This window comes from Sturnira hondurensis, unplaced genomic scaffold, assembly GCF_014824575.4.
Source record: "Sturnira hondurensis isolate 20B ecotype Veracruz unplaced genomic scaffold, ASM1482457v3 Scaffold0007865, whole genome shotgun sequence".
Classification (NCBI taxonomy): domain Eukaryota; kingdom Metazoa; phylum Chordata; class Mammalia; order Chiroptera; family Phyllostomidae; genus Sturnira; species Sturnira hondurensis.
The window spans coordinates 3,893,639-3,960,049 of NW_028080496.1; the positions used below are offsets into that span (position 1 = coordinate 3,893,639).

The following is a 66,411-nucleotide window of genomic DNA, read 5'->3' on the forward strand; positions in this document are numbered from 1 at the left end:
TCAGGGGAAACCTCTGCCCAACCCTGCCAACCTGAACAGCTGGTTTCCTGAACCCTGCTGTCAGAGGCCAGCCCAGAATGACAGCTTTCAGATGGTCATCAGAATCATGGGGTTGGGTGAGGAGCTGGCCTGGATTCCTCCCGTGGTGGGTGGACAAGAGAAAAAAAGACAAAGAGCAGAGAGGGAAGTCCACTTCTTTTTTTTTTAAGAATTTTTATTTAGCCCTGGCTGGTGTAGCTCAGTGGATTGAGCACAGGCCTGCAAACCACACGATCGCGGTTCGATTCCCAGTCAGGGCACATGCCTGGGTTGCAGGCCAGTTCCTGGCAGGGGCGAGTTCCCAGCAGGGGATGCATGAGAAGCAACCATACATTGATGTTTCTCTTCCTCTCTCCTTCCCTTCCTCTCTAAAGATAAATAAATAAAACATTTTTTAAAAAAGAATTTTTATTTATTTATCTTTAGAGGAAAGGAGAGAAGGAGAGAAATATCTATGTGTGGTTGCCTCTCATGAGTCCCATGCTGGGAACTGGCCTGCAACCCAGGCATGTGCCCTGACTGGGAATCGAACCGTGATCGTGTGGTTCACAGGCCCTCTCTCAATCCACTGAGCTACACCAGCCACGGGGGAAGATCCACTTCTTATCTGCCCTGCAAATCCTGCATCGGGTCACCTCTTCCATGAAGCCCACCCTGATCACTCCAGTGTCCTCCAAACTCTCAACGACCAAGGAAAGTGCTTGATTCTGCTATACCCACCAGGGGGCAAATGACTCGTGCTTCTCTTGTATTGTACAAACATGGGGGGGGGGCATCATTTTTCTCCATGGCACTTCCCACCCTCTAACAGACTACACGCTTTACTGACCCATCTGCTTTCTTTTTGACATCGCTCCCCCAACACCCCCCCAACAAAACAAATTCAAGTTCCATGAAGACAGGCCTTTTGCCTCTTTGTCTCACTGGTACATCCCAGCACCTAGAACAGTGCCTGGCACATAGTAGGTGCGCAGAGAACATCATTCATCCTTTCCTTCCTCCGCAGCCGCACCGGGCAGAGAGTCATGAATCAGACAGACATCACCTCTCTCCTCAAGGAGTGACCCCACCTCCTCAGCATTGGACGGCTCCAAAGGCCGGTGGACCCCCACCTACATCATCCCCAAAGGTCCCAGCCCCTCACCTCCCTCCCCTCCACTCACCACCCTTTTGCTTCCATGTCTTTCTCTGGACGGAGCACACACACCAGGAATCGGGCCTTCCTCGGTTTCGTGAGATGAGACAGCCCGGTGTCTTTGTTGGTGAACACGTTCTCAGCCTCCCTGAGGACTCGCTTTCTTCCTCTCTGGGAATGGCCCCCACATCGCCCCCAAAGGGTCATGGGTCATCAGGATCTTCGGAAAGGGTCTGGCCCCAGCAGGCACCTGCTGAACAGCCCCTCGTGCCGGCACTGTCCTTGCGGTGTCTGGCTGCGTCTTGAAGTGGGCGGGCTGCTTCTCCCACCAGGGAAGTGGGGACCCCCTAGTGCTCCAGGCTGGCGCCCTGGGGCCCCACTCGAGTTCCCTGCTCGCTGATCAAGGGCTCGGTTCCAAGCGTCCTGTGTGGCGTCTGCAGCTGTTACAAATCCGGGATCCAGACCGGTAACCATTGTTTCACATCCAGCACTGGCGAGGGGGAAAGGCATGGGCACCTCACTCGCGCCGCCGGCAGGAGGTGCCTGCCTTGTTTCCGGGGGAATCTAGAAATACGTCTCCAAATAGTTCTGCCTCTAGGAATTCACTGCCTCTAGGAAAAGACTGGTGTTCCTGGATGCTGATGACAGCGTTATTTACTATACCAAACATATCAGAAGCTACCTCATCGTTCGGCAGAAGGGACTGGCCAGATAAAGCATGGTCTACTGCTATTACAACGATGTCGGCGTGCCCCGGCTGGTGTGGCTCAGTGGGTCGGAGCGTTGTCCCCTGCACCAAAGGGTTGCAGGTTCGCTCCCTGGTCAGGGCACATAGGTAGGTTTCGGGTTGGATCCTCAGTTGGAGCGTGTACAGGAGGCAACTGATGGGATGTTTCTCTCTCACGTCGATATTTCTCTCCCCTCTCTCTCTAAAAAAATGCAATGAAAAAATGTCCTCCGGTGAGGATTAAAAAGAAAAAAGATTTGTAGAGGAAGAAGAATGTGGGAAGATGCTTATGAAATATTAAATAAAGCAGGCCATACATCAGCGTTACGGTCACACTCTCTAACTAGTGTGATTTGCAGGTGGTTACAGGTGCCTTTTGGTTTCTTCTTCGTCCTTTTCTGGGGTTTTTCCCCCAAATCTCTACAATATACTCGTAGTACCTTTTTCTAAAAGAAAAATTAGAAAACCAGATTTGTTTGGACCAAATACAGACTAAGCATAGATTTAACTCAAATTCCAGAGTTAGCTCAAGATCCCACACATGAACCAACAGGTCAATCCGGGTCGTCGCTCAGTGATTGTGAGAAACTCATAAACCCTTCTTAAAATCTTTTATACGACTTTTCCTTGATACCCTCTTCTTGGGGAATAACTTGAGATTTACAGAAAAGTTGCAATGATAGTACAGAGTCCCTGTGTACCCCCCTGCCATTTATTGTTATATCGGGAGAGAAACATGAGGTGGTTGTTCCACGCATTCATGCGTTCATTGGCTGATTCTTGTATGTGCCCTGACCAGGGATTGAACCTGCAGCCTTAATGTAACAGAGCCATGCTCTAACCAACTGAGCTGCCGGGCCAGGGATACCTCCATACTGTTAACATCTTATATAAGCAGTGTGTATTGGTTACGACTAAGAAACCAACGCGGGTGGGCCTGCGGCTACTAACTGAACTTCAGACTCCGTTTGGGCTTCACCAGTCTCCCCACTGATCTGCTCCTGTCCCACAGTGCAGTCGGGCACCACCGCGCACTGAGGTGTTTCCGCTCTGGCTGTGGCGGGTCCTCAGCCTCCCCTGGTTCTGCAGGTGCCCTGTAAGAATTCTGCAACCACAAAAAGAAAGGGCCCGTGCCAGCGACGATGATAGCCATTTATGTCTGGGAATGGCTCCGTTTTCTATCTCGGCGGGAGGCACACGCATCACCTTTTCTTCTCCGTTCCAGGGAACAAAGCGGGCAAGGCAGTGCCGTCCGGGAGGTAGGGGTCCCGCAGAGGTGCGGCGCCTTCGCCCGGCCCACTGCCCTCTCGGTCGGTCGCTGCGCCCACCTCTGTCCCCTCTCCCCGGAGAGCCCTGGCCGTGGGTACCGTCGCTAATGGTTGGGCGCGCGCGCGCGCGCGCGCGCGCACGGGCGGCACCTGGATCGGCTGCTGGGTGACCTGCCGAGACGGCCCCGCCCCTGCCCCGGCCCTATAAAAGCCAGTCCGCCTCCGAGCGCCCAATTCCCGCCGTAGCCCGCCCGGCCAGGAGCCCCCGGCAGCATGGCCTGGAACACCAACCTCCGCTGGCGGCTGCCGCTCACGTGCCTGCTCCTGCAGGCGGCCATGGTGGTCCTCTTTGGCGTGTTCGTGCGCTACGACCAGGATTCCGACGCCCACTGGATCGAGAAAAAGGGAAGCCGGAACGTCTCCGGCGGCGACATGGACAATGAATTCTACTACCGCTACCCCAGTAAGTCCCGCCGCCCGGCAGGCCCACCTGCGGCGCGGCGCGCCCAGCCTATCCATCTCTGACCCCGCGCCTGGCGGCTGAGAACGAGGGCGACGGGAGGAGGAGATGCCTCGCACAGCCTCTGTTCCCCGCCTCGCCCCTCGTACGCGGGCGCTCGCGGGGCCCAGGGCATCACGCTGGAGAAACGGCCAGAAGTGCAAAGTGCTTCCCACCCCCCACCCCACCCCCGCCGGTGAACAAGTGACAGGGAAACTCACCCACCTGGGGAACTTATCCCCGGGCCACCACCTCCCAGTCGGAGAGTCCTCAGCGATGTCCTCACAGAGTCCCATCTTGGCCACTAACCAGTGGCGGACCGGGGCTCCCTTGTCCGTCCAGCTGTTCCATACTGTCCTTGTCGAGGGCCGCAGGGACACGTGTGGACCTGCCCAACCTGCTGCCAGGAGAGGTGTGCGGGGCCCCCTTCGGCTGGGAGAGGGAGAAGGGGCATCGCCAAATTCTCGGGGATCCAAGTGCTGTGATTAAGAGCAGGCCTTGGGATCGCGGGACCTGACTTCTCTCGTGGCTCTGCCGATCACCTGGGGGGTGGCTCCATTGCCAGCCTTGCTGAAACTCTGTCCTTACCTGTGGGATGAAAATAACAGGGACCTACCTGCCTTACGGGGGTGGGGCAAGGCTGGTGGGGGACAGGGCTGGGCATGGAACCCTCACTTCATGAGGAACAATTACTAGAAAGGCACTGAACACAGATGCCCTAGGACTCAGGGGTGGGAAGAACTGCCCCGACCCTGGGTCACACAGGCCCCCCGAGGCCTGCCCTGTGGGCACCAATGCTGACCGCCACGCTTGCCCACGACGGGCTGGCACTCCCGGGTCTGTGGGGCCATAGGCCGCGTCGGAGGGGACACAGCCTGAAGGACAGGCAGCCAACCTGCTCCTCGCTCAGATTCAGCTCCATTGAACGAACGACTAGCTTTCCCACCAGCAGAGGGCGGTGTGACCTGGGCTGTGGAATCGCACAGCTCTGGGGCCATCACTGTGAGACTCCCTACGCCCATCTGCAAAGTGGGGGTGTCACTTCATGCACAGAATCTCCAGAAAGACAGAAGGTGGCCGGTCCCTTGTAGGACAGTGAAGGCCAGTAAATGCAGGCCTTGCAATTCCTCGTAAGGAAATGAGTTCCATCGCTGGAGGTATTTAAGTGGAGGCCCAGCATCTCTTTAGAGATGTAACCGAGGCACATCTCCCTGAATGTCAGGTTCAACTCGGATAGCATTTCAATGCCTTCGGGTTGTCCCCACTCACAAGTGCTTTTTGCATGCGGAGTGCTGTCAGGAATGGCGTGTGTTTGGTCCCATGTTGTGGTGCAGGAAACGGAGGTTAGGCGTTTGCCTAAAGTGCTCAGACAGTCCCCGGCACCTGCAGGGGTGGAGCGAGGCCCTCCCGCCACAGCCCAGCTGCTTTCCTGGGCTTCCTGTGGCATGGCCAGCCCCTGACTCCATCCCCAGGAGATTGTGCAGGGACGGCATGGGCCTGGGGACAGCCCCGAGGTGTGGGAGAGGCGGGCACAGAGCCTTGGGAGAATGGAGGGGCTGCCTTGCAAAGAATGGAAGGGGCAGGGCCCAGGCAGCTGCAGGCACCCTTCCTGCGCGTGTGCAGCAGAGGAACGGGAGCTGCCGTGGCCTATCAGCAGCTGCGTGGGAAACTTTGTTTCGGGTTTTGGAGATTTCTGAGACTCGTCTTGGCGGGGAAGAGTGAGGGTCGGAGCAGGTGGGGACCTGGAGAGTGAACACAGCTGTGTACTGGTGCCCCCTTGTGGCCGCTCTCAGGGGTGGCGGCTCCCTCGGGGAACCCCGATGGAGCGCGTCGGTTCTGGGCTGGGCTGCTTGAGTCACCCCCTCTTTCTGAGGAAAGAGAGGGCGGGGAGGGGGCGTCTCACCAACTTCCACTGGCCTTCAGCAAGTCGCCAGGTCAACAAATGCAAAGCTGGTCAGTCCTGAAAGAGAAAAAGAGAAATGGTAGCTAACAGGGTGGAGCAATTGCTGCGCGGCCAGACCTAAGCCGGACCAGACCTAACCCAACCCTCAGGGGGGTTGCCGAGTGGTCACACTCCCCCCACTGGACGGGGAAGGCACAGCAGGTCAGAGAGGTTACCTCCCTTCTGGTTCGCGCCGTCTGGACCTTCGAAGTGTCACTATAAGAAGCACTTCAGGGAGCAGCGAACCTTATGAAACCAACTGATACACTGCTGCGTTTGGGTTGTAGGTTAGGACCAGTTAGGGGGAAAAGGGACAGGAAGGAAGAGAATGAATTGGGGTGGTGTCTGAGGCAGGGGCATGGGGGAGAAGAGACAGCTGCAGGGAGGGTCAGAGACAGGTCAGGGCACGGCTAGAGGCAGGGAGAAAGACAGGGGAGTGGGGGCAGGCAGGGGGGAAGCACTGGGAAGGAAGGGCCCCTGCCCCTGCTCTCAGGCCACGGGGAGAAGGGAGGCAGACCTGAGCCCGCAAACACCTCCCCAGCGAGGTGCCTGCCAGCCCCTCCAGTCTCACCCCTGCGCTCACGGTCCCTCTGTGCCATCAGACAGCTGACACCCCTCTCCTGGAAAGGGTTCTTAGATGCCGCCTTTTCCCAGGTTTCCTCCCCACTCCCGGCCTGCGCCCTCCCGGTCCACTCCTCGGGCTTCCAGGCTGGCCAGCACTCCACTTCTGTGGCTTTCCCATCCCGACTCACCGCTCTCCCTGCAGGCTCGCCCTCTTGGGTCTCAGATGCCAGCTCCCACCGACTCAGCCGGCCCTGTGTCCCCACAGCTGCCCTGACTGCCCCTCACCCCCACCCCCGCCCTGTGGCCTTCCCCCTGCCCTCCCAGCCAGCGCCCATGCCTTCCTGCCAGCTCCCCTCCTGGCTTCTGGAACTGCAGTGTGAGTGGGTCCCACACCCCCACCCTGTTTCGCACCCCTCCCCCAGTCTGTCGCCCACCGGCTGCTCCCGAGAATAACTGTAACACCACGCAGGCGGCTTCACATGCATTAGCTCTGTCTCCCCACGACAGCAGGAAACGTGACAAACCAGGGGACTGGCAAGACACGACATCAGCGGCACATGGCGTGAGACAGGAGCGAGCCGCTGTTTGTGTGAAGCCGCTCGGGTGCCCCCGCAGAAGCTCAGAGTGCAGAGCGGGGGCAAGGCCACAGCTCTCCTGCATCAGCTTGTGCGCCCCCCTGCCCCCTCCCGGAGGTGTGCCGGCCCTCCTCAGCCTCCCCCAGGGGGCTGCTAGCCAAGGAGCCTGTGGCTGCGGCCTGGGCCTCAGGGAAGCCTGCAGAGCAGGCAGAGCATGGCAGATCCCCACCTGGGCAGGGCAGGGCAAGGCAGCTGTGGCAGAAGCGTGGCTGCCCCACACCCCAGCCAGGCAGCAGTGCCCACCTGGGCCTCTGGGTGCTGTGAGCAGGAGGCGCTGGACTAGAGATGGGGCTGGGGCCTCCCCTGACGGGGAACCCCCACCCGGGGTTCCCTGACTGCCGCTCAGCCAGCCCATCGGAGTGCCGCTAACTGGAGTGCCATGGTCTCTCCTTCCTTCATGGCTCCCTGTCAAGAGCCCACCTGGTATCCTCAGAGGTGTGAGCGAGGCAGGCGTGGCCTCACCTTCTCTGCGGTTCAGAGTCTAGTGGTCCTGACCAACCAACCCAACGGCAAACTATAAAGAAGGAAGAGGGATGCCACGAGGGAGGGGACTGACTTTTAACCGGGAGGCCCTTGTGACAAAGTGACACTTTGCTGAAATCTGGAGGAAGGGAAGATGTTGGCCATTCTGCGGGAAAGTCATCCAGGTGGGGCTGAGGGACACAGGAGGGCACAGTGCCTCCCCACTCCTGTTTAACTTATTAGGAGATCGTTTAAAATGCACAAAAAGTTACAAAAACAAGAAAGAGTCCAAAGAACAGTGCATACTCTTTAACTCCGAAAGAGCCGTTTCCTCCCCTTCTTTCTACACATCATGCAAATACACACTTTTTTTCCTCTGGACCATTTTGAGGGTCAGATATACGTCACAGCTCAGGAGCCTTAATTACTCCTGTATATATTTTTTAAAGGTTTTATTTATTTATTTTTAGAGAAGAGACGGGAGGGAGAGAGAGAAGAAAACATCCATGTGTTGTTGCCTCTCGTGCACCCCCTACTGGGGTCCTGGCCTGCAGCCCAGGCATGTGCCCTGACTGGGAATTGAACCTGTGACCCTTTGGTTTGCAGGCTGGCACTCAATCCACTGAGCCACACCAGCCATGGCAAAACTCTCGTATATTCCCTAACGGTAGAGGTATTCTGTTTCAAAAACCACATGAATCAAGCTCATCCGTTTGCACTGGACAATACCGTCCTCTACTGTTTCCATCTAACTTTGCCAATACCGACCTTTCCCTCCGCCAAATCCGGGATCCAGTCTGGACATGGCTATCGACTTTAGCTTCTCCCCTCTGGAACGGCACTTTCCTCCCTTTGCCCTCATTGCCTCGCGAGCAGGTTGGCACTGTGCTTCCTCAGCCGGAATACCATCCAGGTGTATGTCTTCTTCAGAGTGTCACATCTGAAGGCGCAGTGTCCAGCCACCCTTCATTAGTGATGTTAATGTCGATCGTCCACCCAAGTTGCTGCCCACTTTCTCCACTGTCTAGTTACTGGGTTGCTGTCGTTGGTTGTGTTGGGGTTTTTTTTCCCTCCCCTGGGACTCCTCAGCACTCTATGGAGAGACTCAAGTCCATGCAAATGTCCTGCTCTTCATCAGCATAGCTCCCCGGACTTAGCGCCCACCGAGGGAACTTTTGCTGTGAAAATGCCGATTTCCCAGTTTCAGCTCATTCCACATTTCACACCGGGCCCTCGGCATTCTGCTCTCAGCCACAGAACTTCCCTGCAACCTCAGGGTTTCCCTCATGGCCTTTCGTCAGGATGTCGATGCTCAGACCGGTCCCAGATCTGGCCCGTGGGACCCCTTCCTGCCGGCCCCTGTGCCCGGTGACACACCGGCAGGCTCGTTCATGCCTTGCATCACTGTCTCTGCCTCTCAAACGCTTTGCCTTCTGTTATTTCCCGGGAATGGAGGAGCATACAGCGTTCATTCTGGGCGAGTGCTGGAGATGGCTCTACCTTCAGGGTTATCGTGGTGAAAACGGAGGCCCTCAGAGGGGACGTGGCTCGTCCAGGTCACACAGCAAGTTCGCAGATGCGCTGGGCCAGGATTCAGAGCGACAGTGTGCCTAAGTCACACTAGACAAGGACACTTGCCTGGCTTGGACATCTGCGATGGCACAGTCACCTTGTGAGGTGCTTCGCAGACAGAACTGAATGTAATCTCCGCATTTGTGAGTGAGCATCTCGAAGGGGGCTGCTGAGCCCCCAGGATGCTAAGTGACTGTCCAGAGCCGTCTACCCAGCAAATGCAGGATCTGGGGGCCAAGCTCAGGTGGAATGGGATTGAGGGGGCAAGGTCCCGGATCCGGGGTGGAATCCAGCAGCACGGCCCCAATTTCCAAGGCCCTGGTGAGGGTGGAGAGCGGGAGCAGTTACCTACCCCGGCCGCCTTCTCCCTGCAGGCTTCCAGGACGTGCACGTGATGATCTTCGTGGGCTTCGGCTTCCTCATGACCTTCCTGAAGCGCTATGGCTATAGCTCCGTGGGCTTCAACTTCCTGCTGGCGGCCTTCGGCATCCAGTGGGCAGTGCTGATGCAGGGCTGGTTTCACTCCTTCCACAACGGCTACATTCTCGTGGGCGTGGAGAAGTGAGTGGTGGGGGCGGGGCCCTGGAGGGGCGGGCCCTGGAGGGGCGGGGCCTAGGCCTTGGGTTTTGAGCCCACTCCTCCTCATCCAACCAGGATCCATTGGGCCTGTCTCTCTCCCCCCCACACACACACTTTCTCTCTCTCTCCTTCCTGCTCCTTGAGTCTCCAGGATGGGAGTTCTCACAGTGTCCACGTGCCGCAGGGAAGGTCTTCCTGCCCCTAAGTTTAAGGCTGCAGAGACGCCTCAGTGTCCCCTGTCCGGGGGCCGGCACTGGGTCCTCCATGCGGACATGGGGGAGGGAATGGCCCCTAGAGACCGCAGTCCATGGACCTGTCTCCCCACAGCCTCATCAACGCCGACTTCTGCGTGGGCTCCGTCTGCGTGGCCTTTGGGGCGATTCTGGGCAAGGTCAGCCCCATCCAGCTGCTCATCATGACTCTCTTCCAAGTGACCCTCTTCTCAGTGAACGAGTTCATCCTCCTCAGCCTGCTGAAGGTGCCCGGGGGTCAGGATGGGGGTCAGAGGAAGAGAGGGCTGGGGGGGCCAGTCTTGGCAAATCTCCTGACCCTCTTCACCCCACTGTCTCCGCCTCAGAAGTGGGAGCAGCGGTGGGTTGGGCGTATTTCCCGTGGCTTCTCTCCGAGACCAGCACAGTTATTACCCCCATTGCACAGATTGGGGAAGCTGGGTCGCAGAGGGGTCAGGGGGCCCGTCCAAGGCCACGCAGCTAGAAGTGCCCAAGGGCTGTGTCAGCCAGCTCTGCAACCTTAGGCAGAGCGTGGCCTGCTCTGGCTGGGCGTGCCCCGCCGAAAGACTGCTCTGAGGGGGGGAGCAGGAGGCTGAAGAGACGGGGTGTAGAGGGACGGGGAGGAAAGCTGAGTCAGTGAAGCACCTGTTGAGTGTGAGGCGCTTCACACAGGTGGTCCAGGTGTATCCTTGAGGTAGCCCTGCTAGGCCACTACGGTCACCCCGCACCCCCTTGTAAATGAGAAACTTGAACCCTCTGGCCAGGAGAGGAGGGTGGGGGTGGGTGGACGGTGGGAAGTTAGCTGGGAGGCGGGAGGGCAAGGAGTGCGGGAGGGTGCAGGAATACGGGTCACGGTAAGCTCCATGGGTGGTGCTGGGCCAGGAGTGCGCGAGGGCCAGGACCCGGGTGAGGGTGACCAGGGTTCAGGGATCTCTCCTTTCTCCCCTTCCCACTGGGTGGGTCTGTGGAGACCCCAGGCTCTATCCAATACCAGTCAGGTCAGAGACGGTGCAATGCCACCTGTGGACAGCAGGGGGCGGGGGGAGCTGTCCCAGCCTGACAGGCCCCTTGTGCCCAAGGTGAAGGACGCAGGCGGCTCCATGACCATCCACACATTCGGGGCCTACTTTGGACTCACGGTGACCTGGATCCTCTACCGACCCAACCTGTCCCAGAGCAAGGAGCGGAACGGTCCCGTGTACCACTCAGACCTCTTTGCCATGATCGGTGAGAGCGGCCCTAACCCCTGAGGGCCACCTTGATGACCGAGGGCCCCCAGAATGGGTGAGAGTTCAGGCCACTACGGTCCCATGGTCTGGGGGGTGGCTGTCAGCCCCCCTTGGGGACGGGACAGAGAGAGGTCACCCAGGAACCCTCCCCAGATCCCAGACGCTCGGCCAGTCCCCCCGGGCTTTCCCCCGGATGCTGAAGGGCAGACACAGCGGTACCCGGGATGGCGCTCAGGCAGGGGGTGTGGTCCTACTTCCCACTCTGGTCTCTTTAGACACTCAAGGACTTCCTCACAGTGTCACGGAAGCGAGGACAGTGCCACCAGATAATCTCCCTCCAGTGGAGAGAAAGTCTGCCCCTCACGGCGCAGTGGGAGTGGGGGGAGAGGCATGTGGCCCGGGTGTGGGGTCAGGGCCGACCTCCTGGAGCAGACTGACTGGGAGGCTAGTGGGAGGCAGGCAGCGAGCAAGGCAGGGAAGGCCTCAGGGAGAGACCCCAGCACGAGGACGGTGACGGGGTGAGAACAGCTGGGCGTGGGAGTCATTTGACATCCCTGGAGCTGAAGGACCCAACTAACGCCTCCCCCCCACCGGGCCCACCGGCCCCCTGCGGCCTGGCCAGGCACCCTTTTCCTGTGGATGTACTGGCCCAGCTTCAACTCGGCTGTGTCCGACCACGGAGACGCCCAGCACCGAGCGGCCATCAACACCTACTGCTCCCTGGCAGCCTGTGTGCTGACCTCAGTGGCGCTGTCCAGCGCCCTGCACAAGAAGGGCAAGCTGGACATGGTGAGCAGGGGCAGGGGGTGAGGCGGTGGGGCCCTGGGGAGAGGTGCGGCTGTGACCACCCATGCCCCTGTGCGGGTGTGCACAAATCTCCGAGCCCACCAGCAGTTCGGCGAGGCAGGCAGCTGAAAGGTCATAAGAAACTGAGTCTCAGGCAGAAATGATTCGCTGGGTTCCAGCAGAGCCCAGGGCGGGGCTCTCGGACAGGCTGTCCAGCAGGCTGCTCTAGAAGAGCTAGGCCCCCCTCCCGCTCCTCCTCCTGCAGCCTCAGGGGCTGGCAGCTGTTCGGGGCTGAGCTCTGCGGCAGGCCTGCCCGGCAGGGTGGCCGGGACACCTCTCCTCTGCCACACACTGGCCTGCAGCCCTCTTAGACCTGCCCGCACCTGCCCAGCCCACACCTGCAGAGGGACATTGCTTTGATGTCCAGTCCACCCCACCGGGGGGCTTGTGGGGACACCGTGTCACCCTTCATACCATACCACCAGGATGGGTGTTTCAGTTCCTTCTGGCCCCTGCTCTCAGGGAGGGCTGAGGTCCTGCCTGCTCTGCCCACCCCACCCAGGTGCACATCCAGAACGCCACGCTGGCCGGCGGGGTGGCCGTGGGCACGGCCGCGGAGATGATGCTCATGCCCTACGGCTCCCTCATCGTCGGCTTCATCTGCGGCATCGTCTCCACCCTGGGCTTTGTGTACCTGACGGTGAGGGCCCCAGGCAAGGGGCCGGGGACTAGAAGAGGCTGGGTCTCTGGGTTTGGGATCACCCGGGCAGGCTGGCCAGGACTCCAGGCCTGAATGACACCCGTCTCCCCTCTGCAGCCGTTCCTGGAGTCCCACCTGCGGATCCAGGACACATGTGGCATCCACAACCTGCACGGGATGCCTGGCATCATAGGCGGCATTGTGGGTGCTGTGACAGCAGCCTGTGCCACCACATCCGTGTATGGACGGGAAGGGTAAGTATGGCGGAGATGCCGGGGAGGGGAGCTTCGTTTCCCCCTACTGCTGTGCCTCTGGGGTCCGAGACTGTGTCTCCATCCCGGTCTCCCCCCGTCTCCAGAAGACTGTTTTTCACGGGCCCCTCTGCCCACCCTCGTCCTTCCACAGGAGGCTGAGACCAGCTGATCTGTCTGCTCAATGCTCCTATTTTGTAGATGGGAAGGCTGAGGCCCAGGGTGTGTTGAACACTGGTGCCCGCTCACATTTATGATGGGGTGGCAGCATTTGGCTCCTTGGCCCCTCTGTGGGGCCCTGACCTGCCCCCTCTCTTCACCTCAGGCTGGCTCATGCCTTTGATATTGAAGGTTCTAACTGGTCGGCAAGCACTCAGGGCGGTTTCCAGGCCGCAGGCATCTTCGTGTCCCTGGCCATGGCCCTGGGGGGCGGTGTCATCGTGGGTAAGTGGGAATGGATGGGCCAGAGAAGGTGGGGCCAATGTGGGGCTTGGTGGTTGAGGAACCCAGGCGTCTGTAGCAGGGGCCCGCTGGGAGCTACCAGGAACCCTCTGTCTTGCCCTGACACCGCAGGACTGGGGACGTGCTGGGTGCACAGAGAGGAAGTAGGTCCTGACCTCTTGTGACCTCCAACTTCCTTTAGGATGCATTTTGAAATTGCCCATCTGGGGACAGCCCTCTGAAGAGAACTGCTTTGAGGATGCCGTGTACTGGGAGGTCAGTTCCACGGGCCCATCCCCCGCACCAGGACAGTGGCCTCCCCGCTGCCTAGACCCCACGCATGCATGGCCACTGGGCTGGCACCACAGGGAACAGAGGCTGAGGATTGGAGACAGAGGCTGCCTCACCTTGCTCCTTCATCCGGGTGTCCGCGTCTCCCGAGGGCTGCAGGCTTTCATCTAGAGCAGTAATTCCCAAAGCACGGTCCCCATCAGCATCCCCTGGGGACTTGCCCCCGGAACCCAAACCTCAGGGTGGGGGCATGTCTGCCTCCCAAGCCTGAGCTCAGACATAGACCCCGAGCCCCTGCCGGGGGCCACGCTGCCTTTGTGACAGGAAGCTCCCTCCTTCGGTCTCTGGGCCAGGGGGGCCAGGGGGGCCAGGGGGGCCAGGGTGCCCATACAGAAACCCACTTTGGAAAACGTCCTTGTGGAAGCCGAAAACAGTGGGGTATCTTTTAAAACATGCCGTGATGGGGGCTTCCCGTGATGTCGGTCAGTACCACCTCGCCCGCATCGTGATGGGGGTGTTTGCCTGTGTTGGGTGGTGGACGAGGGCAGAGGGTCCTTCCCATCTCCTGTGCTTCTCCCTGCCCCGAGGTGTGGCCTGCCCAGCACTGCCTGGCACGTGGCTGTGTGGCACTAAAGCCATCCCCAGGTCTTTGGGGGCAGTTTTCACCGTGTCTACCCTAAACCAGTGTCATGTACACAATGAATACACCTGTTTAAATCACTTCCTTTAAATTGTCTTTTAATTTCACGTGTTGACTCTAGGGAGGGAGGAAGAGAGAAAGAGAGAAAAAGGTTTGTTGTCCACTTGTTGATGCTTTCGCTGGTGGATTCTTGTATGTGCCCTGACCAGGGATCAAACCCACAACCTTGGCCTATCAGGACGACACACTAACCAACTCAGCTACCCGGCCAGGGCCTCTGAATTATTTCTTTAAATTATAAAATGAATAGAAGCTCATGAAAGAAAATCTGGACATAAAGAGAAATGGAAAGAAATCCCATTATCCTAATTCAAGCACCCTTAATATTTTTTAGTATATTTCCTTCCAGGTTTTTTTTTCTGACACAGCTGAGAAGATGTTATACACCCAGTTGGGTGTGCCGTTCCTTCCCTTTATTTCTCATAAGAAGTGTTCCGTGTTATTAATTCTTAATAAACTTTCTTGGCAGCATAATTATTTGCATGCTATATTTAAAGTCAGAACCCAAACTATTTTAGACGCCACGATTACAAACCACGCGGATCTAACGCTCTCGAAACAAATGAAGAAAAGGCCATCAATTCCCACCGTCAGATGTTCGGTGCTGCTTGGTAAAGAATAGATCACCTGGAATAGATCCACGGTGATCTATTCTAGGTTCACACTTCTCCCTGCGGAAAACCCCGCAGCGGCAGTCATTTTTGAGTAACAGAAGTCCGTGCTGGAGAAAGTGCACGCCCGCAGTCTGTCCCCCAGCTGTCCGCTGTCTGTCCCCTTCCCTGGCCTCTGGGCGGTTTCCCTGACAGACACGTCCCCAAGGGGATCCACTCCCTGTCACAGAATACGCACCGCACACCTTTCAAAAGGGGGTTCAGCGCAGCCCAATCCCGCGCCCCACCCCACCCCCCAGGCTGGGTTACCAGCCTCTTGAGCGCATTTAGGACGTTGTCATTGTCCCTTTCACTCCAGTGCCTTCCCAGTGTTCCAGCGGGGCAAGGGCTCTGGTCCGGCAGGGTCCCAGCACCCTGGACAGTGGCGCACGTGAAGTTGGGGCGGGGCCCAGGGTGCCAGGCGGCCCTGCTCCTCCGCGCGCAATCTGCATGGTGATCGCTAGGTGGCGCTCGCCACACACCATGTGCGACTCCTGACTCGCCCAGGCTGCTCACGTTCCACCAGGGCCGCCAGCCCGGCCTGGGGCAGAGCTCTCAGCTTTCTCCTCTCTCTGCAGGTGCCCGAGGAACCTAAGAACGAAGCCTTACATCCTGAGGACTCTACCCTCAAGCCATCAGATCAGAACCTAGGCTCCCAGAGCAGGTGAGAGACAGGTAAGCATGAGTGTGGCTTGTCAGGTTCTCCCAGGGGGAGAGGTGCCCAGCCCTGGGGATCAGATGACACCGGCAAAGAGAAAGCCCCGAGAAATGAGGATGTGAGCGTCCCCCATCCTTCTGCCTGGGGTGGCGTGGGCGGGCTGGGGTTGGTGGGAGAGTTGCTCAGTCAGGCTGTCTGCATCCTAGACAGACTCAGGGAGATGTGGACCGCCCGCAGGGAATAGCTGGGCTTGCTGCTTACTGGCCGCCGGACTTGGAGGGTCTCTTCCCCCCAGAGACTGGGTCTCATTTACTAAAGTAGAGAAGACAGGACTGGCTCTACTCAGTTGATCAACTCCAGCAACACCCTTCCTTCCTTTCTCATTTCTATGAACTCACATTTCCTAGCCCTCGTCCTTCTTTGCATCTAACCCTCCAGAGATCCCTGAGAGAAACAGGCGCAATTACTTCCCTCCCTTTGTTTTTTAAAAGATTTTATTTATTTATTTTCAGAGAGGGAAGGGAGGGAGAAAGAAGGGGAGAGACACATCAGTGTGTGGTTGCCTCTCACATGCCCCCTCCTGGGGACCTGGCCCGCAACCCAGGCCTGTGCCCTGACTGGGAATTGAACTGGCGACGCTTTGGTTCGCAGGCTGGCGCTCAGTCCACTGGGCCACACCAGCCAGAGCACTTCCTTCCCATCGATAGACAAGGGAATGAAGGCCCAGAGAGGGGTTCGGGATTACAAGGCCACAGAGCTGGCAGGTGGATGCACTGGGGTCTTTCCAGGTCATTGTCATGGCCCCTGTTATCATTATTTGACCTCCTGGAGGCAGGAGTTTGGGAAGAGCTGTGTCTGGGGCGAAAGACTAAATGTCCTGGCAGGAGAGGACACGGGTATGTTAAGGAGAGAGAAAAATGAGGCCGTGACCAGTGGCCCCAGCGCTCACTCCACGCGCGAAGGGAAGGTGCCCGAGGGCCTACAGCAGGAGCTGACAGCGGCCCCTGCCCTCCGCTTTCTCCCTTGCAGGGTCCACTGACTGTGTTGGTGTGAGAGAAGGAGCCGGTGCTGGCCAAGCTGGGCACACAAGGACAAAGGGAGCGGTATCGGCCTGCTGGCCTGGCCCAGGGAGCCGCCCCCCAGCTGCCCCCCTCATCCCAGGGGGCCTTCCTGAGACTGGAGAAGGAGGAAGTGTAGACGAAGGGAGCATTCAAGCCAGGTTCCCGCTGCAGGAGGCCCGCCGCCGGGGTTCTTCGTGGCCTCATCCTAAGAAGAGGAGGCTGGAGGAGGTGCTGGGTCTGGAAACAGACCTCAGCTGTCCTGTGTGACCACTTGGAGGCCAGCGGCCCCCTGCCCAGCTCTCGGCCTGCACGCCCCAGGCCCCCAGCCCCCAGGCCTCTCTGTGCTATGTGCGGAGGGCAGCTGCTGTGAATAAACCGTGTTCTTTGTAAAATGGGTGTGAGTACCCTAACGGCCAGCCTCAGGGTGAACAGGACCCAAGGGACAGGGCTCCCTGCCCCTGTCCAGACCTCCCACCCTGAGCTGCTCTCCGTGCTGAGGAGGAATTTGGGGTGCTGGAGCCTGCTGCTGCCTGGAGCCCCCTGGCAAAGCGCAGCTTTGGGGCCTGGGCGTATCCCCAAAGCCCCTCCTCACTGCACGCCGACCACCCCCAAAATTCGACCCTTGTGAGACCACCATGCCCCCTGAACCCCCAGCATGACCCAGCTTCCAGGGCACGGGGCAGGGAGGGCCTTTAGGGGCCGACCTCCTTCCCGCCACCATTCCCTTCTCCCTCCTTGCCAGGCCAGCCCCGCTTGCCCTCCACAGCAGAGGACAGTTTCATCAGTCTGGGTCTTCCATCGCCTATCGAGGCCTGCCCACCACCCTGGACGGAGTAACACACAGTTCCCGCCCTCAGGGGCCTCGCCGTCTAGCTGGGGGACCACCTGGCACCCAGTATCCGCGCTGACCGGCCTTCAGTGCCCAGGAGGCTTCCCAGAGCGGGTCACCTGGGGAGGGTTTGGGAGGCTGAATAGGAGTTCACCAGAAAGCCGGCAAAGCCACAGCTTGGGCGGAGACCCAGGGATGGGAATCCACACGGCGAGGTCGAGCTTGGCTAAAGGAGGGGTGACAGGTGACATAAAAGCATGCCACCTGGAGAAGAAGAGGCAGAGTGTGGACCCTTTGAGGAGCAAAGACTCCAGGGAAGAAGGGGTGAGGGGAAAGGGAGGGCAGGGTCCCCCCTGCCTGCCACCGACCCTCCCTGCCCTCCTCACTATTCACATGCACGCACACACACACACACACACACACACTCTCAGGCCTTCACTCCCTTTGCCAGGGGAGGGGGCCGGAGGAGGAGGAGGAGGAGGAGGAGGGGAGGGAGCTGAAATGCAACCTATTCATGTTCCCGCGAAGTAACACCCCTCATTTTCCATGCTGGGTAAAGACAAAAACCCTTTACAACCTGTTTCTGGAACTTGTCAGCAGCTGCCAAGAGAGCATGTTAATTAAACGTCGGCAAAGATGGAAGCCGGAGGCCCCAGCTCTAATTGGACAGTTTGCTTCACCGGATTGGAAAACATTGTGACAAAGGAGGAGGTGTGCAGTGCTCGGCGGGGGGTGGCGTGCTGGGGAGGGGACCCTCGCTTTGATTTCAGCTGAGGGGGCGCCCGCCTTGCCAGGCACGCCCACCGAGGGCCTGGGAGGGGCCTGCGGGCCAGGGAGAGGGACAGCGGGGAGGAGGCCCCCCCGCAGGCCTGCGAGCAGGGGCAGCCAGCTGTCCCCTGCTGGTGCTTGGCTTTGGGGCAGGGGCTGGGCAGTCCCCTCGGGGCAATGTTGGGGCTGCATTGGCCCCTGTTGCCCAAACTGCCTCTGGGCCACGTGATCAGGGACGAGGCCTTAAACACGCTGGCTCTCCGGAAGCTCGTAGGCGGAAACCCGCTGGAAGGGTCCTCGGGGCCTCAGGGGCACACCCTGAGACTGTCCCCCCAGCCGTGTGTCCGATGGCTGTCTCCCAAGTCCCCTCCTTCTCCTGATGCACAAAGGCACTGGGGACCCTGCTGAGTGCCTTCCCTGCCCTTCGACTTGACCTCCCTGCCACCCTCAGAGGCAAAGAGGGAGAGAGAACCCCTAAACCACCCATCTCCCAGGCCCACAGAGGACAAAGAACCCATCCAAGGTCACAGTGTCTGTCACCCAAAGAGGTGCCAGGGTGAGCCAGGCCCTGGGCTCCATGCTGCCTGCTCTCTCTGGCTCCTGGTCCAGCCAGCACGGCCAGGTCTAGAGGCCGGTAGCGAAAACGAGCATTCTCAGGGGAAAGCACCCTTCTCAAGCCGTCCAGGCAGAGGGGCCTGAAAGATGGGGGTACAGCAGGTGGGGGTGGGAGGGTCACTCAGGACCCAGTCGCATCTCCTGGGGTGGCTGTGCCAGGGCAGAGCTCCCCCCTGGTCCCCTTCTGTGTCGCCCCCACCTATGCTCCACCTGAGCTGTGGCCCAGGACACTCTGTTTGGACCAGGAGAGCGGGAGCGAGGATGGGAAAGGGGCCACCAGCCCCAGGATTAAGAGCCACAGAGTGAAGGGGGGGTGGCCCGAGCAGCCTGTGCTTGGCTGTGTCCAGGCTGCTGGCCGGGGGCCTAATCCTCTGGGAGCTGCAGCCTAGGGGAGGCCCTGCACTACGGCTGCTGTGGGGAGAGGGCCGCCCTGCGTGGTGGGCAGCTGGTCCTAGGTGCCCAAGGTGGCGATTCTGAGGAGGGCTGGGGGTGGGGAGGTGTGCCCTCGGGGACGACGGTGCATCTGTGGCCCGGGCCTAGGTGGGGTTTCTCTGCGAGACCCTCTGAGGACAGGTGACCCAGGGTGCTGGGGGCAATGTCAGCCCCTACAGTCTGAAGGTTAGGGCCTACCGTGGAGGCGGGGGGGGGGGGGGGGGGGNGGGGCAATATCAGCCCCTACAGTCTGAAGGTTAGGGCCTACCGTGGGGGCGGGGGGGGGGGAAGCTCAGGCAGCGACGAGGACTGCTCAGGGGTCCCCGCCCTGTCGAGGAAAGGGGCGGTGCCCCCTCCAGCAGGCCCAAGTGGGTGCTCTGTGTGTGTGCGTGTGCGAATTCCCGCGCACACACCACCATCAAGCAGGGTGCTTGAGAATGGCCCTTCAGAGCCGGCTGGAAGGGCTCTGCAAATTGTAATCAGATTAAGGGGGCCAATCACTTAGGGCTCTTGAAAAGGCCACAAGGCTTCTAATCAGCCCTGCGTGCCTGGCCCACAAAGCCCGGGAGGAGCTCGGCGGGAGCCACCCGCCGGGGGGCCGTGGGGCGGGGGGCCGCTTTCTTCCCTCTCTGTCTCTCATAATTATGTCAATTTGCTAGCCAAATTGTTTGCTCGAGTGGACAGGGGGGCTTGTGCCCCATTCATGTGGTAATGTGGGAACCGCAGGCCTCCTGGCTGGGAAAACAGGAGGTTCCAGGACCCTTCTCCAGGGAGCAGGCGGGCCGGGGGCGTGGGGCTCCCAGGCCTTGGGAATCCTCGGCCAGTGTGGGGCTTCCCCCCAGCCCCCCGCCTGCCATGAATTCCAGAAACATCCAGCGTGGGTTGTGCCCTGGGATGTCCTGTGGGGCCTGTTGAGTTGAAGGACGGGGAAGGAAGCAAGGAGCTCAAGGGAGGGCGGAGCGGTGGCCTGCAGGCTCCTGCAGGGTGAAGGTGGACGGCTCTCGGGCCTGGTCCCACCCGGGCCAGGCAGGGGCTGGAAGAGTTTGGGAGCAGCCTGGCAGACGCCGAGAAACAGAGAGTCCCTTGAAGGGGGAATAGTCCCAGCCCGAATGGGTGGACAGAGGCCGGAGAAAGTTCTCATCCGTCATCCTTATCTCTTAACAACAATCGGGGAGGCAGGTACGGGGCTTCCCATCTCAGGGACGAAGAAAGTGAGGCTCAGAGAAGCTAAGCAACTTGCCCAAGGACACACAGCCACGGGAGTCTGTCCCCCCCTCTAAGCACAAACGGGAAGCACAGAGAATGCAGAGGACTAAGGTGGCCGGGGTTTGGTGGGGGCCAGTGTCACGGAGACCCTCAATGTTGGCACGCGGTGGGTTTTGGGGGGAAATTTCATTGTATTTTGCAGCCCCTCCACCTTGTCCTTTAATCAGTTTGACAGTATTCCCTGGTGGTGTCTCAAAGTCAGTGGTTCTCAGAGTGTGATCTAGACCCGCAGCGCCACCATCCCTGGGGACCATGTTAGAAAAGCAAAACCTGCCCCAGCTGGTGTGGCTCAGTGGGCTGCGTGCCAGCCTGCGAACCAAAGGGTCGCTGGTTCGATTCCCAGTCGGGGCACCTGTCTGGGTTGTGGGCCAGGTCCCCAGTAGCGGGTGTGGGAGAAGCAACCACACAGTGATGTTTCTCTCCCTCTTTCTCCCTCCCTTCCCCTCTCTCTAAAAAGAAAGAAATAAATAAAAGTCTTTAGAAAAAAAGAAATGCAAAATCCTTGAGTCCTTGCTACCCCAGCCTCCTGAGTCCGAAACTGGGAGCTCTCTGTCTCCCCTGTACCTGCTCCAGTTTGAGACCCACCCCACCCCTCAGAGTCATCTTATTCCCCTGGTGACAGACCTTGGAGGTGTTTTGGTGTTTCCCGTGTCTGGTTATTAAGACGTGCGCTATAGTGTGCCCCTTTATCTGTGAGGGGGTGCCCTGTGAGACCGTTCCTTCCTTCTCGAAGCCCTCTCAGGGAACGGTCCCCAGGCGCCCTTCCAAATGCACTGCAGACGCCGCGTCTAAATTCCACCTGCACGGCACTGCCTCCTGCACCTGCTTTACTTTGGAAAGGACCGGCGTCCTGATGGTAGGGAGCTTCCCCATCCAGCATCGAAACTCCGCAGGGCATGAGGTGTCATTCACGTCACTACACACGACTTAGGCCACCTTCATTGTCATCCCAAACATACCACCCTCGGGAGGCGCGGGGGCGGCCTCCTTTCTTCCCTGAATTTCGTGAAACGAAGTACACCGGCGCGAAGGGTGGAGCATCCGATCACCTCGCTCTTCTGGCGACGTCTCCTTTCTCACGTTGGCCTCCCCGTTGTGATTCTGTCAAGCTCATGTCCCTTCCGGGGGGCGAGCACATCTCTTGCAGAAACCGCCCCATGTTTCATCCTTTCCACCAACAGGTGGGGTGGGTGCCCTCCCCCGGAAACCGAGCTTGGTGACGGCTGGACTGACCGAACAGGACAAAAGAGCCGCTGTTGGGCACATCTCGGCGGTGTGGCAGCGACGGGGAACCTGCCATGGCACCGACCACTTGGGTGCCTTAAACACTCACTGATGTGAGGACAGGGACGCCTGGGAGTGACTTAAACCTTCTAGAACTCTCCCAGGGAGGCTGGGGCTGGGGCTAGGGGCAGGGTCCCTTCCCTGACTCATGGATATGTTTTTTATTTTATTTTATTTTTTTACAAAGAGAGAGAAAAAACATCAATGTGAGAGAGAAACAGCGATCGGTTGCCTCCCGTACGCACCCTGACTGGGGCTCGAACCCACAACCTATTGGTGCATGAGGTGATGCTCCAGCCCACTGGGCCGCCCCGCCAGGGCTGTTTGTACACTATTTTTCATTAAAACCATGTCGAGCATTTATGCACAGGATTAAATGCACATGAGACAAACACCGCTGGCAACGTCTGATGGGAGAAGAGATCAATCATCGAACAGGCATAGGGGCGGGTCTGGCCCATCTGCTCCCCTCTCCCCTCAGACCTCTGCTCTGTTGGCCAAGCTCAGCATCTCTTCCTCTTGTGCCCGAAATCTCCCCACGTGGGTCCCTGAGAATCGAGACACACAGGTCAAGTGTCCTGAAGGCCACCGTGAGGAGCCGCACACGATTCCTGTTCTAGACCCTCTGTTCCACGCGCAAGGTCACCGAGCCGACCCCTCGCACACGCCAGGAGCCATACCTGGAAGGCGGGTTGTGTGTGTGCACACAAGTGTGCGCTTACACCTGTGGGCACTTGTGAAAAGCTGCCTCATTAGGGACCTGCCCCTTCTGTATGTTCCCCGGAGATGCCACCGTGGTCGGGCAGGCAGAGCTGGCACCAATGCCAACCAACAGCCCCAGTCCCCTTGGCAGGGGAGGGGGGAGGGAGGAGGAAACTCCCCCCACCGCCCCCGTTAGAAGACACAGCATTTCAATCCCAGCCGCTCCAGTGTGTCTCAGGGATGAGAGTTTCTGCTTTTCATTGGACCCCCTCCTGGGCCGTCACACCAAACGTGTTTTTCATTGATTATTTTAAAGCTACTAACATTTTTTAAATCCTCACCCAAGAACACGTTCCCACTGATTTTAGAGAGAGGGAAGGGGATGGGGGGGCGCAGAGAGAGAGAGAGAGAGGGAGGCAGAGGAGAGAGAAATGTCAATAGGTTGCCTCCTGTAGAAAGATCAACCCATGCGCTCGCCCCAACTGGGAACCAAACCGGGGACCCTTGGGGCACAGATGACGCTCCAGCCAACTGAGCCACCAAGCCAGGGCAAAGCTAATACCATTTTTTTAAAACAATGTTTGAAGAATTTGAAACATTCCATCTCACCCCTTCCCAAACAAATGTGAACTTCTCTGCCAGGTTGGTGAGCTCGCCGTCCTCGGTGGGGGGGTGGGGGCCTGATCTCAGCAAAAGCCTGGTTCTGCCTCTCAGAGCCCCCCGAAGGGGTCCTTCTGGAAGCCTCCCACTGCCCAGCGAGGGTGGTGCTGGCTCCACCTGGGCCCCAGGTGCAGGGGCCAAAGCCCCCGGTTCCTGAGCCGAGCGCAAACCACCTGGGAACGACCTGAATCTTGCCCTCAGAGCCTCTGAGAACCGCAGGTGGCCCTGCCAAGGAGCCCGGATGGGGCCTCTGGGGGGACCCCTGGGCTGTGCACCCCCTCTTTTCTCCTCTCCCGCCCTTCTCACCCCTGGTCTCTTCCTGTCTCTGCCCCTCCATCTCTCCCTGGCTCGTCTCCCAGCCTTGTTCTCTGTTTCTCTCTCTCTCTCCTTCTCTCTCCTCTGACTCTCGAGGCACCCCCAACCCCGGGCCCAGACACCCTTTTTGATTTCCCCTCCATTTCTCCGTCTCTGCCTGATCCTCCCCCCTCCCCCTCTCCCCTTCTCTCTCTCCTTTGTCTTCAATCTGTCTCTGTCTCTGTCCCCCACCCTGGCCCTCCCCTCCCTTGATCTCCTGCCCCTCTTTCTGGCCTCCCTGGAGGGTGGGTCCCTCGGATGGAGCCCAGAGGGAGGGTCAGGTCACCCTGCAGGGCCCAGTGGAGGGGGCAGTGGTTTACCTGTCTCCCCGCCTCTGGGGGAGGAAACAGCGGGCTCGGGAAAGGCGAGGAACAGAAGCCACTGGAAAGGGGACATCTCAGCCCGGCTGACAATCAAGAGCAGAAGCCACCACACCAGAGGGCTGCCAATGTGCCCCACTACACCAAGGACAAACGCCGAGCTTCAGGGACACCAGCCCGTGTCACCACCCTCTGTGACTTCTGGGCACCGGGGACCCGTGTGTGGGCTGGTGGCCACACTCCAGCCTCCCTGCCTGCAGTCTTGGGGACAGACGATGGGGATCCCACACCACAGGCCCCAGACTGAGCAGCAGCCCACGGGCCATGTTTTCCTCCCTCCTGCCCCCGCCCTGGCGGACTTAAAATGTGAAGCTACCCTTTTCAAGGGGCAAATTCCATATATTTTTTTAAAATTCTAAGTTGTCTCTTGAGTACCTGGCAACAGTCCCCCATCCTGCGGGTCCTGCTCCTTGAACCTGGAGACCTCCTGACAGGGACCTTCGGGGGCGTCCGCGCCGGGGAGCGATTCTCGGGTGAAAGAAGAGGCCTCAGGGCGCCCCCTAGCGGATGACGTGACATAGGCCAGGGCACGCCTGCCCAGGGCCTGGGCTTGCCCGCGGGTGAAAGGGGGCGCTCCAGGGTTGGGCCTAACACCTCCCTCTAGAGAAAAGGGCTTGTATATGGATTTGCACGTGATTTGAGAGATGCACATGCCCCCCGCCCCGGGGGGCCTTGGACTGCCCCCCAGGCTAAGAACCCCTCCTCAGCACCAAGGTGAGCCCTATTCTTCTGTTTCAACCAACTGAGTTGGGTTCAGGTGGACCCGTCGCTCCATCCCGACGGATGGGTGAGCCTGGTCTCGCCCGGTCGGCCGGCCCCTCCTCACGCAGGAGCGGTGGGCTGGCGCTGGATTAGCATAACACGCCCCCGGGAGGCACCGGCCCACCGGGAGGCCTCGGCTTTGTCCGGCCCGGACGAGGACCCCGGGCAGCTCACACACTTGTGACTGCCAGATGAAAGGAACGGCACAAAGGGGCTGCCTGGGCCGGGCGTGGGGGCGCTTTGTGTCCCTCCAGACGGAGTTACAGACGTCTGCGAAGCGTCCATTACAGCTGAATAAAGATGTCTGCAAGGCCCAGACGGGCCTCCTTTCAGCTGGGGCGGTGCTTCCAGGCCCGGCCCGGGACGCCTTTGGCAGCCTAATTTGGCGATTGTGACTCCGGAGGCGCCTGGCACTCACCGGTCCGGGGGAGGATGGGAACAGGCTGGGCTGGGCTGCCTGACCCGGCTCTGTCCTGGAACCGGACGGGGTTGGGTGGTAAGAGAAAGGAGCAGCCCGCCTGCCTTCCGGTCTCCTGAAGGCTGGGCTGGACCTTGGGCACAGGAGGGCGCGCTGCCTGGTCAGCCAGGCCTCCTTCCCAGGCCTCTGTCGGTGGGTCCCAAGGCAACTAGTGGCTAAGACTGGGGTTCGACGGTTCTTTCTTCCGAAGGCCGGTGGGACTCGGGTTGAGGGGAGTCTTAAGAGAGCCTGAGGTCCACGTCCCAGGGCTACCACAGGGGCCGAATTGGGCCCCTGATATCACTGAGCCACCGGGTGGATCTGGGGACCACCACCCTTCAGCCCCTTCAGCCCCATCGCTGTGTGAGGCCATGAGCCTGCATTTGCAGAAGCCTGTGCTGTCCATCAGGCCGGGGGCACGGTGGGGGGGGGGGGAGGGCAGAACCCTACCTGGCACAGGGGGACAGCCATGGCTCCTGTTCCCGATTCTGCATGTTGGAGTGACAGAAGGGCTGTGCCACTCAGAGCCACCGTGCGGTGTGAGGCCCTGGGACAGAGCTTTGGTTCTGTGCACAGTGCGCTGGGCTGCTCATTCTGGGCCAGGAGATCCCCTCTGTGTGTGGGGGGGGCGGGTTTGGGCAGCAACGGGGTCTCCTAAGGACCCCCATGCTCCCCAGGCCACCTGTCCTGAGACCTGCCCAGCAGGACCCGGCAGCTGAACCTTTGGCCACCGTGTGTCATGCTCTGAACAAAAGCCAGCAAGATGCTGCTTACGTGGTGAAGAGTGAGACACCTTGACAATGACCTTCCTGCTTACTGAGCACCTACCCTGTGCCCAGCCCCACCCATGAAGGTTCATGCACAGACACCTCAGAAGCCCGCCACCCAGGGGACAGGGGTGTGGGGAGGGGCACAGCCACTGAGCCAGCCTGCCAGGCGTGTGCTGGGAGGACCCTCCCGGGGCAGCTGACTGTTCTGGACCTCCATTTGCAGACCTGCCAACGCTAATGACTCATTCCAGGAGAGCTCCCTGCACAGGGCAAGGCTGGGGTTTCAGTCTAGGGTGGTCTGGCCCCTGAGCTCACAGCCTCTCGATCTCTTAAGAAATGTGAGGCCTCGTTCCCCGAGTGGGCCTGGGCCTGTGGGAAGTGATGGCCTAGGACAGATAAACCCAAGCCCCTCAGTTCCTTCAGCTCCCTCCGTCCTGCACTCAGTCCCCCATCCCGATGGTGGCAGAGGCACCCGTGACTGCCAGTTCGACCCAGGCAAGGCCTGGACCCACCAACGTGTCTGGCTGCCCCGGGGGCCAAGAGCCAACCCACCACTCCCAAGGTGTCAGTCAAGGCGGGCCCTCAGTGACACCTGGGTGATGGGGGACTCCCAGCACCAGAGCAGCGAAGTGCGAGGCCAAGGAAGCTGGACCATCCCTGAAGAAGGGAAGAGCCGCCCGTCTGCCCTGGGCCTTAGCGGTGCCGTCTCGTGCGCGTCCCCTAGGAGAGTGTGTACCCACTGTGTGTGGGGGTGGGGGGTCATGGGGGGGCTGGCCTTGAAAGAACCAGGACCAGCTGATGGGATGGGGACATTGTATGAGCCTGTATGTAAGCATGACCCTCACCACGAAGCACTAAAGACGGCTCGTGTCTCATTTGTCTGAATAGCTAATACTTTCACCGCCATAAAAATCAGGTTTGCTGGGTGGAGTCTCTTTCCAGTCCTTGTTCTCTGTCTGCCGGGTTCTCACTACACCCTAAACAGACGAACAGTGCGATTTGTTTCTTCTGCGTCCTTCCAGGAGGGTTTCTTCCTACGGCGACAGCCCGTACAAACTCGGGATTCTTCCGTTCCCCTCCTTTCACTCAGCTTCATAGTATCACTTTCACCTTTCCGCTTTCACAATGTAACTGTAACAAATTCGCCAGGCAGGGGAAGTCCAAATGTGACTGTAACAAATTTGCCAGGCAGGGGCAGTCCAAATGTAACTGTAACAAATTTGCCAGGCAGGAAGTCCGAATGTAACTGTAACAAATTCACCAGGGCACTTGCAAATCCGCTCTCACAGTGGGAGTGAATCTGCAGGACAGGACGAACTCCGTGATGGCTGAGCTGAAGCTCCAGTGCACTCGGGACTTTGTTCACGACACAGTCTGCCCTCGCTCTCCTGCTTCTTCCTCTGGGACAGTTACTACGGGGTGCTCCCTCTGACCTTCCCTACCGCACCACACACACACAAACCCCTTTGGAAAACTGCAGAGCAGAGCCCTAAAGGGAGAAGTGGATCCACCCAGGTTTGCTCTCTGAAGGAACCTGTGAGCACAGAAGACGGAAGAAGAAGGCAGGCCTGCCTGCCTTCCCTAGACATGCTCTGTGTGTGACACGCCATCTCTGCCAGGTCCCTTAGCCTCTGGCCCCAGTGCTCCCTTGAGTGAGAAGAGGGGTGTGGACAGAGGGAGTTCCAAGGCCCCTTCCAGCCCTACACTCAGGGGGCTGAGTCATTCCACACTCAGGCTGCCAGTCCATGTGTGTGTCAAAGGGAGAAGAGGCCCTGAAAATACTTCTGCGGGCACTTGTTTGCAAGGGCAGCTTACAGGCGACCAACCCAGAGAGGTGATGAGGAATGGGGTGAGTCCCGGCCTCTGTGTCCAGCGGGTGGGTCCTGGGATGCCCCCACCCCCACCCCACCCCAACCACGTGGAAGAGTCCACGGAGCCTCGCTTTGGGATCAGTCCCCGCTTGTCTGAAACCCGCTAGGCTCACTCACTGACTGTGAATTTGCACCTCCCGTGCACCCCTTTGTATTTAGCCATGAGGTGCCTTCAGAGGCCTCCCAGGGGGCTGCCTCGCACGTTGAAAGAGATCTCACGACTGAAGTGGCGGGCACGTAGAAAGTACTGGACAAACATTAGCTGCGTTCTTGGGAGTTTCCCAGAGCGAGCAGCAGGGGTCCGGCTGGGAGGCAGACACGCCGGTGCCTCGGGCCAGGCCACTGGCGGGCATTCGGCAGAGCCAGGCCTCTGGCTCTCTCTCCATGGCGTCTGGACAGGCCAGGAGGCAGCCGGGGGACGAGTGACAGCTGGGAAGGTTTAATTGCTCCTCGGTGGCTTGGGAGCACCCCCCTCCCTTGCCAATGATCTGCATTTCAATGTGAGAAGAGGGGAAACCAGGATGCTACTCAAAGGGGTTACAATGATTAATCATTTAAAAAGCAAGATCTTAATTACAGGCCGCAATTTTTGCTATTTAAGGAGTCCATTAGTTGCCAGAAAGAAGAAGAAAAAATTATCACAGGTTATTCTCCTCCAAAAGTAGAGAGGAGGGAGGTTTGGGGGGGCAGTCAGCTGCTGCTCAGAGATGGGGCGGGGGGCGGGGGGGCGGGAAGCGGGTCCCACCCCAGGAAGAGGATGGGCCGGGCGCCGGGTGGGCCCTGGCCATGGTGCTGGAGCAACCTGGAGAAGAGGCTTCTCCGAGACCTGGGGGCCGGTGCTCCGGGGGGCGGCGCCCGAGCAAGAACTTCCTGCCCCCTCTCTCTCCCCAGCTCAGGCCCGGGCTGGAATCCCACCTGTGTGCCCCTGGGGGCCTCGTCCTGGGCGTGGCAGCGGGTGGTCAGCTCCTCCCCCCACCGCGGCGACCCCTGACCCCACCCTGCTCGGGATGTGGGGTTAATTGCCAGGCCCTCCCCTCTGACCCCTCTGTGGGTTTTAGTCGTGTCCGGTCCCTCAGGCCCCAGGGTGCACAAAGGGGACCGGGTGGGGGCGGGGGAGGGTCGGGAGTGAGACGCAAACAGCCAAGCCTCTGTAGCGGATGGCGTCCCTGTCCTCAGGGGCTAAAGACTGGGGCCTGCGGCCTCGGAGGCTTCTGGGATGAGGGACCTAGAGATCTTCCCCTACGGAGGAGCCCGGGCCCCATCCCACCACGGAGGAGGGCACCGCTGCCCGCTTGCCCACCCCCATGGGCTCCAAGCCCCCTCCTGGGCCCTGGCTGGCAGCGCCTCAATCCCAGAAAGCAGCCCCAGCAGCTCGGGGCTCCCGAGCGCAGGCCCCGCCGCAGGAATGCCGGCGACCCCGAGCCAGATGGTGGCAGTGCGCCTGACAGGACAAGCGCCATCAAAATTAATAACTCGGACGAATCTGATTGGTCAGGGCGAGCTGGGGCCGGGCCCAGCTTCCCTCACTCCTGTGCTACCACGGGCTTACCACAAGCTTGCAAACGCGCGGCAGAGTTTACCAGCCGACCCAGAGGAAAGCTCTACACCCTGCCAAGCTGGCTTAACACCGGGAATAAAACAAATAAAATCGCTTCTATAAGCAGTCCCTCCCGCCAGACTGATTAAATGCCTGTGTGTGTGTGCATCGGTCTCTTCTGGGCTCACACTCAGGCCCCCAGAGGGCGGGCTGCTAAATCCGATTCAGTGGTAATCCCGGGGATTTCTGAGGGGGGACGGGGCAGGGGTGTGGAGACCCAAGGCACAGACTCACGGTGTGGCTTTGAATTCAAAATAGCCAGACTGATTTCGGGCGACTCTGCCCTGGCCCCTGCTTTCCCAAGGAATCCTGACACCCCGCCTCCATCTCCCGGAGAGGAGAGAGAGGGTGGTGTCCCTCTCATTGCCAGCTTCCCCACCTCCTGGGGGCAAGCACGCAGCACCCCACCCCCCCACCCCGCGACTCCAAGGCTGATTCTTTGCAGGTTGAGGCACCCAGAACAGGCTGGACCAGGTCCTTTCCGACGCCGGCTCTTCCCCCTGAGTGGCACCTTAATAATCAGCAGCGTTTAGCTTGTCATGCTCCCGGCACTCTGCTGAGACCAGGAACTGGCCAGTGGCATGGCAGCGAGAACTTTATTATCTCTTTCTCACGCCGAAGGCCAGGCACTGGAAGCCACCTCAGCCGGTGGCACTCAGAGCGTCCCGCACACAGGACGCTCACCCAATGGCCAGGTGATGGGGCCACAGCCCGGGGGCTGCATGGCTCACCTACCCAGGTTTCTCGTGGGCCACTGGGCAGGCCCACCCTGCCCTGACTGCTGCCCAGACCTGCCGGACGTCCACGCCTGGGGAAGAGTTCTCACCTCAGGGAGCCCTGGTGGTCTGGGGTCCCAGCGGTATCTCTCCTGACAGGGCGCCCCTTGCGCCCGTCCTCGCTGCCGGCCCAGAGAGCCCTGTGAATTTGGGCAAGGGCACCTGCCCTCTGGGCAGATGCGGCCCTCGAGGGGCACACAGCTTGGGGACTGCATGTTCATCCTCCCCTACCCCCTCCATCTCCACCACAAGCCCTCAAACAGGCAGGTTGTTATTTTACACGTGGGGTCACTGAGGGTCCCTTTTCCAGGCCACAAGGGGGCCTCCCGGGGCCCCAGATGTCCTGCATCTCTCAGTTGGACACTCCAGTAGGCTGCCAACCTGCCCATAAAGACTAATGGGAAATTTGGGTCCAGCCAAAAAGGAGAGCCGGTGACTCCAGGCAGTCTGTGTACCCCCATCTGTTTTCTGTTTGTATGAAGCTTTGCCTTTCCAAAGAATATTCATGTCTGGGAACACGTTGGAGCCCCTCAAACCGGCCTGTGGGGGACCCCGGGGTAGCAGAGCTGAGGCTGGGATCCAGCGCTAGTTTCAGAGGGTCCTAGAGCCCCTTGGGCTGGGACACAGCCCCGGGCGGGGGGGGGGGGGTCAGGGACCTGGGGCTGCCCTCGGGGGAGAGAAGCATCCCGAACTCCACCTGCCCAGCCTGCAGGCCCAGGGCTGTAGTCTCCAGTTCATTTCACCCCCACCCCTCACCGGTCCCCAGAGGCAGTGCAGGAAGTGGGGGCGCCCAGACACACCTCAGCAGGAAGTGCCTGACCTCCCTGGGCTTCAGTTTCTTCTTCTGTAGGGTGGGCTTAAAATCGCATGTATTACTAATTATTGCTGCCCGTTGTTGATTTTTAGCAATGGAATCCTAAGGGTCATTGGAAGAGCCACTGAGGTGCTGAGGGTAACACTCTTTCCCCAGGGGCCCGCACACAGGATGCTCACCCAATGGCCACAGTTTGTGTCCAGGCAGCTGGGAGGGGCCCGACAGGCTCCCTGCTCCCAGAAGCCTTTTGTCCAGTGGGGGACAGACAGCTACATCGGGAGAGAGCTCATCAAGGTCAGACCCATATAAGGCCCAGTGGGAGTGACCTCTGAGACCTAGTGCATCTGCTCAGGGGGTGTCAGAAAGCCTGGGACTGGGAGGCAAGTGCTAGGGGGAGGGGCCCTCTCTTCTCATTCAAACAGAGGCGTGTGGTGCTGCAGGGACCCCCATGAACATAACTGCGGGCCCGGCCCTGGCCCTCCTGGGAAGGCCTGGCCCCGGCCTCCCTAGAACGGTCCTGTGGACCCTGAGCCCTCTCGGGCTGGTGGCCCAGTAAGGGACAGGAGGGCATCCCCGGGGGCCCTGCCTGCATCTTCTCCTCTGACAGCCAAGGGCCCTGACGGTTTGTACTGTGCTGTGTGAACTCACAGAAGCCCCTCCTCTTGTTGGGACCTCAGTTTCCTCATCTGTTAAATGGACTCAGCCTCTTGGGCCCTGATGTTTGCACCATTTGCTCAGCAGGCCAGCAGCAAGGGCTGCCTGGACCCTTGCTGTCCCCACACCCAGAGGGTCTGTGACCTTCGAATGCTGGATGAACCCCCACCCCCCAAAGGGGCATAGCCCCTTGTCTTCCCACGTCCTACAGGCCCCCTTCTGCTCCGAGGGGTGGCCAGGGGTGGAGGGCGTCCGGCTGGTGGCCGCCCTCTTTCCCCGCCTCTGCCCCGGGGCTTTTGTCAGTGCTGGATTCGTGTGGCCTCTCAGGAGGAGGGCTCCTGGGTGGGCGGACAGATGGGAGGGGGATATTTCAGGCTCCCCACCCACGTGCTCCGAGGACGCTGCTCTGCCCTCATCTGCAGAGTCCTCTTGGCCGTGCACTCCGCAGCCCTCCTTCCTGAAGAGTGGTCAGAAGCACCTGGCCCCTGGGCTCAGGGACCCGCTGCCTTGAATTCCACGCGGGAGCAGGGAGACCTGGAGAAAGTCAATGACTGCTCTCCGCCTTAGCTACAGGTGGGTGGGACGGGGCAGCACGGGGAGCTGTGCTGGGGCTTGGGGCTGGGCACACTCACGCTTCCAGGGCTTAAGGGAGGTGCGGAGGAGGAGAGAGGAGCCCTTCTTCCTTCCTTCCTCCTCCTCCCTTCTCCCTCCTCTGGAGCAAGTGCCCTGCATGCATGCCCTCCTGCCTTCTCCCCAGCCTTGCCCCGCTTTCCAGCAGCCTCTTCGGGTGGCTCACACTCCATCCACCCGAACTCCCTGCCTGTCAGCAAACCCTCTGAAAACACGGCATCTTCCCGAAGTGCCCCCCCCCACCCCAGCATTTAGCGTGGGAGCCACCTGCTATGTGCCCAGGGGTAGGCAATGGAGGACCAGCGAGCCGGCAGTCCCCTGGGGGTGGGGGCCGGGGCGCTGACGTGGGCTCGATGAACAGGCCTTGGGTGCAGAAGCAGAGGGTCTGGGGGTCCCGCTGCCTGGGAGGGGCAGGAGGAGCCTGGGAAACCCTTCCCCGGCCGGGCCACAGGCAGGGGTGGGAAGTCAGGGCCATGGGGGCTTTGTACCCTGCACAATGGCAGCCGCTTCTCTGGATAAAGGGGCAAACAAAGGGGCCTTCGGAAGTGGCCACGCTGCTCGGCCCCCCGGGGAGGCCCCAGGAAGCCAGCTCTCGCTGGCCGCCCACCCAGGCACCCTCCCTGCGCCCCGCCGTGAGGGGCCAGCCACTCACAGCCTGGGCAGCTGTGCCGAGGGTTCGTGAGAGCTGAGAGAACACCCCCCAGCTGGCCCGGGTGGGGGGAGCCCCCGGAAAACACCAGAAGACTCCCCAGCAGAGGCAGCTGGGGCAGCTAAATGCTGCTTTCTCATGCCCCTGAGAGGAACAGGAACTGCTCACAGTGAGCAAAGGCTTCCAAAAGGCCCACTGGGGACGGGGGCAGGCGGCCTCCTGAGGGGGGGCTGGTTTGCAAACAGGGTGCAGTTCGGGGAACCTGAGATGCATCTCTTCTCCTCACCTCTCCCTACCCCCTCCACTGGCCAGTCACATCGCTGAGACCCATGGACCCCGACAGCCAACCCCTCTGGGTCCCAGCCCACCGTGGGAGCAGGGAGTCTACGGGCCCCCAAGAGCAACAGAGGGAAGGCCCCATGAGCCCTGGTGAGGACGGGATAATGCCCCCTTTTTCTGGCACCTGGCAGAGCCTGCCGGGCCCTGCCTGGGCTTCTGAATGCCCACTGGAGCCACACACGGGACTCTGTCCCCCAGGCAGCCGTGCCAGGCCCACACCACTCAGAGAGACGGGCCTTTCTTCCCCGCTGGCCAGCGCCGAGGCTTCCAAAAGAGCAATGACCGCAAGGGGAGCTGACCTTTGTTCAGGAAATTAAGGTTCCCCCCCAACACCCCGCTTTGGGAAGCTCAGAGCTGGGAAGGGAAATGCGTCTGTCACCCCCTTTGTGAGTCAGGCCTGCTCCCCCTCTGATGCTGAAACTCCAGGATTCCCAGCCCCTTGGCTCAGCGCCGCCCCCACTCCACCCCCTGCCTATTCACCACGGGCTCTGGAGCCGGTGCACAAGGCTTGTCCTGTTGGCCTGGAGAGGGGCACGCTCGCACCGAGGCCTGCGAGGCGACGTGCTGGGCGGAGGCTCTAACTGGGGTTACTGTGTGAGCTCGGTGGAACCGAGACCCAGAGAGGTGGGTGTCGGGCCAGGGGCGGGTGCGGATGGGGTCAGAGGTCAGCTCGGGGTGGCATGTTCTCCCAGGTCACTTGCTCTAAGGAGTCACGCCCCAAGCCCATGTCAGGGGTGAATGGAGGTGCCTTCCAGAGACCCTGGTCACGGCTGGGGTTGTTGGCCGTCCACCCCCGGCAGTCCACTAGGGGGTCAGTGTGTGGACAGGTGCAGGGGCTAGCCAGGACTTTGGGGTACTGGTCACCAGGAAGAGAGTCTCGGACACCTTGGGTGTGACTTTTAGGGAGCACGTGGGCCTAGAATCTAACCCCACTCCACGTATGATCAGAAAGGCACTTTCTGCACAGCTTATATATAAATAGATACACTCACCGCGTATCTGCTATAATCTGCCCATCCACACCTGTGTGCGTGGACGAAGCACACGCTTTGCCTTGTCCACAACCTTCTCAACGGTCACTGTTCCAGCACTGCCACCATGCAGAGTGGCGCTGAAGGCACCCACCTACCACCACGGGCTCCTGTCACACAATGCCATGTACAGACAGCCCTTTGTGGGCACGGGGGCCGCACCAGGCTGTTTTGGCGGGCTCTCCAGAGCACGCGTGCCCAAGCCTGGGTCTGGAGACACGCGTGGTTGTATCACACACTTCTTGATGTTCTTCCTTCATGGTGAGGACGCTGTGTGGATATTGTCACGCTTGTATGTGGAAGTGGGTTCTGCTTTCTACGACCTGCACTATTGGGGTAAGATTTGTTACGGAGAGGGGGCCGGGGCCCCTCAGCGCCATCTGCCCTGGGGTGAGTGTGGCTGCATGGACTGGGGGGCACTGCTTCTCCCCATCTCTGGCTTGAGTAAGTGGGCCATCCCATGGTCCTAAGGGCTAGCAGCAGCCACCTTGTCTCCATGAAGGGGGTGCTCCTGGGGACAAAGGACCTGGGTCCTTGGCAGCCCCACTGAGGCCTGATGCCCTGGTGTCTAAGGACCTCGGGTTGTGTGATGTCTGTGCCCACTGGGAAGGCAGTGGTGCCCCGACGTTGCGTACAATAATTACATGAGGGGTTCGGGGTCACACGCAGCCACATGGCCTCAGTCTCCCCATCCCGAGGAGGGAGCCACGGTGAGCAAAGACACACCTCCTCTGACTGTGGAAGCCAACACGGCCTTTTCTGAGCCTCTGAAGGGAGCAGTGCTTCACACTCTGCCCTGGGTTCTCCCCCCTCTGGGAATCGGTCCTGGGGGTCCAAGTGGGCCCAGCAGAAAGGCCGTGAGCCTAGGTCTCTGTAGAACCTGAGGTTGAGTGTCCCTGGGTAAGCCAAGTGCAGACGGACAAGCTCAAGACACAGCCAAGCAGCCTGGCCTGGCCGACTCAGAGACTGAGAGGCACACCTGGGAGGGGCTTGGGAGTCACCTGCTCCAACTCCCTTGGGTACCAGCCAGGTGAGGCACGGCTACAGTAACACCCCCCCCCCAACAGCGGGGGATTAACGCAACACTGTTCACGTCTCACTGAGGTTTATATGCCCACTGCAGAATGGCAAGGTGCCCCTGCCCATCGCTGTCCCTCTGGAACTCGGGGAGCTACTGAGACAGCACCTCCCCCACACCAACGCTGAGAAACGAGAAGGCCGAAAACCCCAAACTCACTGTCCCTGGAAGCAGCTCTCGAGAAAGATCACACATCTCTTCCAATTTCAGCGGCCACACTGAGTCACCTGGCCATGCCCGGCCTTCGCCAGGGCTCCTGCAGGGAGGGTCAGGGAAGGCCAGGACTCTGAACAGCCACTACGCTGCTTCTGTCTCCCACACCGGCCCGCAGGCCACAGTCAGCCCTCTCTGATCCTACCTGGGCTCCCAGGGGAACCTTTCCCGGACAGCCCTGCCCACCTCCCCAGCTCCCACACCCTCCAGTCTGCACTTCCTCACTCACCCACCAACATTCACCGGGCGCTATAGTAAGGCCCGCAACTCCCAGCTCCTGTGGCCCTGCCACCCTCCTCCGCCCACCCTCAGACCCGACCTCCGCCATGCCAGCCCCGATCATGCCCCACTGCCGCAGTCACAGTTCGGGCCGTTCCGTGGCCTCCTTCACGTCTCCTCCCAGAGGCCTGTGCGCTCCTCTGGGACTGTCTGTCTGGCTAAAGGGCGGAGCCGAGGGAGGGGATCCAGGCTGGAAGCTTCCTTTCCTGTCTCCCCCCCTACTTTGTACCGTGGGAACATTTTATAATGCGCTAAAAAAAACAACAAAAAAAACCTCTGCAGAAAAATGTAACACCCTGGAGAGGCAGTCAGGATATCTTGTTATCTCGAAGTGATAAATTCAGATTTCAAAATCGCAGGTAAAAGATGACCCTTGTTCTTCCAGAGACATGCATTCTGAAACTCCCGGTGTGGCGTTCTGTGATACGAGGCTTTGGTTTTATCTGACATTCCCCTGACACAAATTCAAACAGTAGGAAAAGGGTCTGTAAATGAAGAAATATACGATTCGCTTCCCTCCCCTCAAGTCAGCTCCTTGGAGACTCCGCCCCGCCTCTTATCATCCCAGAACGGAAACAGCCCTTACGTGTGGGGGCGGGGCTGCGGGGAGGTGTTCTTTTCTGGGCTTTTCTGAAATGTCTATTTTTTCTCAATAAGCATATATTGCTATGGAAATCAGGGGAAAAAAACACACGCATTTTTCAAGCGCTCTTTTATTTAAGAGAGGCCTTGAACTTCCTCTCTGGACTCTGAAGAATCCAGCTCCGAGCCCCTCTGTGGCCCCAACTCTGCTGGAGTAGATTGGGCAGCAGAGGTGACATTTTTAAGTGCCACTTTTAATAAAATCCTGCCACCTGCCCCGACCGGTGTGTGGCTCAGTGGGTTGGGCATGGTCCCACAAACCCAGTTAGGGCACGTGCTGGGTTTGTGGGACCCAGGTCCCCAGTAGGGGGCGCAGGAGAGGCAACCACACGTTAATGTTTCTCTCCCTCTCCTTCTACTTCCCTTCCCCTTTCTCTGAAATAAATGAATAAATAAATAAATAATTTTAAAAAAAAATCCTGCTTCCTCACCGCCTGCTCTGAGCCCGGGCCTCCTGCCCCGCCTCCCTCCCGAGGCCTCAGCACCCAGGCCTTTCCACATGCAGCCGCGGCACTAGAGCGAAGACACCTGTCGCCCAGTGGATTCTTCAGAGGGATTCCGCCCAGGAATTCTCCCATCTGCTTCTTATTTGGCACCTCCCTTGAAATGGCTCCGAAATACAGTGAAGGCAGAAAGGGAAGCCGCCGGAAGCATTCCTCTTTCACTTGGATCTCAGGGTAAACACCACAGGCCTTGTTAAAACTGCTCCTTAATGAGGCTCCTTCCAGGCCTAATTGTCGCCATGGCGATGACCCCTTGCGGCCATCTTTAATTAACTTGGAGTCAAAGTCACCCAACGAGCTCCTCCAGTAAATTGCCCGCCAGCCCCGGGCAGTCACGCGGTCCCTCCTCTGTCCTCTGGCCTCCCTAAGGCGCAGGGGATGGGGCAGAAAATTCTCAGCTCCAGCTGTCTTGTCCCCTCCCCATTCTCAGCCATGGCAACGATAATAACGACGACAACAGTAATAGTAACCGGAGCAGACACGGTGCCGAGCGCTGTATAAGTGCATTCTCGCCTTTCAGCTTCGCAGGAGCCCTGGGAGGGAGGCGCCCTGCCGCAGGGTGAGGCGCCCTTGGAGACCTCCGTGGGCCTCCCTCTCCAAGGCCGGTGGCAATGCCGCGCGCTGCCTCATGAGGCCGCTGTGAGCGCGGAGGGACACCCTTGCAAGCGGCTGTGGGAGGGCTGGCCGCTCCAGTAGTTTCCGTCACGGTTCCCGAGTTCATTGCCCGGAGGTTGGAGAATTAAAAATGCAGGGGGAAGGAGTCATTGGAACCAAATGTCGAGGCATTTCCCGCATGGCCCCTTGTCTCAGGGCCACGTCCCTGGGAAGAGAGCTCTGGAGAACCAGGCACCTTCTCGAAGAGCTGGGCAGCGGCGTTTGTCTGCCCTGGGCGCGGGGGTGGGGGGGTGGGGGGAGGGGGGCGACTGGAGTCCATGCTCTGCCCCGCCTGGTGGTGGGTTCGCGCTTCCCGCGAATCCAACCTGGTCTCTCCGGACGCACTTGAGCATTCGGTTTTTCACACTTGGGGCTTTGGGCAGCACACCTTCCCCTAGAGAGGAGGAGGAGTAGTCTGGGGTCCCCAGACTGAAGGGACTTTGCTGTGTCCCGCCAGCCTCCTGAAGGCGCAGTCTTGGGTCAGGGGAGCTGACAACATGTGGATCCCTTTCTCACATGACTCGGTTTGGGGTTCCCCACAGCTGCCCAAGTCCCAGGCCAACCTGTCCGCCCTGCCTGGCCCTCTCCCTTGCCTTCCCTTCCCTGAACAGGGGCAGGAGTCCAAGTTCCCACAGGCCCACCCTGCCCTCAGGGGACAAAGGCAGACAAGCAGGTGGGGCACTAGGCTTCCTGGCATGCAGGGGTGACCAGACCCAGACCGAGCACCAGCTCCTTCTCTGTCTCTTCTCTCCCTAGGGCACCGTGGGCAAGTCACTCTTCACTCCACTGCTTCTCTGCCTGTGAAATGGGCTCTGGGACCGATCACACCTCCATCACCACCCCGGGGGTGTTGCTAAGTCATTAAAACGTCTGTGCCTGGGCAACTTGCCACCTCCACCGAGGGCTGGTGGGCAGCCGTGTTCACACCTGATTCACAGTCCGGAAGAGTGGGGTGACCTGCCTGCCAGGGTCCCGCTCCAGTTCCTCAGACCAAGACCCTGGGCGCAGGGACAGTGGCCCTCTGCCAGTGACTTTAAGGGCCTCTCCTCCTTTGCCCCACCATTTCAGAAACTTCTGTCAACAAAAAAATGCCCGCCCCCCCCAATGTTACAAAACAGAGACACTTGAGTCCCGATGACTTGCAAACTGAGGAGGCAAGCAGCAACCTCAGAAAGGGAAGGCACCTCTGTGCAGACAAAGGAGAGGCTGCCTTTTACAGAGAACTTCCCTGCCCATCATTTCCATTATGGTCCATTTCATGGAAACGAGGTTTCCAAATCATGCCCTTCTGACTGGTCAGTAGAGATGCAAATGAGGATTCAATGTGTAGAGTTCTGATTGGACGGGGCAGGTCTCAGTCCCTTGGTGCTGGGTGCTGAGGGGGTAGGGAAGAAGCAGAGCGCAGGTGACCCCCTCCACAGGTAGTACCCACCCAGTGGGCTTCCCCAGGCCAGGCCCCTCCAGATCCTAAACCCGGTTCCCTCGCACTGTACCAGTCGGGCCTCCGCGTCTGTGTTGGTCCCCGGGCACCTGACTGCTTCACCTCCACCCCCAACTTCCTACCGAGGCTGTTGCTGTGTTGCCCAGTGTGCACTGCACACAGTAGGTGCGCTGTCAAGTTTTCATTCTCTCCCGCTGCACTTGCAGGGGGCCCTGCCACGCTGTGACGACTCGGGCTCCCCCTACTGGCGTCCAGGGTAATGACCTGAGCTGCTGCTTTTAATTTATAGGGGACCGTCCAAAGCACCCTCTGCCCACTCGGACCCCATCCCCGCCTCCTGTCAAAGTTACACGCAAGAGGCTTCCAGGAAGATCTTATTTTCCTACAACTCTATCCTAAGTGCAAACAAGATGGAAAAAACGCACTCATTCACGCAACAAATATTTACTGAGTACTCGGGTATTAATCACTTTGGCTAACACCAATTGAGCACTTACTGCTTGCCCCGCATTGTTTGGCTCATCTCCTTGCATTAGCTCATTTAACCCGATCCAGGGGGGTGGTACTATTTATTATCTCCACCTCCAGTGGGAGACGGCCAAGGTCACTCGTCGCTGGTCTGTGGTTGTTGTTTGTTTGGTGTGTAGCTTTGAACCTGGGTGTTTCCAGAGCCCAGGCACCATATTATGCCACGCATATTATGCTGTGCAACGCTATGGTTAAACAAGCAAACAAACAAACAAAAAGTCATTGGAAGTGGCTTCGAAGCATGCCCGGCTATCTAATTTCCCTGGGGAATTTCTCCTAGAAAGAGATGCATGTTTTATCTAAACAAGACGCTCAGGTTTTCTTGATCATGTGTTTGCTCGTGGCGCCAGAAGGGAACGATGGTTTGCCTACGTTTTGAAGGCGAGGTAGGGTTTAAAAAGCAATAAAAGCATGCAAATCATTCACAGTTTGAGATCCCCGCCTCGGCCCTTCAGAATTTGTATTTCCTTCCAAAGTAGCCACTGAATTAAGCTTAACAAGATTCAGGTCACTGTTCTTCACCCCCAAAAGCCCGGGACCACGAAGGAACTTGACCTGCTGCTCTCTGACCATGCCCCACGCCCTCCAAGCCGGTTCACCACACTCTCTCCCAGCCTCTCCTTCAGTTCAGTGGCCTCCCTGTGGCCCTGTGCCTGGCTTTGGTGCCGGCGACACATGCTGTTCCAGAGCTCCATGGCCTAGGGAGTTAGGCACGGACCGCCCACCTCAGAAAGAGTGCCCGCATGAGAAGGCCAAGGAGCTAGACCAGGCGAGCAAGAATGTTAGAGAGGAGAGCCTTGGAGACCAGCTAATCCATCCATTTATCTGACAAGGAGACTTCCTAGGTGCCCCTCACCCCCATCACTGTGCCCCGGGCACAGGGCAGTAACTATCTGGTCCCTGATACTGAAATTCTGAGGAAAAAACTAGAAGTCGCTTGCCACACCACCCCAGGGTCAGCCCTGTAGCCTGCCCCAGGCCAGGGTATTGTGTGGGTCTGGTGGCCCCTCAGAAGTTCCTCTGCGGACAGTTTGTCCCTCACTCATCACTGTACTCCAAGCCCCAAGCACAGAGGGGCAGCCGAGTTCAATAAACTCCCCCACAGTATCCCTGGCCGGTGATCATCCCGCCCCTGTTTGAATCCTCCCAGGAACGGGCACATGCTGGTCTCCGTGGGATTGGCTCCCTGGGGATGGAGCGGTAGGTTGGGCCCTTTCTTCTGCAGCCTCTCCGGTCTACGGTCACCTGCCCCAGAGCCTTTCCCGAGATGGAAAAGCTGCCCATCTACCAGAGAGCAGCTACCTGCCCACTGTCTTTGGTGCCCCGTCCAAAGGGGGAAATCTCGCAAAGGGAGACTTCTCTTCTTCCCAAATGGCCTGGAAAGACCCACACACGCCCCGGAGGAGAACCCAGCCCTGCTGGGGGTGGAGCTCACCACACACTGTGTAGTTGGCTGGGGCTCAGCCCACAGAACCCTTCTGAGTGTCCACTCACAAGTGTGTCTGGAAGAGGCTGGCCCGAGACACGAATGGCCTTTCGGTGCGGTCGGACTTCCCAGAGCTCTCACCTCATGGTGCCCTGGGGGGTGTGCATGGGGCTCTGTGTGCGTGTTTACATGCAAGCCCTTCCCAGCCTGCTTCTGTGACACTGTGGCCTTCTGTCTGAGTGTGCCTGCATGTACACGTGCAGGTGTGCTCACAGCATCATCCCAGCCCCGTGTGAGCGACTGTGTGTGTGCAGACTTCACATGTGAGTCAGCGTCTGGAAGACTCGGGGTGGGGGGTGCTGCACATACCCTCCAGCCTGGCCCCACTTCCCCCAACCCCGTGGGCATGTGTGTGCGTGTGTGCTCCGACCGCAGAGGCCCAGCCCAGGCATTTGTTTGCTGAGCTGGGGAAGGCAGTGGGCAAGCTCTGTGTAGGTGACTGGCGTGGACCAGCCCCCTTCGGAGCCTTTGTCTGGTGCCCACTGCCCACGGTCTCTAAATCCCTCGCCCTGGCAGGACCTCGGCAGCCCTCGCTCCAAACTGCCTTCTCCGAGCAGGCCCTTTAACTCACAGCCCCTTTCCCAGCCAGGGGGCTGGGAGCCGGGGAACAATCATCGCGGGGAGTTTTTGTTCCGCCCGGTGAAAGGCCTCAATGGCTGGGAACACCGTTCTAATTACAGGGAAGCCCGGCGTCTGCGGGAGACACAAAGGGCTGTGGTCTCATAGCAGCTCCTTCCGTCCGTCAAACAGGGCCGTCTAATGATGGGGTGAGGGCTCTGAATGCCTAAAACAAACTCAAAAAGGAGGAAAAATAAAGCCACTGGGGGCTTAAAATATATTAAATTACCCCGATTAGGAGTCGTGGCTTTGCAGAAGCTGGTTTGGAAAGGCGGCAAGCCGGGCCATTCCCGTGGTGGGGAGGGGTCGGGGGGTCGGGAGGGGGCACCGAGTGCCGGCCCATTCTCATGCTAACATCCGGGACGCACTGCAGGCTTAGGGGGCTGGAAAATAAAAATGAATTTGCCATAATCCTTCCCCCCTCCTTCTTCTCCTCTCCAGCCCCAGAGAAGCATCGCCTAATTTCGGCCTCTTTCAGCCTGATGGGCGCCGGGACAGGGCCATACCCTGGAGCCTGTGTCTCTTGGCCCTTCTTACCCCTCCTTCCTTTTTCAGGGCCTGACCTCTGACCCCGGGGTTCCAGTGCAGGGGGAGGGGTGCCAGGGTGCATGTGGAAGTGCACACTGACACTCACATCTTTCAAAGGTGCAGTTATCCACAGTTACCTCTTTGCATGCACACACACACACGCCATTCACGGACACAAACACTCCCCCCCTCCACACACACCATTCATAAACACACCTTTTCGCAGGCGCAAACTTTGCAGATCCCATCTCGGCAGACGAATACACGCAGGCCTCCCACCCTTGGCCACACGTTCCAGACGTGAACGCACCGGGTGCTCGCAGCCCTTCAGACGGGCCCCCACAGCCCCCAGCAGGCTCGGTTTCAATGTACCTGAATCAGGCTAAGAAGGCTGCTGCAGACCGCTGATCAGCGCCCCCACCTGAGCCTCAGTGTCCAGACAAAGTGGAGCGATCCCCAGTTGCTGAAGGGAGTGCAGCCGAGACCCTCCAACCTTGGGCTCCCAGGCGCTAAGGAGTGGCCAGAGCTGGGGCACCAGAGCCCCAGGGCCTGAAGGTCGAGGCACGTCAACCGAGGGACTTGGACTAAATGTTCTGGAAAACCCCTTCCGTCTTAGAAATTAAAGGAACCGAATGGTCGGGGCACACACACGCCCTGCACTGTGCACACAGCGATCTCCAGCGTCCGGTGGCGGTATGCTCTCAGCTCCCACTGAGGGTGGCCACGCCGCCCGGCCCCCTCCGTTAGCCAAGCGCATCGGTCCGACTCTGCCGGTTTGGGGCCAGGGGACGTCAGGTGTGGGTCTGAACCCCCGGGACCCCCAGTGCGGCGCCCCAACTTAAGAGCGGCTCTCACTCGCTCCTACCAGGCCCAGGGCTCCCTCTGCCGGCAGATCTGGAGCAGGTGCCAGGTGCGTCCGGAGGCGGGGCGAGGGCACGTGACCCTCAGGCCTGGCCCCAAGGGTCCGTGCAGAAAAACGTCCATCCCGGTACTCGGCTCCGAAGTGGAGGACTCAGGGAACCGCGGGCCAGGCTGGAACAGCAGCTGCGAGAGTGAACGGGGCAGAGGCAGTGCGGGAACAGCAAGACCCGCCCTCGCCCTTCCTTTTCCGTCGTGGTCTCTAGGAACAGCCTGCAGACGGCCGGCGGGTACCGGTGTGTGATGGGCCTGAGCCTATCAGCCTCAGCGTTTCTGTGCGTGCCCCGCAGCTAGAGGGCGCCAGGAAGAAGCCCCAGAAAGGTCTGGCCCCTTCCTCCCCGACCCCACACAGAAAAGGCAGGGATCCCTGAGTCCCCAGAAGCCTGGGGGGGGGGGGGCTGGGTGAGCAGAGGCCACACCAACCCTTGTCCCTGAAGGGCAGTGCCAATGCCAGCGCTGACAAAGTGGAGCGATCCCCAGTTGCTGAAGGGAGTGCAGCCCAGACCCTCCAACCTTGGGCTCCCCAGGCGCTAACTGGTGGCCGGAGCTGGGGCACCAGAGCCCCAGGGCCTGAAGGTTGAGGCACGTCTGCAGGTTGCGCTGTTTTCATGGACAGAGCAGTTTTCCAAGACAAGGCAGGGTTGGGGAGACCCCTCCCCACTCACTCCCCGAGGCCCAACGTGAAAATCCGGGGCCCCTTGAATTCCTGAGGAGGGATGGGAGAGAAGGGGCCTAATGGAGTCTACTTTTGAGGTCAAACAACAGGCTCCAGGCGCCTTCAGCGCTCCTTGTCCCCGCGGTGCCCTTGTGCGGCTCCCTCCCACGCCCCAGACCTGAGGGACTCTTGGCTGGCTGTGAGCTCTCTTTCCCCGGGGGTCCTCAGCTGAACCCCACAACCTCCCGGCACTCCTGCCACAGGGACAGGAAAAGCCCTGTGGGGCCACCCATCAGGGGGAACCCAGATGAAATGTCGGGTGTGGGGTTTTTTCTCCCTAGAACATTCCCCCAAAGAGATGGGGTGGAAAGGAAGAGATGGGAGACCAGGCCGCGGGCTCGAACCCTTCCCTGGCCCCAGTCGAGCCCCCAGGGCCTCACCCAGCAAGCCCCCAGCTCGTCCCTGTGGGTGAGCCAACCAGGCCCGGCCTCCTGATCGCTCTGCTCCTCCCTGGTCTTTTGGAGAAGCCAGTGTTGGAGCCCAGAGGGACTGCGGGCACTGAGCCAAAGGCAGGCTGAGAGGATGGAAATGGAAGTGCGACCCACAGAAGGGGACTGAGACCCCTAACTGGTGCCATGGAGCTCTGCCTTGCCCCCAGGCACCCTCTGCTCACGTCCCTCAAACCCCACCCCACCCTGAAATCCACAGATGCCAGTGGAAGCGCACCCACCTGGGCCATACAGGCATCCAACACCGACCAGAGTGACAAGTTCACGTTCCGGAATTTCCCCCCAATACAAGAAAGCGTCCGGAGGCAACGCTGAGCCTCTAGACCCTGAGGTGGGGAGGAGGCGCCCCGAGAGAAGGGGCTTGTGGGGTGCCCTGCGGGGCTGGAGAGAAGACTTCTACCCGGCCCTGCAGGAGGCGCCCCGCCGCCCTCCCAGCCCCAGCCAGAGTTCTCTGGCCGGGAGGAAGGCACCGGGGGACTCCGCTGCCACAACGGGAACCCATGGGGCTGGAGGCGGCCCGGAGCTGGGACGCAGAAATGCCCGGGTCCTCTCAGCACAGGAGCCGCCCACGACCGAGTGCAATGTGTAGCCCAAAAAGCCTGCGACACGGGAATTTTGAGGTGTCCCTAGTCCGAAACACATCTCCAGAAGTCGGTCTCCTTGTTCTCGTGTCTGACCTCAGGCACAGGGCCCACCCCGTCAATGACTTCCCTTCAATTGTCAGCGAAAAGGGGACCTTGGTTTTTGGTGTTTTGAGGTTTTTTCCTCCCTAGATATTCCCCCAAAGAGCAGCTGTGTTGGGGCGAGCTCCAGCGGGGCTGGACTGGTCTGCTCCGGCGTGAGGGCGCTGCGGACGTGGGGCAGGATCGCCGCGGGCCTGACGCCAGCAGGGCGGTGAGGGCGGCAGGGGCGCGAGTGGTGGGGACCCGGCGCCACCAGCGTTTCTGCAGAAAACCGCGGCCCAGCATCCCCACAGGCCCCCGCGGCAGTCTCGGTTCTCGCCCTCAGGCTCCGTGCACCGCCTCCCCAGGAGAACCCGGTGCCCGTCACCCCGCAGCAGGTCTCCCCACACCTCGGCCTGGCACCCGCGCCAGGGGTACGCCAAACTCCCGAAGGTCCTACCTAGTCATTGGCAAAAGACTAGAGGCTGGATTTTCAGAGGCCGTCTGCCTTTGGCGCAAAGGGACCAGGCGAGGAAACCCCAACGGGCAGAGATTTCCCAAACACCCCAGATCCCCGAACCTTGCCGCGACCACCGCTCCGACCCTGGCAAGGGGCAGGCGGCAGAGCCCGGCTTCCGCGGTGGCTCTGGGCTTCGGTTTGTGTAGGCTCAGGGTGAAGTTGAGAGAGCTGCACGACCCCAAAGCCATGTGGGAGTGCTCCGTCGGCGAAATCGTCACGCTTAGCAAATGCTTTCATTTTCAGAACAGCCTGTGCCCTGATCCTGCCCCCCCCCCACCCCTTCACAGGTCTGGAAAACCCATGATGTTTCCCCGAGAACAGGGCCCTGGAAAGGGGCGCCTCCGCGTGCAGGTGTTGGAAGGAATGGACACATGAGTGGTGGACAAGTGAGCCCTCGGGAGGCAACGGCCTTGAAACTCGCTGGCCTGACTTCGTGGGCACCCACAAATGCCCATCCCTATACCCACCCTTTATATCCCTCCACGCACTCGGGGACCTTGGCTGTTTGTCGGGGAAGTACCACTGGGCACAGTCAGGGCCCAGAGGAGCCACTTGTAGGGGCCAGAGGGGTTGCAAGTTGAGTTGCCCCATCGTTATATATCCTTTGTCCTGCATGCCTCCGTGTGGGTCAGGCCCGGGTGGGGGACCCAGGTGGAAAGTGAAGGCAGCCCGGGAGAGGGCGGGACTGAGATGGAGGAATAGCTGGGTCAGAGGGGGCCCCACCCCGTCTCGGTTGGCAGATACCAGGGGCCAACGTTTTCAATATTTTGTCCAATGTGTGGGGGACCGACGGGGCCTTGTGCAAATATGTCCACAGGTCCCTATGGCTGGGACACGAGACAAGGGTTTCCTGAGATGGGCATCCCTTCTGCTGACTTTTCCTGTGGATGGGAGAGACGTGCGCTATGGACCCCGCAGCCTCCTCCCCTCCGTCTATCTTCCCGGTTCCATCACGCACCCACCTAAGAAAAGCGAGTCCATTTGAGCCCGAGGGAGCCTCGTGTTGCGAGCGTGCGCGTGACTGAATGGTGGGGGAAGTTCTGCAGCCGCCACCGTGCAGATGGGTTGAGGACAGACACTTTTCAGAAAAGGGCCAATTTCCCCATTCACAATGAGCGCTAAGTACCTGATAAATGGGGCTGGTGTTTATTCATGAGCAGGTACTTTGGGGATGGCGATTAGAACAGCGGCCCGCGCCGCCTCGCCAAGGTACTTAAAGCCGGGCAGGTGCAGCCCTCCCTGCCCGCAGCCGGAGCGCACAAAGCCCGCGGGGGCAGAGCCGTGGGGAGGGGCGTGAGCGCGGCTGTGCTCGGCGGAGGGCGCGCGACTCCCAGGCACCTTGGCCCTTTGTTCCTCCTCCGAAGCCAAGGCCACTTCCCCGAGGGGCGTCCCGGGAAAGCCTCCCCTCGAATTACCGAGAACGCCCCCTTCGTTCCTTCTCTCGGAGTCCAGCCGGGCAACTCTCCGGCTGGCAGGTGCCCAGGACTCAGCGTGAGGCCCGACCACGCGTTTGCGTCAAAGCCGCCTGTGGCCTTGGCTATGAGCTCTCCGACTGGGAACGAACTCCGCTACTAGGAAAGACCCAGAGACAGAACCTGAGCCTGGGAACCGCGCGGGCACCGGGCTCGCGGCCGCCCCCGCCGCCCAGGCGCCACCTCTGGCCGTGCGCGTAACCTCGGGCTCTCAGGTTTTGTTTCAACTCCAAAGGAGGAAAATAGGTCTGTCGCTTTCCACAGCTTCCTGGGGCCAAGGTCGTGGGACAGACCAGATCTCGCCCTCAGAGTGGCTCCAGAATCCCTAGGGACCCCCCAACTCTTGCCCACCACCTTCGATCGGGGCCTGGGCTGGGCGTGGGGAATGCTGCAGCGGGAGAGAGCAGCGCCAATGGCCAGCTTGGGGCGGGGACGGGCGCGCTGGGAGGGGAGGTCCGGGGCTACCCGGTGCGGGGTTCTCTGCGCCTAGGGTCGTGGAGCAGCAGAGGGTGTCCTGGGGACGCAGCCCCGGAACCTTTGTGTGCGCGTGGACACTCTAGGCCTCGTTCTGGGGGCCTGAGCAGGTCGCCTGTGGCTCTTTTTCAATCGTTTAAAAAAAACAGGCCAAGACAACTTCAGTCCGCAGCATCAGAGAGGCGAAACCTGAGTTTCAAACAAGTCGGACTCCCTTTAGGGAGGAAATTCTTTGAGAATGGCGGTGAACACGGGGCAGGGTTTACCCTCACGCGGCGGTTCTTTTCATTTCCACCAGGGAAACCCAACGGCTCTCCGGCGCCATGCCGACTGGCCAGGAGGTTGTAGCTGTTAGCACTCACAGATTTTCTTGGAACCTTGGGGTTAGAATAAATTGCGGGTACAATAATCCCGATTCTGGGATGTGAGCGCAAACCGAAAGCAGTACTGGGGGGCAGCCGGGAGACAGGCGAGACCAGCCCAACGCTCTCGCCCCCCATTGTGCCGCAACCATCTACTGGGTGTGGCCAGGGGCCAGACAGGTGGGTGGCAGCGGTTAGTTTAAAGAGATCACCTGAGAAGTGAGTCATCCCCTGGTGGCTTCTGTCAGGACCTGAGCTAGGGTTCAGTGCAAGGATGAAGGGTGCCCCTCAGGTTCTATATATTCTGAGTCCGCTGCTCCAAGAAGACACGGGGTGACTGCAGAACCACGTGGCTCGCCACCAAGGGCCCCCAGACGCCAGAGGACGCCCTCTCCCAAGCGCGCCTAGCAAACAGCAGGACAAACAGCTTCACAGCATTGATGGGACAGCCTCGCACAACTGCCATCAGAACAGGGCCTGGCCGCTCCCCACTCCATGAAGGCACCAAGTCTGGTCCGCCGGGCCTGGAGGCGGACGAATGGGTGCGCCGGGATCCGAACGCAACTGACGGGAGCACAGCCTCCCCGTCCCTACCTGCCTGCGAGAGGGCTGGCAGCCCTGCAGGCAGCCCCGCATTTAGGCAGGAAGTGAAAGAAACTTCGGGCTCGCTGGGGTTGGGCAAACTCAAGGTGACACATCGCAAAGCTGCCTTTCAATGGTCCATTCCCCAGACCGTTAGGGTCGGCCCAAAAGATTCAGGGGAGGTTGGGAGAAGGACCACCGATGATTCGAATGCCCACAACTGATTTTCTGGGCATCAGAATTCAGATTACATCATAGAAATATTGGGAATAGGATTCCTGGGGAAGCAGGTGAGCCTGGGGGTGGGCTTTGGCCCCGGAGTCCTCAGGCAGGCTCCCCCGGCTAAAAGCTGTACTTTCCTAAGGAAGCCCTTAGAACAAATGCATTTCGGGCCACGGTGTGGGCATCCCGGCTTCTGATTCCTGGTCTCCCTCAGGCAGTCCAGTGAGTTTGGCCTCGAGGGTCCCACAAGCTGGAGCCACTTGGGTGCCCCTGATTCCTGCCTCAGACCCACCAGGCGGGGCAGCGCCCTCCCACCCACCCGCAGCCTCGCCGGATTCTGGAGTGAGTTCGGATTCTGGAGTGAGTTTGGGCAACAATGTCTCTGGGTTTCTGCACCCCCAGCTGGGATGTCCCACGCACTGTGTTCCCGGGATTTGGTGATAGAGTCTCAGCCTTCCGGGGAAATCAAGGGGTACCTGTCTCTCTGCCCCAGCCCCTCCTCATCTGCGGCCCAGCGAGTGCGGTAAAATGGGCACCACCCAAATGGGAGTGCTGGCCGCAGGGCCCAGGGTGGGAGGCCTGGCGTGGGCTGCCCCACCCGCACCGCCTGCTGTGAGTCCATGGGAGGACATCACAGGGACAGCCCCCCAGGGCCACCTCGTGGGGGAGCCCCGAGGAAGCCTACCCCTCCCTGTCATCTCCGGTCCTCTCTCTCGTGATGAAAGACAGAGGGCAGAAGGGGCTCCAGGAAGGGAAACAGTTCTGCACTCTCAAGTCCTTGACGGGCAGCCCCAGCGTGGCAGCGGGTGCGCTGAGCTCTGCTAGGACACTGTGGTTCGACGTCGGCCCTGACCATGAATTTGGGGAGGGCGTCCCTGCCCATCTTCATTTCCTCACCTGACAAAGGAGGGCGGTTGTAAAGAAGGCTCCTCACTTCTAACCTGGGGCTCCAAGGAGTGGGGGGGGGGCAGTGCAAGGAATCTCCTGCAGGCTTCTGAGGACACTTGAGGGGTGCTGGGGTTCACCCCTAGAAATGTGCACACTTCTTTGGGAAACACCCTTTGATGAGCTGTTTGGGGGTACAGTTGGGAGCTCAGACCCTGGGGCCAGGCCGCCTGGATTCCTGTCTGACCCAGATCTGCCATTTCCTAGCTACCTGGCCTTGGGCCACTTCACTCCGTCTCTCTGTGCCTCAAGGTCATTGTCTCTGAAACAGAGATGAGTAACAGGGCTCCCTCCCTCACAGGGCCCCGGGGAGGGCTAGCGGAGAGCCAACACAGGCAAAGCACTTGGAAGCCCCGCATGCCTGGCACAGGCTAGCTCTTCCTAGGAGCTGCCCAGAGACCTGGGTGCAACCTCACCCCTTCTCAGTGCTCTCGGCGGTTCTCTCCACAAGCGGTCCCAGATTCTGTCCCTGCACCACAGGCAGGATTGGATTCAGCCTTCCCTGGGACCCTGCACCCCAGGAACGGGACAAGGAGGGCAGAACACCTGTGCATTGCCCCTGGATGGGCACCCTGCCNGGCGGTGAAGACGGGGCAGGGTTTACCCTCACGTGGCGGCTCTTTTCATTTCCACCAGGGAAACCCAACGGCTCTCCGGCGCCATGCCGACTTGCCAGGAGGTTGTAGCTGTTAGCACTTACAGATTTTCTTGGAACCTTGGGGTTAGAATAAATTGCGGGTACAATAATCCCGATTGTGGGATGTGAGCGCAAACCGAAAGCAGTACTGGGGGGCAGCCGGGAGACAGGGGAGACCAGCCCAACGCTCTCGCCCCCCATTGTGCCGCAACCATCTACTGGGTGTGGCCAGGGGCCAGACAGGTGGGTGGCAGCGGTTAGTTTAAAGAGATCACCTGAGAAGTGAGTCATCCCCTGGTGGCTTCTGTCAGGACCTGAGCTAGGGTTCAGTGCAAGGATGAAGGGTGCCCCTCAGATTCTATATATTCTGAGTCCGCTGCTCCAAGAAGACACGGGGTGACTGCAGAACCACGTGGCTCGCCACCAAGGGCCCCCAGATGCCAGAGGACGCCCTCTCCCAAGTGCGCCTAGCAAACAGCAGGACAAACAGCTTCACAGCATTGATGGGACAGCCTCGCGCAACTGCCATCAGAACAGGGCCTGGCCGCTCCCCACTCCATGAAGGCACCAAGTCTGGTCCGCCGGGCCTGGAGGCGGACGACAGGGTGCGCCGGGATCTGAACGCAACTGATGGGAGCACAGCCTCCTGGTCCCTACCTGCCTGCGAGAGGGCTGGCAGCCCTGCAGGCAGCCCCGCATTTAGGCAGGAAGTGAAAGAAACTTTGGGCTCGCTGGGGTTGGGCAAACTCAAGGTAACACATCGCAAAGCTGCCTTTCAACAGTCCATTCCCCAGACCGTTAGGGTCGGCCCAAAAGATTCAGGGGAGGTTGGGAGAAGGACCACCGATGATTCGAATGCCCACAACTGATTTTCTGGGCATCACGAATTCAGATTACATCATAGAAATATTGGGAATAGGATTCCTGGGGAAGCAGGTGAGCCTGGGGGAGGGCTTTGGCCCCGGAGTCCTCAGGCAGGCTCCCCCGGCTAAAAGCTGTACTTTCCTAAGGAAGCCATTAGGGCAAATGCATTTCGGGCCACGGTGTGGGCATCCCGGCTTCTGATTCGTGGTCTCCCTCAGGCAGTCCAGTGAGTTTGGCCTCGAGGGTCCCACAAGCTGGAGCCACTTGGGTGCCCCTGATTCCTGCCTCAGACCCACCAGGCGGGGCAGCGCCCTCCCACCCATCCGCAGCCTCTCCGGATTCTGGAGTGAGTTTGGGCAGCAATGTCTCTGGGTTTCTGCACCCCCAGCTGGGATGTCCCACGCACCATGTTCCCGGGATTTGGTGATAGAGTCTCAGCCTTCCGGGGAAATCGAGGGGTACCTGTCTCTCTGCCCCGGCCCCTCCTCATCTGCGGCCCAGCAAGTGCGGTAAAATGGGCGCCACCCAAATGGGAGTGCTGGCCGCAGGGCCCAGGGCGGGAGGCCTGGCGTGGGCTGCCCCACCCGCACCGCCTGCTGTGAGTCCGTGGGAGGACATCACAGGGACAGCCCCCCAGGGCCACCTCGTGGGGGAGCCCCGAGGAAGCCTACCCCTCCCTGTCATCTCTGGTCCTCTCTCTCGTGATGAAAGACAGAGGGCAGAAGGGGCTCCAGGAAGGGAAACAGTTCTGCACTCTCAAGTCCTTGACGTGATGAAAGACAGAGGGCAGAAGGGGCTCCAGGAAGGGAAACAGTTCTGCACTCTCAAGTCCTTGACGGGCAGCCCCAGCGTGGCAGCGGGTGCGCTGAGCTCTGCTAGGACACTGTGGTTCGACGTCGGCCCTGACCATGAATTTGGGGAGGGCGTCCCTGCCCATCTTCATTTCCTCACCTGACAAAGGAGGGCGGTTGTAAAGAAGGCTCCTCACTTCTAACCTGGGGCTCCAAGGAGTGGGGGGGGGGCAGTGCAAGGAATCTCCTGCAGGCTTCTGAGGACACTTGAGGGGTGCTGGGGTTCACCCCTAGAAATGTGCACACTTCTTTGGGAAACACCCTTTGATGAGCTGTTTGGGGGTACAGTTGGGAGCTCAGACCCTGGGGCCAGGCCGCCTGGATTCCTGTCTGACCCAGATCTGCCATTTCCTAGCTACCTGGCCTTGGGCCACTTCACTCCGTCTCTCTGTGCCTCAAGGTCATTGTCTCTGAAACAGAGATGAGTAACAGGGCTCCCTCCCTCACAGGGCCCCGGGGAGGGCTAGCGGAGAGCCAACACAGGCAAAGCACTTGGAAGCCCCGCATGCCTGGCACAGGCTAGCTCTTCCTAGGAGCTGCCCAGAGACCTGGGTGCAACCTCACCCCTTCTCAGTGCTCTCGGCGGTTCTCTCCACAAGCGGTCCCAGATTCTGTCCCTGCACCACAGGCAGGATTGGATTCAGCCTTCCCTGGGACCCTGCACCCCAGGAACGGGACAAGGAGGGCAGAACACCTGTGCATTGCCCCTGGATGGGCACCCTGCCTGAGGAATCTCTTGGCTTCAGTCCTTTCCTTGTTTTCCAGCGTGGAAGCAAGTCGAGTCCATCTCTCTCTCCCTCCGTTTCTTGGTCCTCAGTCCCACCCACAGGCAGAGTCAGCTGTGTGAGTACACGTGTCCCTGGCTGAAGGGGACGGGAGACCTGGGTGACTCATTCCCCAGGACAAACCCTGCTCAGAGGCAAGGAGGACTCCAGTGCATAGAACTATTAACTTTTTTTTCTTTCTCTCTCCACACAAATGTCACACACACAAATGTCAGCTGCCCCCCAAGCAGGGGTTTTCTGTCCTGTTCCCTGCTGCCTTCCCCTTGTCTAAAGCACAGGGCCTGGCCCAGAACACCAAGCACTCGGTAAATGACCATGAACTCTGTGGAAGGAGGAAGACGTGTCCACTCACCCAATTGGTTTCTGCAAGCAGGGTCTGGTCTTTATTTTTCTCACCAAGAGGTGGTGGTCAGGTTTTATAGCTAAGAGAAAAAACAACAACAACAACAGACCCATCTCTGATTTCTCTCCGGCAGTCTTCCGTCCAGGCTCTAAATCTCTCAGTTATCTGCAGGGTCCTCCTTCCAACCTGCCCCCCCTCTACCTCCTCCACACATGGACCCCTAAGTGATTAGGCTCCAGGACAGACTCAACTTCAAGAGCCTGTATTTAATTCACCGCCTTCGAAGACATTGGGGGTTCAGGTTCCCGTCCTGGGGGTTTGGGTTATATGCCTGGAGAACGGAGCTGCTGTTCTTCCGAAATCCGGGCAACTTCGGAGGTGCTTGGTTAATTAAAGAACATAGAGACCAACTATGGCGGGTTTTTTTTCTTTTTGGGGGGGGAGGGGCATTTCTTTTTTTGAAAATGCAAAGTGACAGTAACATTGTTGCTAAAGGTGGTTACTGTTAAAATCCTAATCGTGGCTTTCACGCCGGGGATCCACCTAAAAGGTCTCAGGCCCTGGGCCAAGCACCGCATCTTATTTCGTCTTCTCAACGGGCCCATGAGCGAGGCTTACAAGCCCATCTAACAGATGAGGCCGTGGAGATCCGGCCGGGGTTGTGGGATCAGTGCGGTGGGTGAGGAAAGGCAAGACTCTGAAGGCTCTGCGTCCCTGCCCCCCACCCCCTACCTCCTTCTGCCTCTGGGCGGTAAGGGAAGCAAGAGAGTTTGCGTGAAATGTGAGGTGGGAGCGTGGCCAGCGAGGAGCTGAGGAACAGAGCAAGGATGCTCATAGTCCCAGCCAGCACAGGGAGTCCAAACCGGCTCGCCTAAGTTCAAAGCCTGCCGGAGCCTCTTTCTAGCTGACACTGAAGGCGCTGGAGTTAATACCTCCACACTCGTTCCCCTTCTGTAAGAGAGGGCTCATAATAAGCTCTGTCTATCTCCTCTAGTTAGGAGGACTAAAGGAGTTAATATATACCAACAACTTTTTCTCTCTCAGTCTATTACGGACTTGCATTTACGCCGCCCTTTGCTGCCTTCAGTATCCTCGTCCTACTTTACTCATCTAGGAGTTGGGAACCTTGGCCGTTGGGATGAAAAACAGGGGATTGTCGAGGTGTCAGGATGAGCCAGGGAGAGCCTTCCCACAGGGAAGGGAGGGAGCACTCTTTGCAGCTCGTCGTGCAGGGGGAGGGGGGAAGCATTTCGGTTTCCCGTTTTAAGAAGGTGTAAACATCTTCCCGGGCTCCTCTGACGCTGGGTGTCGGTGATGAATCATCTGTGGCAGGGAAACGTGCGGTAGGTGGGTCACTGTCTCCGTTTCTAGTCAACTTCCCTGCGGCCCTGCGGAGGCCTCGAGGGAGGGAGGGCCCAGGGCTTGAAAGCTCAGCCCCTGCAGGCCCTCGGAGGGCCCAGTCCAATGGAGAAGGAGCCTTGGAGAGTCCGGGAGACTCCCTTCTGCCATTTCTTTTTAAAATTTTAAAGAAATGTGCAGGCTTTTCCTTTTTTTTTTTTTTAAACAGAGTAGTAGAACCAGCCTTTTTCCTGCTGGTTCTGGCTTCTGAATGAGACTTTGTATATAGACTGAAACATCCCTGGGAGATGTTAGCTACCCTGGAGCCAATGTTTGGGGGGGGGGGAGGGGGGAAGACGACTTCAATTCTCAATGTCTTTAAAATTTGTGTTTAATTTTTTTATTATTTCATCCAGAACCTATTTCACTTATTGTCTACTGAACACTTGCCAGTGCAGCTGAAAGTGTTAAGAGAGGGAGGGATGTGGTCGGAATCTGGGCAGGCTTCCTGGAAGAGGTGACACTTGCTAAAGTTTGACCTAGTGGAGATGGGAAGGAACGGACTCCTGAAGGCAGAGACTACATCCCGAGTGAAAATCCCGGGGATGAGAAACCTGGGGACTCCACAGAAAAGAAGAGGGGAAGGGACACCGAAGGGGCGCGGTGTGGCTTCAGCGGGGGGAAAGGCTGTCTCCCCTTTTTACACCGTCTACTTCTGATTTGCTGTGCATGGAGGCACCGGATACCGTAGATGTTGAGACTGTGTGGAAAGCAAAAGCACGCGGACGACCTGAGTGACAGGCGGGAATGGGGGCCGAGGTCGGGGCCCCTGAGAAGCCCTCTGCGCCCTCGTTGAGCCCCGCTGCCGGCTGGCTGGGGGCAGCGACAAGCCCACACCTGACCCCGCCCCCACGGAATCCAGGGGCCCGGCGCGCAGGAACAGCAAGAGGTCCCAGGTGCAGAAAGGACCCCTGACGGCCGCAGCCCCGCCATTGAGTCGCGGAGCGCCCCTCGCCCCCTCGGCTGCCGCCGTGCGTCCCAGGACCTTCGCCGAGGTGCTGGTGATGGCGGCGCGGGAGGGACGCCCTCAGCTCTGCTGCTCTCCGCCGAGCCGCACGCGCGCCGCCCCCTCTGCTTGGCGCCCGAAGGCTGGATGCCGACCTCGGGCCCCTCTAGCCAGCCCCTGAGAGCAGGCGAGGAAGAGCCGCCACCGACAACCGAGAGGTGGAGACCCGGAGGCTCACCGACGAGAGCCGGGCGCTCTGGGCGCTCTCGCCGCCCTTGGCCGGCACGCCACTCCGCAGGCCGGGAGCACCAGCGCGCCCCCCGCAGGCCCGGCGCGGCTGCCCGGCCTCCGCTCGCGGCGCGGCCCGCCGCCCGCCGCCGGGCTTCCCGGCTCGCTCGGAGCGGGGCGGGGCACCGCGGAGCGGGCGGACCAGCCCGGTGTTCTTACCTCAGCGCGAGCGTCCGTCCGACCGAGCTCGGTGGGCTGTTGGCACTGCGGGGCCGGGGAGGTTCCCACGGGCTCCGATCGCGCGGACCTCCACCCGAGCCCTCAGACCCTTCGGTGGCCCCGAGAGGGGCGCCGGGACGGGGGGACAGGCGCGCGCGGACGGGAGGAGGCGGCTCCTGCGGGGCGCGGCGGGGCGGGGGCGTGTGCGGGGCCCCGCCCGGAGGGGACTCCGGAGCGATTATCTGGAAGAACAAAGGCGTCCGGGGAAGGCCCGGCGCCCCCGGGGCCGGGCCCTGAACTTGAACTTGTACTTGACACTTTGTCCCAACAGTGGCTAGGGAACCGCGACAGGGCGCACCGTCCAGCTCGGGCGACCTCTGCGCGGGAAGGAAGGCGGGCATCCTCAGGGCCCCCCCACCCCCGTGCACCCCAGACTGCCTTGGGCTCCAGGGTTCTGTGGCCCCCGAGGCCCCTCGAAGAGTCGGGGCGCGGACCGGGCCGTTGGGTCTGTGTCCCCAACCCCCACCCCATCCTGGGCCCGGGCTGCGGGGGGCCCGCAGGATTCTCTTCACGTCGCGTCGGCGGCCGCTATTGAGTCGCTAATTGAACATTAATGGCAGGTGCCGATGAGGTCACCGGCGCTGGCTTTTCTCACACATTTTTCATGCAAATTCGCGAAACTCTAAACAAATTTAAATAAAAAGCTCTTTGTGCCCTTCAGTCCTCTCTCTCCCTCCGGGGTTCTGGGGCCCAAGCCTGCAGCCAGGAGGAGCGCTGTCCGCGGGGGGAGCCGGGCGTCCCGGACAGCGCCGCCTGCCGGCCGGTGGTGCAAACCCGGCCACGCCGCTCGGGGCCAAACTCTGCGGGCTGCCCAGTGGGTGAGGGACCCTCTGCGGAGGTCACGGGCAGGGAGAGGCGAGCGGGGAGGCAGATGGGCAGTTGTCAGGGGCTTGGCGTCTGGATACCCCCCATCCCTGCAGGCCTACTCCGTCCTTTGGTTAAATAGAACTAGTGCCCAGTTATGCATAGGGATGCCTGAAGGTTACACCCTGGTTCAGGAAACCAGCAAGCGCTTAGAACAGTGTCTGGCACCAGAAAGTGTGGATTATTAATCTGGAGTCCAAAGGCCTCCTGAGAACCAACGCTGTGATTCTGCACATAATGAAAACACGTGTCGGGGCTTTCAGGAGATTTAGGACGCCCTGCACCCCGCTCTGGTCACACAGCTCTGGGTGAGAGCTGGAGGCCAGCTCCTCGGCTTCCTAGCCATGTGGCTTTGCGGATGTCTCAGCCTCTCTGAGCCTCCGGCTGCTAGTCTGTGCAATGGCGCTTGGGTTTATGAGGTCACTGTGAGGATTCAATGGAGATGGAGGAGGGGGTTGGGAGCTGCCTCCCGGTCCAGAACCTTTCTCCAGAGGGCAGCACACCTGGGACTGCCCCCCTCAAGGCTGGAGGCAGCCCTTGGGCCAGCCAGCATCCTCCATCCTCTCACCCAAAGGAGCCGAGCCCGGGTCAGGGAGACAGGCTTTCTGAGGCCTTGGCAGGCAGCTTCCTCTACCCTTCTGATCCAGGCCAGGGTCCCTACCACACGGACTCACCGTGGATTGCCTTTGCCGGCTGCCGAGTCCCACTTCCTTCACCTGTGTCTTCTCAGGAGGACTGACAAGAGATATGGATGGCTTTGCAAAGACATTTTATTTGTTGTGGGCGGGGAAGAAAGAGGCAGGGGGTTCTCAAGATTGGAAGAAGACTCTTTCCCAGAACCTGCCCTAGCCCTCCCTCAGGACCACCACTGGGGGAGGGCACCCGCTGGTCATGGAGGAGTCCCCCAAACGGTGAGGTCCTTGCTCACCCTGAGCCCCCACCCACTGGGCCAGCCCCTGGGAAGTGCTGGGGCGGGAATGTCCTCATCTTCTCGCCAGTCCTCTTCAGGCCAGGGTCCCCAAAGGATGACCAGCAGCCAGGGAATGGGAGGCTGCAGCACCTGACAGATCCTCAGACCCGGCCCACTCCCACCTCCTAGCAGGCAGAGGCCCGGGCCTTCCCTGGGGCCCAGCCCCACTCTCCAGGGTTCACTCAGCCTTTTCTTGACCAGCTGGGCTGCATGCTTGTCTCCAGGCCACCGCCCCTACGAAGCCCAACTGGACCACCCTACTGCCCCGGATGACCCTGGAGGACAGAGGATGCTATCAGGACAGAGGCGCCGATCAGTAAGAGGCTCTATCATCCCCCTCCACGGCCCAGTCCAGCTGGGCACACTGCCGGCGCAGGTGGCATTAGGTGCAACGAGGGAGGACCCAGGCAAGGGGCTGTTGGGGGGGCCTTGTGAAGGAGGGCTTCACATCTCTCCACGTGTGCAGTTGGTGAGAAGGGGACCGCCTTTGGCCCCTAAAGGGGGCCAGAGCCACACAGGATCTCTTTGGGGTTTAGCGTGCAGACCTTAAAGAGGCTCAGTTTTGAACCTCAGTTCTACCGCATGCCAGCTGTGTGACTGGGACCTGTAATGTAGTGTTCCTGGGCCTCCATTTCCTCGTCTGTGAAATGGGTGTAGCGACAGCACCCACCGCCCATGAAGGCACAAAGCAGCCCTCTGCATGTGGTTGCTCTTCATGCTGTTCCCTTTCCTCCCCGTAAGTCCTGCAGCTGATATGGGGTGAGGACAGTGGCTCCCACCCCGGCGCCAGGAGCCCCCAGCGGATTCCCCAGGCCCCTCCAGGTGGTTCCTGGGTCCAGCTGGACAGTGAACCCTCCCTCCACTCCTCCCAGGCCATCGGGGCCCAAAGGAGAGTCCCAGGCTTTGGTCTGGCCTCCTGCCCCTTTACTACTCGGGGGCGAGGCAGGCAGGGCAGGGGGTCAGCCTCACTGGCACACTGCTGTCCGACAAAGACTCTCTCACAGGACACATACCACTGATGCGGACAGGGCCTTTCACAGTGCCCATCCACTCCCCCTGCCCAAGGCCCAGGGGCCCCTAGCACACTGACACCTCTGCGGGGCTGCAGAGCATGGGGACACCTCCCTGCCCACCAGGCCAACGGACCAACCAGAGTGGGGCAAGCCCCCCCAAAACAGGGGCTCCTGTAGGCGGAGTTCCTCTGCAACCTGCTCCCAGTGAAACAGGGGGGAACTCCCAGGCTCCCCCCCCCCGTGGAGGGGCTCAGACGACAGACACTCTTCAGGACCAGTGAGCCCGGGGTGCAGACGCCCACCGACACAGGCCCAGACACACGAAGCCCGGCACTTTGAAGGTGTTTGAAAGTTAACAGTAGCCGCCACACCGCCGAGGTGTGCCGGTCAGGTGGGACAGGGCCGGTGACAGAGTGTCTCTCCTTCTCTCCTGTCGCCGCCCCTCTGTCGCCGCCCCTCTGTCCTCTCGGCGCCCCCACCCCGAGGTGGTTTGTGGACATCCAATCTGTCATATTAAATGGCCTCTTTAAATTTTCCTTTACAGTTTTCAAAAAACGCTTTAATTGAATTTATTAGGATGACACTGGTCAATAAAATAATGTAGGTGTCAGGGGCACCGTTCGGTAACACATCACCCATGGGTTGCATTTGTGTGCCCACCGCCCCAAGTCAAGCTCCCTTCGGTCAAGCCTCTTTGGATTTTTGTTTCTAAATAATTTATTTATTTACTTTTAGACAGAGGGGAAGGAAAGGAGAAAAACAGGGAAACACCAATGTGTCAGAGATACATTCATCGGTTGCCTCTCTCAGGTGCCCAGAAGGGTGATCCGGCCTGCAACGCAGGCATGTGCCCTGACTGGGAATTGAACCAGTGACCTTTTGGTTCATAGGCTGGCGCTCAATCCACTGAGCCACACCAACCAGGGCTAAATTTTCCAACAGATGTGTTCCAGGGGCATGGAAAGAAACAGAACAGTACGTCTGTACCCCCCGAGCCTTCCCACCTGTATTTCTGGATAGCCTTCACATACCAGTCCACCCAGAACAGACTCTGAAACCCGCGCAAGCAGGAAGGTGCTCTGCTGCCTGTTCTGCCGTTTATTCCGTCTGCCCAACAGCATACACTGGCCCACAGTCCACTACAGCTTAGAGGGAGGGCCTCGGGGCCCCTTTGTACAGCTGTATAGCGCTCCGCAGCTGGAATGGACTGCGGGCCCACGTGCATGCCTTCCTGTTCTGGAAGGGAAACGCCCTGACGTGGATCCTTGCGCACCCGTCTTTGGGGACTTCCACATCTATGGCCACAGCGCAAACGCCTCAGCAGTGCAATGTGCTGCCCAGCGGAGGCGTGTTTAACATCTCGGCATTGCCACATTCCAGAAAGTGCTGCAGTTCACACTCTCTGACCAACAGCATTTGAGTGTCTTCAAAGGGACACAGGGCAGTGGAGATGGGCACCAGGGTGGCCAGGACGGTGCTGCACAGGCCTGGGGGCAGCTGAGGGCGGCACCCAGTGGCTTCCACCACCCAAGCCCTCGGAGGCTGCGGGTCCAGGGCGCCCTGAGTCAGAGGGGCACTGGGAGTGGAGGGCGTCCCGCCTGAATGGTTTCCTGTGGCCATTGTGTCCACCCTGCCTGGTCTCCTTGGGGGGAGTCTATTCAGGGGCTTTGGGAGAGGGGGCTGGGCTGCAGGAGGAGGGTGGGCAGTCCTCACCGAAGGAACCCAGGAGTGTGTCACAAGAGAGAGAGAAGGAGGAGGGGGGAACCCATCCCTGGGTGAGAGGGGACGTCAAGACCCTCTGACTAATGAATAGTGTGTTTGCCCTTGAACCTCACTGGGCTTCAGCATTCTCAGGCACAGAACAAGGGCTGAGACGCGCCTGAGCCCAGCTGCACGGGACCGGCGGTCTGTCTCAGACGCTTTGACAGGCCAGGCCTTTTCCCTGCATAGCTCAGACCTGCCCCCGGCTCCCCTGGCAACAGCTCGTCGGGCTCCCAGGTCCAGGCCCCGCTGCTGTGAGCAGGAGGGAGGAAGAGGAGGGAGGAAGAGGAGCACCCAGGGGAGGACAGCGGGGGGGAAGGGCATCCTGAACTCCTCCAAGGCTGGAGTCCCTGGCTTTGGTGACCCCTGGGTCACCAGCTGTGGGGGAGGAAATGGAGGATGGTGAAGAGCTTCCATTACTGAGGCCTGGCCGGAGCACCTTGGACCGGACAGGCGCGTGGTGGGACAAAGGCAGAGGCCCCCATGGGGTGGGTTGGGGTGCGTTTCCCCGGGCCCTGGCAGGTCCCGATGGGCAGGTGTGGCAGCAGATCTTCCTCCGTGCTCCGCCCAGGCACACCTGTCCCCAAGTCACGGTTGCACGACCTGCCTCGGGGAAGCTCAACCTCTTCATACCTGCCTGGACCTGAGGGACAGGGGGTGGGAAAGCCAATCCCATCCAGTGTTTCCCACAAGCTCAACTCCTCACGGCAGTTCTGAGGGGACGGGTTATCTCTGTGCTGGCCCCTGGCTGTAGGACCCCAGGGCTGCACCTCCCCGCCTGGCTGTCCCCTCCTGAGGGGCTGGGATGTCCTGGGGTGGCTGGCGGGGCTCCCTACTCCAAGCCTGTGACCTTGGAAAGGAGGCTGTCCCATTACGCTCTGCAAGACCAGCTGGAGAGAGACGCTGTTGGAGAAGGAGCTCTCTCCCCCAGGGAGGAAGGTGTCCTACAAATCCCGTTCAGGTATTATTAGGGCTGAAAGTAGGCGGTCCTGCTCCCTGGGGCAGGAGAGCAGCAAGCTGGGGACGGGGCTGCCTGGGGTCGTCTGGAACCCGGAACCTGGAACCTGCTGGGCAGCAGAGCAGGCAGGTAGTGGGCAACAGTCAGGGCTGGGGCCTCTGGGTGCAGCTGGGACTGGGAGGTAAGAGTCAGTGACCACAGAGTCAGGCTATTCTACCTGCATTATTTCTGTGCCTCTAGGCTGCAAGTTCATGAGATGGGTGTTATCATCTTCATTTTGGAAACAGGGACCCAGAGGCTCAGAGAGGTGAAGGGATGGCCTAAGGTCACAGTGGTCACGCAAAGACCTGGGCCTGCGTGGCCTCGACCCCACGGCCTTCACATGTGTCAGCTGGAGGCTGAGTGCCAGCCGGGTGCGGGAGAGTGGCCCGGCATGGAGAAGCAGCATTTGCTCCCGAGGATTGCTTCTCAGGGCTGTGTGCTTGTGTCCAGTAGCCCTGGCCCCAGGCGGGTGGGTAGGAGGTAACAAGCAGATCCCAGGGGCTGCCTGGTGGTAAGCAGACCGGCCAAGGCACATCTGAGCCAGGTGAGTGGGAGGAGCCAGGTGAGTAGGAGGAGCCAGGTTAGCAGGAGCACCAGAGCCTGCTGCAGACTGGAGGCTGGGAGAGGACTTGGCTAAATGTGTGCTCTCTTCGAAGGCCATGTCCCAGCCTCACGCCACCTGACAGCGCAGCAAGAAGTGGGGCTCTTGTGCCTACGGCCCCCGGTGGAAGGTGCCTCCCCACCTCCCAGGGCAGCTCGGAGGGGGCAGACCTGGCGGGATTCCCTGTGAGCCAGGGGCTGCGGTTATTGGCAGGTGACAGAAAGAACTTCCGGATTATAAAATGTCAGTGCTCAAAAGGACCCTAGATGGCCGCCATCCTGTCCAAGGTCCTGGGAGGGCGGGAGGGGTCTTTACCCAGGACCACTCATTGGGAAGCGCGGCAGAGTCCAAGTCTCCTCCAGTGAGGCAGGGCTTGTCTCCCTGAGCCCGTCTCATTTTACCGGGCCAGTCTGGGCCCTCAAAGGCAGGGGATTCCCCCAACAGGGTGAGGACGAGGAGGGCCAGGTAAGAAGCCACTGTGGGCCAAGTGCACTGCGTGTGGAGGGCTGGCCTGGGAGCCCAGTGTCCGGAGCCGGTGTGGCCTGCGGGCCGAAGCCTTCCGGGGCAACAGGCCCTGCTGCATGGTGACCCCGGCACCACACTCCCACACTCCACAACCCGTGTGTAGGCACTGTCACCTGCCCTGGGTGATGAGGAGCGGGTCACAAAGGGGACAGGCCCCCACCTTCCGACCCGTGGCAATGCTTTTGAGAAGAGGGGACAGGAAGGAGGGGCAGCTCCCTGGGACCTGCGGAGGGTGAGAGCCCTGGCAGGAGCGAGCTGGCGGGGGGGGGGGGGGGGGGGGGGGGTGGCGGGGNGGCCGGGAGCTGGGAAGGGGCTCTGCTCATGTGACGGGGTCCTCGGCCAGATGGGTGCCCACACCCCCCGCCCCCAGGCAGACCTGACCTGCTCAGAACGCAGAGGAAATCTGGGGTCCCGAGTCCTGTGGGCCCTGACAGGAACCGCCCTCGGGGGAGGTCTGTGTGCTTGCTGATGAGCAGACCTGTGCTGGGGCAGAAAGACACAAAGACAAATGAACGCATTTCAGCCCNATGGGTGCCCACACCCCCGCCCCCAGGCAGACCTGACCTGCTCAGAACGCAGAGGAAATCTGGGGTCCCGAGTCCTGTGGGCCCTGACAGGAACCGCCCTCGGGGGAGGTCTGTGTGCTTGCTGATGAGCAGACCTGTGCTGGGGCAGAAAGACACAAAGACAAATGAACGCATCTCAGCCCAGCTGTGCCCTCCTCCCTGGGCCGAGGGTTCACGCCAGCTGCCTTTCCGTGTGGCCGGTGCCCAGGGGTGAGCAGGCTGCACCTCACTGCCATCCTCCCCCAAGTCACGGTTGCGCGACCTGCCCCGCGGGGAAGCTCAACCTCTTCATACCTGCCTGGGCCTAAGGGACAGGGGGCGGGAAAGCCAATCCCATCCAGTGTTTCCCACAAGCTCAACTCCTCACGGCAGTTCTGAGGGGACGGGTTATTCTCCCATCCACAGAGGGACGCCCAGAGGCTCCACCACAGCCAAGGGCCTACCGTGCAGGGACGCCCGCTGCAGAGCTTGGCAGCACCTCTGTCTGCAGCACCCCCTCTGTTCCTCTTCTCCAGGCAAGGCCCCTGCCTGGCCACCACCAGGCTGCTGGGCCAGGAGCCTCAGGATTCCAGGGTTTGCACTCAGCGTGGTCCCTTGGCCTCCCAGCTCCCTGGGCTCTACCAGCACGGCAGGGGAGGTGAAGTCCCAGCACACTGAGTGCCAGAACAAATCCCCACCCCGGCCAGTGTTTCCTGGAAGAACTACCTGTGATGGACGCATGCCGAGTTCTTCTCACAGGGATAGGGAGCCCGAGGAGTGAGGGTCAGGGGGAGGGCATGAGCAAGTACCAAACAATGAGAGGTCAGCCACGCAGAAGGGGCTTATGGAGCCAGAGTCTCAGGGGCACTGTCCTCCTGAAGAACAAAGAGCCGGTGACGACGTCGGCTGCCAGCAGGGCCGCACACCGCCCGTGCGGACCGAGCAGGGTCCGGCTTCAGGACAGGAGCACGCTTGGAATGCGATGCCCTGGCTTTGCGTGACGCTCTATCAGCGAAGTGCGACTCCCAGGTCCCCTGTCACCTCCTAAAGCCTCCGCCCGCCCGTGCCCCCAGCTCCTCTCGGATCACAGATTAAGGAGCTCAGGGCCACATTTGAGATGCTAAAGCCCTGAAGGGAGGCATGGGGAGGGGCGGGGAGAGCAGTGGGCAGCTGTCCCCCTCACCCCGGCAGTGGCCCCTGCTCTCTGTCCCTGCCTGAGCTCCAACCTCCGACTCTTCCTCACTGAACTCTGGACTGCCCTGCAGATACAGGGCTGGAGTGAGGTGCAGTCTGGGGACAGAGACAGGGGCCAGGCTCCCAGTCAGGGAGTAGGGTGGTGGAGAGGAGGTGGGGGAGGGGCAGCCCCTTGGCAGGAGCGAGGGTGCTGGGTGTTGTGGGGGGAAGCAGGTGAGCACTGAGGGAAGGCCCAGGATGGGACCAGTGTGCCCTGGGCACCCCAACGGTGATCTCAGAGGTCCCTGTGGGTCCCTCAGCACCAGAGACAGGGAGCCTGACAAGGAAGGGACAAGAGAAGGAACTGGGGCATTCAAAGCTGCCCCAAGGCCCCAGAGTCTCTCGAGCAGAGGCACCCTGAGTCATTCGGCGCATGAATGCAGCACACCAACCTGCCTCCTGGCCCCGTGGAGTCACCCCTCAGTAAGAAACAGACTGGACGGGTCCACCCATGACAGAGACCCAATCGGAAGGGACAGGAGGGTAGGCACAGGGCTTTTGGAAGGTGGGCACCCCCGGCTTGGACTCTGAATTCCCCAGAAGGTGTGAAGATGAGGCTGGGCCAGTGGGCTGAGTAGGGGAGTCCAAAGAAGGGCCTGGGGGCCAGACTGCCAACCATGGCCTCTGAATCCTGAGACCCTTGGGCCTGAACAGGAGGAGCCGTGCTCCACGCCCCCTGCACCTCCGGGGTTGCTGTGAAAGGCTGTCCAGGGCTGGTAATTCTGAAGGTGTGACCCAGAAAGTTGTCTGGAGGCCCCTTCTCAGCCCTGCCCCTACGCCAGGGCCTGCAGAGGGGACCAGGAGACTGGCCAGCAGCGGCTTTCTCGCTCCAGCTTCTCCTCTGCTGCAAATGCCAAGTCCCTTCTGCTGGGCCAGGGCTCCCCATCACCAGAGGACAAGGGCAGGGAGAGGGGCCTGGACAATGAGGGGCTTCTGGGAGTACCTGAGAAGAGGCTGTGCCCAACAGCTCCGGATCCTCTTCCCTCTCTGAAACACGGGGCCTACTCCAGTGCCCACTGAATTGACATCCTTCCCACCACACCGCCCGTGCCCGGAATGCACTGGTCCTATTCCTATTCCTGTCACTGCTCAGTCAAAGGGTCCGAAACATGCCGGTCTGCCATGCCCCAGCCATCGCTCTGGCTGAGCTGGAAGGAACCGAGAGAGTCCCGCAGTTCAATACACTCACGTCATCGAGGCGAAACTGAGGTTCAGGGGTGGGGGAGAGGTGGCCAGCCCAGGGAATCAGTAGCAAGGATGTGCTTTGTGTCATCTGCCAGACCCCTTTCCCAAGCAGGGCAGGCCTGTGGAAGGGCCTACCAGGGGGTTTCTCCATCCCAAACAAGATCCTGGCTCAACTGTGGGCGGCGGGGGTCTGGGGCCGGGGTAGGCCGTAATGCGATAAGCAGACTGGCCATCTGGCTTGGGGACAGGGGAGAGCCCAGACTGGCCGCTTCTGCTGCCCAGTCCCCCGGGGCCCTGTGCTGAGAGAGACAGACTGCCAGATGGACGGGCAGTGGCCTGGGCCTGGGTGGAAGCCAGTGAGCCCCCTGTAGCCAGAGCTAACCAACTTTGAGATGGGGCGGGGCAGCAGCACAGGGGGCCCGGGGAGGAAAGCGGAGACCCCCACGGGACAGAGACTGAAAGCAGGATCAGGGAGCTGAGATCCCCACCCAGGCTCAGAGCCCAGCTCCCCAGGTAGGCCCTGCCCTGCGCGCTGCACCGCCACAAACAGGGCCCCCTCCCGGGGAAAGGCAAACACATCTCCCCTGGCACCTTCTCAGACATGCATGCAAAACTAATTAACATGGGGGGACGTGCGAGCAGCCGGCCAGCTCCACACCCTCGAGTCCACGCAGACAAGGCCAGCCCTTGTCCGGGACGCGCACAAAGCTTTGTTGCTAATTTAGGCATCTGTCTCTGTCTGGTCTGGTCCTCCTGCCTGTGCTGGGGTTTTTCCCAGCCCCTCGGACAATGCTGGGAACGGGCCTGCCGATCCCTTATTCAAATCACACCCAGGACAATGAGCTCATTGTGCAGCCACAGAAAAGGGGTTGGGGGGGGGGCGTGTAACCAGGCATAGGGAGTGGAGAAGAGTTGGGGGGTGACGAAAATGGGAACCCAGGAAAGTGTTTACTAACACAGGGCTGCAGCTGCCTCAGGCTCCTTACCCCTCCCCCGTGGCGGGGAGAAGCCCCGGGAAGCAGAGGTGGGGGCC

The 66,411-nt window shown here is 60.1% G+C and overlaps 1 protein-coding gene across 1 annotated transcript; it reads left to right on the top strand.

The window, feature by feature from the left end:
* Window positions 1-3,387: 3,387 nt before the first annotated feature.
* RHCG (Rh family C glycoprotein) lies at window positions 3,388-16,811 on the top strand. The gene is made up of 11 exons (XM_037053639.1): window positions 3,388-3,632; window positions 9,218-9,404; window positions 9,750-9,900; window positions 10,732-10,879; window positions 11,504-11,670; window positions 12,230-12,367; window positions 12,485-12,621; window positions 12,944-13,062; window positions 13,262-13,335; window positions 15,279-15,375; window positions 16,388-16,811. Exons 1-10 carry the CDS (start codon window positions 3,443-3,445, stop codon window positions 15,366-15,368), a joined length of 1,401 nt encoding a protein of 466 aa, XP_036909534.1. The 5' UTR covers window positions 3,388-3,442; the 3' UTR covers window positions 15,369-15,375; window positions 16,388-16,811.
* The last annotated feature ends 49,600 nt before the right edge of the window (window positions 16,812-66,411 follow it).

Excerpts from the sequence above, each read along its gene's own strand:
- RHCG (XM_037053639.1), top strand. The coding sequence starts at position 3,443 with ATGGCCTGGAACACCAACCTCCGCTGGCGGCTGCCGCTCACGTGCCTG. Across the intron at positions 9,405-9,749 it reads ATTCTCGTGGGCGTGGAGAA|CCTCATCAACGCCGACTTCT; the intron begins GTGAGTGGTGGG and ends GTCTCCCCACAG. Across the intron at positions 11,671-12,229 it reads AGAAGGGCAAGCTGGACATG|GTGCACATCCAGAACGCCAC; the intron begins GTGAGCAGGGGC and ends CACCCCACCCAG.